The sequence below is a fragment of the Lupinus angustifolius genome, unplaced genomic scaffold (genome assembly GCF_001865875.1).
Source record: "Lupinus angustifolius cultivar Tanjil unplaced genomic scaffold, LupAngTanjil_v1.0 Scaffold_457, whole genome shotgun sequence".
In the NCBI taxonomy this organism is placed as follows: Eukaryota; Viridiplantae; Streptophyta; class Magnoliopsida; order Fabales; family Fabaceae; genus Lupinus; species Lupinus angustifolius.
In genome coordinates, this window is record NW_017727847.1 from 72,216 (window position 1) to 125,572 (window position 53,357).

Consider the following 53,357-nt stretch of genomic DNA (forward strand, 5'->3'; position numbering starts at 1 on the left):
CTGAATCGCATATTGAAAACCTAATTTAAGGATGAAATGCTTTATGGAATGAGAAACGAGAAAGAGAACGAAATAGAAGATGGAGAAGGAAGAAGGAGAAGGAGGAAGTAGAAAGAGGAAGGAGAAAGCAGCGAGTGAGAGAATGTAAACATGATAAAATGAAAGCTGGAATGCCAAACTTGTCTAAAATTGCTTATTTTTAATATTTTAACCACATCTTCTAAAATCGTGGCTACTGAAACATGGCTAAGCTGCATTTTTTTGGTAGTTACAAAGAAAGGGGTAAGTGACTTTTGCTGATGTTCGTTTCTCACTCTTGCATTGTGAGTTGACATATCTTATTATCTTTTTTGAAGTTTTACCTTTCTTGTAAAAGACTACATAGCTTTCTAGCTTTGTGTTTTCCAATACAATGTTAAAAATAGCATGTCAACTCACCTGCATATATAAAAGTAGAAAAAAGTAATCAGAAACCACCTACTATGTTATTATGTTATATAAAATTAAATATTGCATAGGAAAATCAAAACTGAATAGCCAAAAAATATAGTTGGGGACATAGTTTGTTATTCAGAGAATGGTCATTGATCTGCAAGAAAACAACTTCAATAATTAGAGATTTATAATGTTAAAGCTCAAATATTTGTTTAATATTTATAAAATTGTCTTATATAAAATAAAACCATTAAACCTATAGATTATAGCCTAAAATGAAGTGATGTATGTTTCTACACGTTAATAATATTTGAAATAAATGATCATCATCTAAAATTGTAAATGATTATGTTTAATTAATATTTGAATTAAATGATATAAACTGGACATGAAAATAAATGAATAAATAGACAAAAGTATTTTTATGTCTTCATGACTCTCTTTTAATTTTAATGTCATAGTATCATCAATATTAAACAATTGTGGCTGCTGTATTTTGCCACGGTTTTGTGGTACAATAGTGACGGTTTTAACCGTGGCTAATCAGATAATTTTTTGTATATAACGTACCACACGAAAAGATAAAGTATTAGCTGCTTAAAATTTTCTATCTACCGATTAAATAATTAATGTATAAAACTGAATATATAAATATATAACATAATGTGTAAGAAATAATAAAATATCATTGTATTATATCTTATGGTTAATTTATTTGTTGAAATTAATAAACTGGGCATGGAAATAAATGAATAAATAGACAAATTTATTTTTATGTCTTCATGACTCTCTTTTCATTTTAAGGTCATAGTATCATCATATTAAACAATGAGCATTGGCATTCATCATGATTAATTTTAATACATAGATACATCACATACTGTATGTTATACAATGCACCACTCGAAAATAATGATATAAAGTTGACATGGAAATAAATCAACAAATAGACAAAGAAGTAATTTCAATGTCATCTTGATTATCTTATCATTTTAATGTCATGGTATCATCAATATTAAACAATGACAATTACAATGAATAAACGCACATTCAAAAAAATTATATTATATATTCCAGTTTGATAATTTACCACACAAAAACCAAAATTATTAGCTATGAAATAATTAATGTATATAACTGAATATATAAATATGTAACATAATGTGTAAAAAATAATAACATATCATTGTATCATATGTTATGGTTAATTTATTTGTTGAAATTAATAAAACGACAGAAACAATTACCTTAACTTAACATGATGAGCAAATTATTTTAGTTTTATAAGTACTAAACATGAGGAAGTCAAATGTATATGGGAGAGTAGTAGTGTTGGAAACTTAATTATGTACTTATGACAGAGTAGTTTTTCAAACTTAAAATTATTTTATATAGGGGAGAGTCGTGTTACAAAATTAATTATGTTGGTTTTAAGATTACTTAGATGTGGTGAAAAGGTAAATTTTCTCCTTTACTAAACATGTGGGCAGTCAGATGTATAACTTGTGTTATGTACTTATGAGTTACTAATAGCAAGCTGTATTGACAATTTTATATATGGGGACAATAGTGTTTCAAACTTAGCAAGTCCTAGTCTGTAGGTAGTAAAGGATGAGGTCAAAAAATATACATCAAACTATGATGTATCAAAATATTGTTCTCAAAAGGTTATACATAATTCATCATGCTTCTATTAGTCACTCAGTCTTGATATGTTTTGTCACCTTCAAAGATGACAACTGAGTATATTTAAAGATGGGGCTTTGTGGCAGGTCCAAATCTAAGTCATCCAACATTCTCTTGGTTGGATTTAGTAATTGAAGGTTGTTTGGATCATGATCAGCAGTGACAGATACAGACTAACCATGCAAGTTAAGAAACATATCAATAAATCTCATTTATAACAGGAATTACCTTTGCATCTTAAACATTATATTCAATTACGGATGCCACTCACAGATTCGTATTGAGACATGTCATTGAGATGAGACTTTCCATGAAGTTCTTCAGTCGAACCCTTGTTAAAAGCAGGTAAAAATTAACTTTGATTGTATTAGAAATAAAAAAAATTGAAAACTGCATAAAACATAAATATCATTAACTAACATTATGTATCTCCACTGTTCCAAACTGATCAGCAATGGACTTGATCAACACCGGAATCTCAGATAGCCTTATCACAGAAGATTGGTGGTAAGATGGTTGGACTATAACTCTAAATGCCATTGTCCTTGCAAGTAACATGTCAAGTATTAGAGTGAATGCCTTTGGATCATCCTCACCTTCCTACAGTTAAGGTAAAAAATTATAAAGTGTTTTGATACAAAAATTAAGTACTCATGTGATATCAATCTATATAATGTATAACTGGAAAAATACATACTGCAATCATCTAATTTCTAAGTTCGAAAGCAGATATTCCAATGACACAACACATTGACGATCCCAAAAGACAAACCTTCCACTTCCATTCTCGTGAATGACTTTAATATCCAGTTTGTACCTTAACCAAAATGCCATATTAAAAAATAAGCAAGGAAATTAAAGACTGTAAATATTTAAAATTAAAATATATAACTTGTTGAAATTGCATTACCTCGGGGTACAACTCAAGTTATATGTTCCACACTTGCACGTGAACGGAGCGTCCTTAACATCAGCCTTCTTAATGCACTTTGAACAGCCATCATAATACCATCCTTGTTTCCCCATAATAAACATTGCAGTTGTTCCAATAGTAACACAAGTTATTTCCTAGAAATTAAAAAATTTGAGTAAGGACATAACTAATACGAAAAATGTAAATACAACATAAATATACCTCAGTTGATGTCAAGGCAGCAATTTCAGAAAGAGTCTTCACATCAGCCTTGTACATGAATCGGCCATCATCAGATAAATTAGAATATTGAGACAGCTGGCTGTTAACTTGGCTCAATGAGTCACATGACAGAATTAAAGTTGCAAAACTACAAAAAAGTTACAAATAACGGTATATGAATGTGATTCATCGAAAAATTGTAATAACCTTACAGAAAAGAATGTACGTATCCTTCTATTTATGATAATCAGGAATTTCATCATCAATCAATATTTTCGATCCACACCATGAATTGTTCACGGACGGTGGATACTTACCTGCAAAACAATCAACTTGAATCTGAAAAGCATAATTCTATAATGAGGATAGTTGTAAGGCTATTTGTGATAAAAAATACCTTGTCCTTCCTTGACTCTTGCATGTGTCAGCAAAACAATCAGGGGCTCACGAATTGTGAAGTTGTTGTAACAGTTAAAAAACTTCATGGCATGAGATTCCCAAAGAGTACATGTGATAACATCACCAGTGATTACAACAAATACTCAAAAACTTATGAAACGCAGAATACAAAAGAAGAAGAATACAAATGGAGAGAGAAAAGATGAAGTACAATTTAATAAAATAATGATGGCTTGTTGGAATGGTACAATTTTCCTTAATGATGAGAGTTGGGAAGTGAAAAGGCAGAATCATTTTATCAACAACGCCGATAATGTCTACAAATTAAAAACATTAAGTATTAATATAATATAAATAAACTAAAATTCTGAACAATTTCAAAATATATATACTATCAAAAAATTACCTACTAACAAATCAACATTAAAGTCTCCAGCAAGTATTTCAGAAAACTTTTTAAAATCATATTGAAATTGAGGAATATCAGCAAACTCTTTCTCTCTTAGAGTTGTACCAACAGTAAATTGCAATCTGTAAGCATGATTGCATGCCTTAAATTGAAGATCATTATGAAACACATTGAATTTATGCATGACATAGGTTTTGTTTTCAATCAAATTATCTTTCCATTGATTGAATTCATCATTTTTAACTGAAACCTGGATCATGTCCCCCTACAAACAGAGATGGTTAGTAACTGAAATTGAAATTGTAATAAACATGTATTTTTTATGTAATATTACCTTGCAGTCCATTAATATCATCTCTAGATGTCCGGGTTTAGGTGGAAGTTGGACATACCAAATTTCTGTAATTCTAACAACTATCTTCCATAGGTGTTTTGAGTCATTCAAATCCCTTACCAACTCGAACGGACGTGATATTGACATTAATACAACAAATACTAACTTATGGAAACATTAAGCAACCACAAATAAAAGTATTAAGCCATATCAAAATTAACAACAACATTTAAGTATAACATATTAAAAACATGATTGTGAATTAAAGAATGATAATGTAGTAAGATAAAAAATGTTAAGGTCATTTTTTTACAGAGGTTAGCTAATAAGTAAGCTACCACATAATATGCAGACCTTATTTGTTATCGAAGATATTACTTTCTGCATAAGACTCAACCATTTACAATCTGGAAATTAAGTAAGCGATAATTGAAGACAATAATAAATTATGATATGGACTAAATTCAATTATTACAAAGTCGATGAAATATAGACTTCAGACAATCAAGTAATACTTTAGACAATATACTTGTTAAAATAGTGATGGCAGTAATAAATTGTTATTAAGGGTCTTGAAATAAAAAAACACAATTAAAATTTACTATAAAAATCATAATGTTAATCTTCAAATAATTATAACCAACTAACAATGGATATGCAAAGAGTCAACTTCGTACTTGAATGAAACAACTTAGAAAGTACATCACTTATGTATAATGAAATTGTGAAACGTGTTGAAGTTTCAAAAATAATATGAAATTGGGATTTAAATATGTGTTACAGAATATTCATTATCTAACAAATATATATTCAAGATCAAAAAATAATAAAGTTCAAACTTTTAAGGCAAAAAAATTGGAATAGGAGAAGTATGACTTATGTATAACCAAAATGGCAGCTTTGTTCAAACTTGATGTTAGAATAAGTCTGCACAAATAAATATATTTGGCAAAGAGGATAAATTTGCAAAATTTGTATGAACAATTTTGCTCCAGGGACATTTCTTAGTCCATAACATTTGGAAAAAAAATACTCAAATTCAATAAAATATTATATTTCATGTACATGATTCTCATGGATAAATTTTACCTTGACAAAATTCTTTGAATCTTATGGAGTAACTAATGTTATTCAATTTATATTATATATTACTAATATTCAGTAATAACATATTATAGTATAAACATTAATATTAGTATAAAAAGAGGAAACAACTTCAAGAATATCAAATTGGAATATCAAGAATATCACTGATAAGTATGTAAGTAGTTATAGTATAAAGAACTTCAAGAATATAGTATGTAATTAGTTATAGTATGCATCAAGAACTTCAAAACACAAATGCATGTAAAAGTAACAACCGGATCTGAAAAATTAGACCGTGCAAGTAGATTAGATATGGAAAAATCATAAAGATGAAATTTTTAATACTCAAATTCAATAAAATATTATATTTCATGTACATGATTCTCATCGATAAACATTAAACAAATAATTCAGAATATCACTAATGTATAAATATTATATTATATATTACTAATATTTTGTAACAACATATTATAGTATAAACATGAATAATAGTATAAACAACGTCAAGAATATGCATCAAGAATATCAAACTGGAATATCAAGAATATCACTAATAAGTATGTAAGTAGTTATAGTATAAAGAACTTCAAGAATATAGTATGTAATTAGTTATAGTATGTATCAAGAACTTCAAAATACAAATGCATGTAAAAGTAACAACCGGATCTGAAAAAGTAGACCGTGACAAAGAAGATTGGATCTGGAAAAATTATAAAGATGAAATTTTTAAAACAAAAAATATGAAAGAGACATAAAAAAGACAAAAATGATAAATGCATGTAACAAACATATACTCAAATTCACATTCAAAATACAAATGCATGTAAAAGTAACAAACAGATCTGAAAAAGTAGACCGTGTCAAAGTTAGTCAGATCTAGAAAAATAATAAAGATGAAATTTTTAACACAGAAAATAATAAAGATGAAATTTTTAACACAAAAAGTAATAAAGATGAAATTTTTAACACAAAATATGAAAGAGACATCCACAAAAGCCAAAGAGGATAAATGTGAAAGTAAACTGGATCTAAAAAAGTAAACTGTGTCATAGTATTTCGGATCTGGAAAATATGTTTCTAACAGAAGAAGAGAGTAACAAATATGAAACGAAGAATACAAAAGAAGAAGAATACAAAAAAAGTTCGGACCTGACATTTACCTTAGCTACAGGGTTTGAGATATATGATGTCTAAGGAAGAAGAAGAAACATGTTTGTAATAGAAGATGAGAGAAACAAACAAATATGAAACGCATAAGGACATTTAAAAAAAATACAAATGGAGAGAGAAAAGATAAAGTACATTTAATAAAATAATGATGGCTTATTGAAATGGTACAATTTTTCTTAATGATGATAGTTGGGAAGTGAAAAGGCAGAAGGACTTTTAGAAAGAACAACAAATAGTAGATTCAAAGTGCGTTTATTTCTTCATTATAATAACATTGAATAATAATGTGTCGCAGGCAAAAAAAGATGGAATGACTTCTGGTTTTTGAATTTTTTTGAAATGAAAAAATTTTGTTTGACAATTTTGTCCTCTAAAAATCCAAGTGGCAAAGAAGTCTGGAAAAATCATAAATATGAAATTTTTAATACAAAAAATATGAAAGAGACATAAAAAAGCCAAAAATGATAATTGCATGTAACAAACATGTACTCAAAATCACATTCAAAACAAAATGCATGTAAAAGTAACAACCGGATCTGAAAAAGTAGACCGTGTCAAAGTTAGTCGGATCTAGAAAAATAATAAAGATGAAATTTTTAACACAAAATATGAAAGAGACATCCACAAAAGCCAAAGAGGATAAATGTGAAAGTAAACCGGATCTAAAAAAGTAAAGTGTGTCATAGTAGTTCGGATCTGGAAAATATGTTTCTAACAGAAGAAGAGAGAAACAAATATGAAATGAAGAATACAAAAGAAGAACAATACAAAAAAAGTTCGGACCTGACATTTACCTTAGCTACAGGTTTTGAGATATATGATGTCTAAGGAAGAAGAAGAAACATGTTTGTAATAGAAGATGAGAGAAACAAACAAATATGAAACGCATAAGGACATTTAAAAAAAATACAAATGGAGAGAGAAAAGATAAAGTACATTTAATAAAATAATGATGACTTATTGGAATGATACAATTTTTCTTAATGATGATAGTTGGGAAGTGAAAAGGCAGAAGGACTTTTAAAAAGAACAATAAATATTAGATTCAAAGTGCGTTTATTTAATTATTATAATAACATTGAATAATAATATGTGGTAGGCAAAAAAAGATGGAATGATTTCTGGTTTTTGAATTTTTTGAAGTGAAAAAATTTTGTTTGACAATTTTGTCCGCTAAAAATCCAAGTGGCTAAGAAGCAAGATGTCTAATATTGTAATAATGCTAGCCCAATGCATTCTTATATAGATAGTAGATGTTTGGCCTTCCACGCGAGAACCACTTTGTGGATGTATATGTACTACACTAAATAAAGTTGTATATACTCTTATAATTAGTATTATGTACCATCAATTATAAAAGTGAATTATTATATGTAATATTTATGCATTGATGATATAATGATTTATACATATCAGTGTATCATCTACTGTTCATTTGTCTTACTTTTATTTAAGAGTTAATGACGATTGAAAATGAATGATGCATTAACATTATAAAAAAGTATTATACTATCAGTATATGCACCTTTTTTATTCATATTACTTCATTTATGATTTTAGACCATTTAATATCTATACTAATATATAAAATAACTACCCACAAAGTAATTTATGTTTGCCTAATTTACCCTTTCATATTTCTAATTTCATATCTATACTATTAATAAAGCCAAAATATTTATTATTAATTTATTACCATGACATATTTTTTATATTTTGAACTTATCTTTATATAACATTTCTCATTAATAACTACTATAAACTTTCATATATTCCTTTCATTGCTTTCATTTTTTATATTAATATATTATTAATCTTCTACATATTCTTTTTTTTCTATCTTCTCTATTTCTCAACTCAAGAAGAATACACAATAACACAAAAAAACATTCAAAACGTTCTAATTAGAGGCTCAAATTGAGAATTTGCATAAATTTTATGTATATCATATCAATTACCACAAGTTATATTCTTAAGTCTTTACTCTCTATTGAGTTTATATATTACTAGGGTGTCGACCGGCAGCCCACATTTTTATTTTTTGTGATATAGAATGCAATATATAAATTCAATAGATAGTGAATTTAGAAGATAACATGTGGTAATTGATATGATATACATAAAACTTATGTGAATTTCTCATTTTGTATCTATAATAATCATTATAGATGTTTTTTATGTTATTGTTTGTTTTACTTGAGTTGAGAAAGAGAGAATATAGAAATAAAAGAATGTGTGGAAGATTAATGATATATTAATATAAAAAATTAAAGCAATGAAAGTAATGTTTGGAAGTTTAAAGTAGTTAATAATAATACAAAAAGATATGTTTGAAATACAAAAAATATGTCATGGTGATAGTTATTTATTCTTTTACCTTTATTATTACTAGTGTGTTGACAGACACTATAGTAATAATAAAGTGTAATATGCATGCTATAAATATCAAATATAATATTTTGTGTTAAATATTGTAATTTGCAGTTGAGTTTATTCGAGTGAGGTAATTGTTCAATCTTTTTTTTTTGTAAATTGTATATTCAAATAATTGAATCATTTACAATTATTTCGTATGTAAAGTGTATAATTAGGTGTAATCGATGAAATAAACTTGTAAAGTTTAGAACATAATATGTAGGATACATCATTTTTTTTGTCAACTACATGTCTTTTTTTGTAATAATGATTGTACAAATTAATAGATATGATACTCGACTTTTCTTTCATAGTAATCATTGGACATGTTGATGATAAAGATATATTCGGTGTCTGTCAAACCGCATTTCTATTATTTAGTTTGAAATGTACAATTTACATGTTATAAATGTTTGACATGATATTTGAGATAATTATATCGATCCACATTCCTAAATTTAGTTTTATTTAAAATTGATAATTGATCCATAAGACATACGTGTCCATAATTACAATCACAATGATAACATATATTGATGGAAAATAAGTGGGAATCACTCTTATTTTAGACCCTTTGTCGACCAATTAGGAAAGCATTATTTTAAATGGCCTAATAGTGCACGAAGTGATTCCCTAATTTTAGAGGAATATATTATTAGATAACAGATCTTAACACTCATTTCATTTGAGAAATTTATATTGATTCATGTTTCAAATTTTAGTGGGATTTTATTGATAAATAAAAATTGAATTAAAAGATTTTAAATTCATTATTGCCAATCTCGTTGGTGTTTGTTTCAAATTTTAGTGGGATTTTATTGATAAATAAAAATTGAATTATAAGATTTTAAATTCATTATTGCCAATCTCCTTTGGTGTCTGATGGTGTTGGAAACACTCCTATTTTTGGTTTCATGTATACTTGTTATTATATTATAATGTCAAACATAATATTTCATTTTTAGAATTAAATTGATTGACATTTGTAAGTTTAGTGGGTTTTTTTTCAATATTGATAATATATTCATAAGCATACACATTGTAACATTATGTCAATAGCAATGAATGGTGTGATGCTAAAGGGGTGATATGTTTGTGATTGGTTGTAAAAAATGCATTTAAGTTAAAAAAAAGTAATGATTAGTATTTTTTCTGACCAAACATAAATAATGATACATGGAGTGGTACACTTTTATAGGACAACAGATGTTCACCCGTAATAAGCATCTTCTCTACTCCACCATCATGTCTATGTTGTCTTGTCATTTTTGGGAAATGTGATTGTGAAAATTGGAAGATGGAATACATTTTTGTTATTACTACTAACAGTGAAGTAGTACATGTTTTTTCCTTCTATATTAACCTTTATCAAATGATGATTTATATTTTAATAATATTTTGTGTTAAGCAATATTATTAAATTTCTTTTCAAACTAACCTTAAACATAAGTGTAGTTTACAATTTGTGCTACACATCAAAGTACTGAAATTAAATAAGATAATAATAACACTGAAAATCATGATAAAATTGCATTTTGACATGTAGCATCTCCAATTATACTTATGAACTATCTGTTCAAAAATATCAATATGTGATTTGCTAATTTAAATATTAGTACACAAATAGTATTTGATAATAAATTTAAGTATTTTAAAATGCAACATGCCTAGTGATATTTTTGTGACCATATCACTTCATATATGAATGCTTTTATAGGCACTATAGAAATAGAAAGTACACCATTTGAGAAATATTTTGCATGAATTTTCTACCATTACTCTTCAATGAGATAAAGACTTAGTTGTTTTTGTTGAATTTCCAAAATGACCTTGGAGGTAATCCATAACCAAAAGTCCTTCCAAATGTTACTAAATTACAGCCTTTCGTCATGGAGTTTGTTTGAAACCTGCATATTACAAAAAAAATAAGGAGGATAAAAGAAATGACTAATAATACATAACAAAAGAGTCTATTTTACTTATGCAGAAAAATTTAGTATCCTTCTCATGAATCTCAATAAAATCTTAATGAAACACCAAATCAGTACTCAACACACTATTTAAAAGACAACAAAAAATAATTATCATTCTAGAAAATATGTTGATGCCATATTTACTTCGGATATGTTATTTTCTTTTAGACTATGATCATGTTCTTTACTCTTACCTAAAACTTTGAAACTTTGATTGTCTATCTCGGTTCAAAATACAAAGCAATTACAAATCTACAAAAAATAATAACATCATTATCAACTATTTATTTATTCAAATGAATAAGTAAATTTTGTTAACAAAATTTAAATTGTTAATAATACGGCGGAGTAAATTTTGTTAAGAGATAGAAATGGAATATAATATTCCATATACTTGGGCTTCAACTTCTTGTCAATGTCTACCAGAATATTGAGAAACATGTCATGCATTCTACAATGGAGCTCTCGTCATCATTTATCTCAATGATCATACAATCTATGACTAACAAACATTTCAAAGTCACTCAAAATATGCAATATTTCATATCGACAACCACAAAGAAGTTTGAAAATGAATTATACTAACTATTAAACTACTTATAAAATTCCACCAAGAAGGAATGACTTTGGAATTGGTTGAGATAAATATTATTGATTCCTAGACAAACTATCATGCCATACACATCCTCCATGCTAAAAAATTAAATCATTGAAATAAATTATTCAATCAACATATTATAAGCAAGAGAAACATGAGGAAGTTAAATACAGAGTCTTACAGAAATCTAAGAAGAGATACATAAAGGAATGCAATATTTGAATTAACTCTAATACCATTTATCTTTTTCCCTTGGATGAAGAGCCTCTTCATAGATTGATCTATTCCCTTTAGGCACACTACAATTACAATGATGTTACTTGCAAAATCAAATAAAGTTAACAATAAATGTCCAAATAGAAACCAATGGTGGCAGTATGAGAATGTCGTTTGGTTTCATTTTTTAGGTGGGCAATCTTTAGAATTACAGAAAAATAACTATTTTACCCCTTAACATCATATTTTACATAATTGTATTAACATGAAAGTTATGTCAAAAAAGAAATTAAAATTTACGATATCTGATAAAACCACCAGCCTTTTATTTTATTTTATATAACAACAACAAAAATATCATCACGAAAGTATAATGTTTGACATTATACAGTTGGAACATTAATTAAAGATGTTCTTAAGCCTACAATTGTAGCACATCCAATATCACATGGAAGATTATGTAAGAAAAAGTATCAATACTTGCAATGCAATGATGCATATTGGTTACATAATTTTATGTTAGAAAGGTATAAGATAACATAAGAAAATACCAATAATTGCAATGGTGCATCTTGGAAGAATAATCGAATCTATTACACCTATAATCAGAGATTAAGAAACATAAAAAACTCAAGAAAATGAAGAAATTGTTAGTATTAAATTGTTAAAGTGTCATGTTTAATGGACATACACGGTCACCAGTTAATCATGACAAATTCACATCCACATTGGTTATTCTAAAACAATTGCTTCTTGAAGCTAATCCACTAAAATAATTATTCATGAATTTAATTTTCAAAATTCTTTCTTCCAAAATATTGCTTCTTTTATTCAAATCAGACTTAACCAATTATTATTACCAAATACCAATGTTGCACTACATTTCATGTTGAATTGACTTACCAAGATTTCTTATGTTAGTACCAGTGTTGATTTTCCTTCCTTAATCTTTAGTTCTTAAACAATATGTGAACTTAATTAAGATCTGACTTCCTAAAAAAATCCATATTATTATTTCCCTATAAATATTGTCAATGTGTGGAAACTACTTCAGATTTGTTAATGTTCTACATATCGGTAAGCATATGCACTTATTTCACGCTGTTCCTTTTTTGTGTATGATTTTATTAAACACATTAAGTGCACTAAGTTGGAAGAAAAACAATTGTTTCGTTCACCTTGTTTCTTTTTTGTGTATGACTATTACACTTATAGTCAGAGATAACAATCGCATGATGCATAATGTTATAAGTTCAATCCTACACAAAAAGACTTTATAATCTATATCTATGGTGCGCTTACCATGCTTCACCTTAGGTTCTATGGTGCACTTACCAACATCTTTTTTCATTAGTCACACCACTAATAGCATACTTTTGTTCGCACATTATATGAAAGGGGAATACAGAAATATATCAACAAATAGAAAATAATTAATCTATACTGCAATATTCTATGTTATCACATTATATCACAACTTGACAACAAAACAGAACATGAAAAAATACTTTTAATTGATAGCCAATTTCATATCACCATTTTCACTTAGTTTGCCAAGTCTTTCAATTTATGAATAGAAGAACATTGGTAGAAGCACATTTATAAGGTGGAAACACCTCATAAATGTTAAAGTATTTGTTCTACCAACCCATATACTATGACAAACAAATGATTCATGGATGCACATAACAATGTAATTCACTTTGACATTTCACCGAACACGATATAAGCCACAATAAGTAAGGAGGAAAACAATGATAATATTATTTAGGCATGAAACTTAGGAGAAGGTAGACAGATTATAAACACATGAGGGAGAATTGAAAGAATACATAATATTTCTAAACTGCATAATCTCAAAAACCAAAAACAGGTAGGAAGAGGGAATGATGGAGAATTGAAGGAGAGGAGCAGATGTGCATACCTTACATTAGAATATCTGATAAATGCCATGGAGAGAGAGGAGGCGAACCCAGTGAGAAGAAAAAACGACTAAGAGAGGAAGTAAATCTCAGAAGAAAAATGAAATAAGAAAGGAGTGTGAAATTGGATAATAAAGAGTGAGAAGTTTAGAAGTTTAACATTTAGGTAGTTAATGAGAGATTGTGAGTTACGTGGCATTGTTGGTAAAGTAAATTTAAGTTCAGAATCAGTTACTCCGCCGTTAACCTTGCATTATATAACAACTATATTATTAGATAATTTATATGCATCAGTTTTGTTTTACAATTTAAAATTTGGGTAGAATATGAAAGTTACTTTAGTAATAGAGCAAAGGCCAAAATTGGAATATCAAAATTACTCCATCCATGACAGTTAACAATTGTTTTGCCTTTATATGTTTCTATAAATATTTCTTATATTTAAACTATTTTTTCTTAAATAATATAACATAAAGATGATACATTATATATCAGAAAAAATAAGAATGTCGGTCGGTCGACACGTAGTGCCGATCAACTCGCTAGTATTTTATATTATAAAATTGATACTGACTTAGAAATTTGCGTCTAAGTTTGAATTTTATTGATAACCCAAAATAATTTGTGACAATGAAACAAAAATGAATATTTATTATTATTAAAATAATTTGCTCTCATAATACCAGTGTTATTAAACTTGAATGACCAGTTATTGGTCCAACCACTGGTCAATGAGTCATTGGTCCAACCATTGAGTCAATGGTAGGACCAGTTAACTCGATTTACTAAAAAATTCATAATACTATATAACAATATTTAATAATTGTATACTTTAACTATATAATTGACACAAATAAGTTGAAAATATCATCAAACAATATATAAACTATGATTTAACTACAACAAAAACGTACAATAGGCTCAGCCGGTCTAATCGGTCCGACCATCTGAATCATCAGTTTTAGGATTAAGCTAATTAAGCTAACCCAATTTTGATATAAAACCGGTTAGATGAGGGGCTCAGATTGGTTAGATATCCAGTTCATGGTTGAACCGGTCGGACCGGACGGTTAGAGTCGAGTTTTATAACACTGCATAATACTTTTACAACAAATTTTGAACAAAAAAAAATGCTTATTCAAAATCAAAAGAGCATATAAATTTTATTTTCAAACTCAATTGATCTTGCTTATTGAGTTCAATATATTTTTTGTCAACTTCTTAATGAACTTTATATGGTCTCATATTTTGCTCACTCTAAGCCAAACATTTATTTTATTTATACATCTAATATAATACAATGATAACCTTAATAAATAAAGAGATAATCAAATTGATGAGTATAGTAATATTAGTCAGCATTAACAGACGCCTAATTATAAAAAGAATAAAAGCAATAACAATTTTGTTCCATGAGAGTGAATTTGTTAAGGAGTGTGGAGGAAAGATTACATGTATATGTAAAATAAATTGCAACCAATTATGAGTCATAAGTTGTACACTTGTAACTCCAATAGGAGCAGCTCTCGCTATGGTTTGGCCTTCCATGCCATGTTGAGTACCCTAGCTTCAAGAATTTTATTAAAATGGTGAGAGTTGTGAAAAATAATAATAATCTGGTGAAAGATAAATACTCATCGCATATACTTTTAGAATTTGTATTCGGAAATAGACGCGCATTAAACCTATCACAAATCATACTATTGTATTTTTTACCGAATCACATATATCTTGTATGGAAATTTTATTGGAGTGCAAAATATAACAACTTAGGATTAAATGCAATAGTGTCAAACGTGCGTTAAACATCAAGAGATCCCATAAGGTTTAATCGGTTTAAATAGTTAAAAACCGTCTGTCAAAATGGATGATTTCATATTTAATTAATAATTTTTATCAATAAATATATAATTATATATAAATCTAAAATTTTATATAATTAATAGTTAGAGGAGGGATTCACTTACTCCTCATTTTAGCCATTAATTTTAGGGAAATCCAATTGTTTGAATTAGTGGGTAGATCTAAACGATTTTTTAATAGAATTGATGACTATGATGATGAGCAAGTTTAAAAAACTTACTTTTAGAGTAAGTAGATCCACACTCTAATAATTATATTGGAATAATATTTCTCAATATTTTTTTGGACCGGAGTAAATAAAAAGATTATAGTAGTGTTTCATTCTTTTTAATTTTAAGTAAACCATTGAGTTTACTTCCCGGGTTATTCTGGTTTAACCAGGTTTAACACGGTCAGATTGAAATTTTCCCAGTTCAAAGCAATCCAATTCTCATCAATTAAGACTGCAAATCAAAGTTATTTTCAAGTCCAATCAATGCTCAGGACCACTTAGTTTTGTCTGGTTCTCACAATATTGAATAAATGTAGAATATGTGCTGTAAGTTCATTTTATTGTATATATGGAAAACTTTATTAATTGAGACAGCATTCATTATGACATATTCTACATCTTAGGAGAGATTAATAGCTAACAATCGACCGACATATATCTAAGATCTTAAAAAACTTGAATCAAGGTACTTATATTTTTAACTTTTAAGTGACTTTAGGGTGAATATTTTTCAGTATTATATATACTAGCGTGTCGATCAATACTTCGTACCTATCGACTCGCATTCTTATTTTTTCTGATATGTATCATTTTTGTGTTACATTCTTTAAGGAAAAATACTTTAATATAAGAAATGTAACATAAAACTTAATAGAGACCAAAGATACAAGAAGATTAATCAAATGTAGAATTGAAGAAGAAAAATAAAACTAAGAAAATGCGTGAAAGAATAATAATATATTGCCGAAAAAATAAATGTAATATTTGAAAGTTTATGATGGTTATTAATAGAGAAGTTACAAAAGAATAATTTTGGAATGTGAAAAATTATGTCATGGTAGTTATTTGTAGTTTTGACTTTTATATAGTATAAATATTTATATTTTTTAACTACTAAATTAAGTTATTATTTTATAAAAATATATATAATTACTATAAAAAAACAATTCTAGCATTGTTGTATTATTGTATTTGAAACAATGTTTTTATTATGAAATAATAATTATATCTTTTATTTACAGGTAAACAACACTTTTCCTCAAAAATATAATTTTCCTTCCTTAGTTGTTGGAGACGATTATGACACTATCAAATATATTTATCACCATTTGCAAAAAATTAATTTTTTTTCAGAGTATATAATCACTTACATGAATCTCATATGCTTAATTTTTGAATAGTTCTGAGTGAAGTCTTATTCTAATATCAACATGCTATTGCTATTGTATGTATTAGATATGACACTTTCTTGATATTTCAAAAATAAAAACACGTAGGACGCAGTTAATGGTTCTAAAAAACTGAAGCGTGTGTGTTTGGCTCTCTGACTGCGATTTCATTTCCGAAGCATACCACAAAACCACTCTGCCAGCCTCCCTTCTTCTTCAGCGTTGCTCTTACGACGGTAACACACTCTTCTTCATTTCTTATTACCATCCGATTTTATTTATTTGAAACTTTTATCCATCAATCTGATGATATTAACGACTGCGTTTTGTTTCTGATTTATAACCTTTGATTTGTTATCTCAATGATTTCAATTCCTAAATTATGCCAATTATTTACCTAACCTAATAGGAATTTGATTTTATTAATTTTATGATCAAAAGAGGTTCAACTTTCACTCGGATTATTTTTATGTGCGGACACTGTGAAAATGCAGTGTTTTCGATTTGATTACTGACGTACTGCAAGTATTGGATATTGATTACCATGATTGATTTTAATTGATTCAGTTATCAATGTGTTATAAGAAATTACTACTGAAACCATTGAATTTGATTGTTCATTAGTCACTGCAGTGGGAAATGGCAGAAAACATACCAGGTTCATCGTTTTTGGAAGGTTACAAACAATTTTGGTCACAGAGGTTCTCCTTTTTGAGCAACTATTCGCAGTTCGTCAAGCACGATCAACCCATTCGTTCCTGGTCTAGCTCTGATGTTGAGGAGTTCATTGCTTCTGATCCTGTTCATGGACCCGTTGTAATATTTCTCAACTTTATTATCTCTATTTATGTCCTTTGATGTGGTTTGGGTGTTTTGAACTATTAAACACTAACAAATATATGGACACACTGAATTCCAAAAACTCCGGGATACAAGCATAATTCATAATATCATAATGTTATAGGAAAGGTTCATAATATCATAATGTTGGAGGCCATAAAAATAATTTTTTAATTGGATGCTATGGGGCATGTGTTATTGTGTATTGTATAACAATTGTTGTCTGACATGTGACACAAACCAAAATGGTGTATCCATGCTTTACATGTTTTGAATAACTTTTTGTATTGGTGTTATTTGCATTTTGCCCTCATATAATGCTGCTATAGTTCATGGTTTCTTCACTTTCTTGATTTTTCCCTTCGGGAAAGTCAATCTTGTCTCTCATGATGTTGAGTGTTTGCATCATATCCCAAACTTCTACATAGCCTCCTACGCTTTCCATAAGATTTATGTTTTAGTGTGGGATGCCTGTATAGGTGTTCTTTGCTAATTTTTTATATTTTAGTATTGTTGCTACTCTGTAAAAACTCTTTCATTTTTATTATAACACAGTGTAAAATTCTATAAATCTAGTTTAACATAGCATTACAATGTGTCAATTAAGTAACGAGACTAATGAAGGCATAAAAGCATCAAGTAGTTTGAGATATATGTTTGTGCCATTAGTTTGAAATTTCAACTTCATCCTTCATTCATCAGTCCTGTGTCATTTCTAATGTTGCTGCATTTTGTGTAGCTTATTTAAACTAAGACTGCACACATCAAGACACAGAATTGTACCAGTAACTGAATTGTGCCAGTAACTGAATTGTGCAACTATATATCCGTGTATTATGCAATCTCAGATATGTTTATACGGTTGGCTGTGCTGCATGTCTCTTCAATTGGTTTTGCATCACTCATTTCATAATTCTTTAATATTCAGTATTATTTGCACAACTTATTTAGCAGTTAAAGTCACTGACTAGACAGATAGTCTTTGATGACTTATTATGTTGAATCACTCTCAATTAATGACAAAGGCACTTTAGTTGCATCAGGCATAGATGGATTTAATACTTAACTCCGCTTGCAGTATTGTTAATGAATTCTGAAACTTCCTTTGAAGTTATTAGGATGCTCCATTTATAATCAACTCAACCTTGAGTTGGGATTTAACTTTGTATGTTGAAAGGTTTTGTCCTTTTATAGCTTCTTCCATCAATTGAACATACTTTGGACATCATTATGGTGATCGTTTCTTTCCATCCTCACCAGTTTGTTAGGGACAGAATCATTTCCATGGTTTCTCTTTGGTGTTCAGCACATGGTCTATTAAGGATGTCTATGTTTTGTAGATGCAAAGAGACTGGACAGCTCTGCTATGCTGACTAGTCTTTAGATCTTTCCTTCCTTTGTTTTTATTCTCCGCTTTGTATTGTCTTTGTTGATGATTTCTTATCCCCCGACATTTTGTACTTCTGTCCCTTTCTTTCTCTGATAAATTTTCCTCCTTTATTTAAAGAAAATAATATTTTCACCAGTTATCAGTTTCTCTAATACACATCAGTATAATTCTCACGAGACATGATAGCATATGTGATATCTATCCATGGGATGTGTTGTGATTCTTGTAATCCAAACTTACGAAAGAACTGAACATGTTTTCAACACCAATGATGATCGGCGATCCTCTTGAAATATCTGGTCTCTCTTCTCAAAAGATAAAAATGTATATTGTATAAAATAGAAATCATTAAGGGCTAACCTGACTTTTAGCAAATGACAACAGCTCCAAGTTTCTAATTCCCTGTCTTATCTTTCTGTTTCATATGCATTTTTTTTTTGTGATTTTTAATATAAATAGTTGTTTTCACTTCAAATTAAATGTGACTATCCTTTTCTCCTTTCAGCTGAGAACTGCTAGGGAAGCAGTGCAGTTTGGCCTCACAGGAAGTGCTTTGGGAGCAGTATATACTGCAGGTTTCGCCTGGAAATATTCAAAGAGTTTACATGGTAATCTACTGCCTTTTCATATTGAAACCATTTTCTAAGACACTATGCTTTTGTATAGATCTTAACTTCACTACCTTATTGTATGATATTTTCTATTTTGATGTGATTATTTAAGTTTTCGTCACGCAAGTAGTATGAAAGTATTTAATCTACAATGCTAATCTTTCACGTTTTGTCCTACTATATTGAACAGGTGCTGCACTATCTTTTGTTGCTGGAGGTGTATTTGGGTGGACATTTGGACATGAAGTAGCAAATCATGCATTTCAACTTTACCGGGTAGACACTTTGGCTGCTGAGGCTAAGTTTCTGGAGTGGTGGAAAACTAAGACCCAAGGATATTAAAGCTGTTGGCTTCTGAGTCAAATGCTACTCTTATCATTTCTGGAAAAAATTAAGACAAATTTTCAGCATTGCCAGTGATTGATTTGTGTTCATTGAATAAGTACTTTGTTATGACAGGTTAAGATTTCGAACTAGCATTGATACATCGCCGAAAAACAAATTGCGAGTTTGTGCCATTCCCCCCTCCTACATTGTGTTGTTATTCATTAGTCTGAATTTTGAATGGCTGGGATAGTTCAATAAGCATGTCTAAATAAGAACAATGATAAGAAGTAATATTTTTATCTTTTTCTGGGAAGGATAATTAAGATGAGCACTTCAATACCATAATGAGTTCTTAGGAAGCATAGGATAGTACCGTTTTTATTTTTCTTTCCATGCTTGGGAGCAATGTCAACTAAACAGAGGGAGTTACAGTGAAGATATTGAAAACAAGTTTGCATTTTAAGATAAGAAAAAACAAAATAGAAAATACTTTGCCGCATGGTAGTAATGGTTTATTATATGGTTAGTTTATCATCTACTATTCACATATTAATATGGTAGTAATGGTTTATTATAAGTTTAGTTTATCATCTACTATTCACATATTAATACTAATTTATTTTCTTAGAAAATGTAAAATACATAAATTGTATATAATGTTTTACGGTAGAAAAATTACATCCATTAAACTCAACTAGTAATTCAGTGCTATTGAATCAAGTTGAAAGGTACAAGCTTGGAAATGATCATGCCAATTTTTTCACCGTTGCCCCTTAGAAATTCAGCAAGTCCATGCTGAAGTTCTTGCAGGGTGGTAGATTTTCACCGAATTCTAGGACTACCAGTTCAAGAGGGACTACACAAATAGTAGCGAACACATTATTAGACGAGTGTTGTAATATTAGTGTAGAGATTTTTAGAAGTAATTAACATACAACAGGAAATGCTATATTATTAGTGTAAAAATTTCTTATACTTTAATTATTAAACTAAATTCTTATTACATATAGAATACACAAAATCACCTACGATGACACGATAATAGAGCTACGAAAAGATAGGTTAGCAACTTAGTCTATGAAATGAAAAGGTCCACGCAATAGCATAATGGAATACAACTATCTCATCATAAAGTTCATATAACAGATAATGTTAAAATTGTAGCTCATGAAACTTTTCTTGATTAAAATGGTGAAATGCCAAAATGCTGCCACATCATTTTGTCTGAAGGTTCAGCTCCACAAGAAGATGATGACACAAGTCCTTGGTGGGATTCATTTACAAATTGACCTTCTATTTTATTACCCCAAAAGAAAAAATATATATTATTTTTAATAGGGGTGGTCCAGCTTAAGACTTTCAGGGTTCATGTGGATCACCACGTTCACTAATATCAAAAAGCTAAGCCAATGCCCAATCCCCCTAAGGTCTTATAAGTTTAAGATTTGGTGTCCCCAATCACAGAATTTAAGGCATAAACTTAGAATGGGCAGCATATAATAAAAATTAAAATAATAAATATTAATATTAAAATAATCATAAAATTTAAATATATTTAATTAAATAAGTTATATATTTTATTATTGATGTTTATGCGACTTTATGTTTTGATATTGTGCAATTATAAATTTATTGTCAAGGTTATTGAACACTTCTCACTCAATAAAGTGATTCCACAATCTTTCATCCATGTATCTTCATTCTATCACTCAACCTATTTTCCACATTTTTCATAGTTGAAAAGACTCTATTATTGTGGCAACATGCTAAACGATTGTAACTTTAAAAGAAGATAAGCTAATGAGTAAATAATTTTTCTTTTACTTTCAAACAAATCATATAAATAATTAGTGATTCATTTTAAAGGAAACAAATTCAATATTATTACACATTTTAATGATATAAGTCTCAAGTTTATTATTAAACATCATCAAATTAATTGAACAAAAATCATGTGGATAAAACTTTACAAATTCAATCAATTTTGTCCTAAAGAAAAAATATGTTAGACTCAAAGAAGACAACAAAAAAGCAACAATATATTTATTTCGGATAAACGGTCATGAAATTTTTCAAGTTACATATCATAATAATAAAAATTATCCATGAGAATAACTATTTTTCCATGAAACATGTCATATGTTGTTTGCAAAAAAAAAAACTTTAAACTTATAAAGTTGTTGGTAATATATTACTCATTTGTTTTAAAAAATTCAGGGTGCACAGCTAGAAGAGCATGTAGCATCGTAAGATATGGTTGTCCCTTTAAAACATATGAAAAAAATACAAGTAAAAAGAGAAGGATTTTTTATTAGAAAAGGCCCTTTGGAAAAAAGGGTTGTTGATAACCCTATGATGTCGGTTATTTGGCCAGATAATAAAGCAAGACCGTCCTAGTGTCAGCTTAAGGATAATAAAAGAAACAAACAAAGCCTTAACTTTCTAACACTTTATTAAACTTAGTTATATATAATGAACTTTATACTATACAAAATATAGAGAGAGAAAAATGTAAGAATATTTTATATGTCGTAATTCTATTATTTGCTATTTATGTTTAATGATTATTAACTTTCATAATATCTATAATAGTGTATAAAATTATATATGTACCATATATAGTTCATATAATCTAAAATATAAGATGTGAAAATGAGCAAAAGTGAAAGAATAGCAACCTCATAAATACTTTTATTATATATACAAATAACAAGAGTTATGGATTCCACGTCCTATAATATAAGGTTTTCCCAAGTATCCAATAAGATGAGGCATAAGGCAGACAAGGTTAACCTCAATACTTTTTCCACAAGCACCACCTTCTGTTCTTCTTCTTCTCCTTCTTTATTTGACCAATGAAGCTAATGTTATATAACATCATCAATATACAAATTAGATCTCCTATGACAACTATTTAAAATGAAACTAGCTCTAGAATATATTCTTCTGTAACAATATCTTGCTATAAAAGAATGAGGTGGTGGCTTTTGACCCCTTATCTAACTAAAATAAGCTTTATCTCATGTCATTGCCACATGGTTGTTGCTGGAATGTGACTAATGGTGGGGCTAAGTGGAATGTGACTAATGGTGGGGCTAAGTGGAATGTGCCTTGTCACTTTGCCCTACCCAGATTTTGTTGCTCCATTGTTTATGAAAGTGTGTGGTCTTGATAAATAGGGTACCTTAACTTGAGATTCTTTAAGGGGTCTTTGTTTTGCATCTTGAACAAATGAAAGTCCAAGTTGTTGTTTTTAATATATACACATGAATAATACTCCATAGGATTATAATATCCTTCTCAGAATGAGCCACAAAGTGTTGAAGACAGCAAAAATACAAAAAACCAGTAGAACAAGATTTTGTATTGCTTTGGTGCTGCCTGCATCAAAGTAAACTTTGATTTAGAAAAATAATAATGCAAAAGGATTAGAGAATATAATTTTGTTAGTTATATAGGCACACACATACCTACATAGTACACAACCAATATGGATAAGAGAATATAATTTTGTTATGTTTTTAAATTATCATTTTAATTACTAATCAAATCCTAATTGGTTATGCTTACATAGGTATCTGCCTATACAAATTTTACTATTAAAATATGCTAAATACCTATGCAAACATAGCAAGATATACCTGAAAATATGTTACGTTGATATATACTATACATTTTTGTCTTTCTGTTGTACAAGTTATATGCTAGGTGGAAAAATAAATCACTATGGTTTTACCTTTGTGTTAGTGGCTGAGGAGGTAAGAAAAATTGAAGTGGTTGAAGCTGATTTGGTTGCAAAAGCAGATAACCCTACATTGTAGGTCATACTTTCATCAGGTTCAAAGAGACCATAGTTTCTTTCTGAGGTTGGTCCAGTCTTCATATCTTCATTGAACAATGCAAATAGATAAGCTTCTAACCTCATTCTAGGCCTAAGAGGTGTCCCTTCATTTGCCATTTGTCTTCTCAACAAATTCTTATTATAAGTGGCAGCATTTTGCACTGTTGCACCAGCCTCATTAGGGTCCCCTTTGGAGGGCCAACCAGTCTCAGAAACCCTAACCTCTATCCCATTAAAACCCATTTTAGCAATGGCAAATATAACTGCATCTACCTGAGCATAAAGCATGTTATCATAGTGTAGCTTGGTGTTAGGGTCAACCATTCCTTCGCTAGGATTAAATAATACATAGTTTAAAGAAATTTCACTAGGGGCATCCTTGTAAGCAAAATAAGGATACGCATTGATCCAAAATGGTGCTTTAGTTCTTGACAAGAAGTCCAAAAACTGGTGCATGATCTCAGTGATCTCACTTTTGAAGCTACCAGCTGAAGGAGGGTAAGATTGTTGAAGCACTGATAAGGAACAAGGTGTTGAGACATGGATATTTGAGCCTATTCCTAAATGAGCTAGAGTATTGTGAATGTTCACCAATGCCGGCACAAGAGAATGAATGAGAGAGATATCACCATCACTGAAAATCTCATTCCCTACTTGAATCCCAGTGATTTTTGTGTCTGGTAGGTATGGTTTGATATGATCACTTACCCATTGAAGTGCTTGTTGTGGATCATTTAACTGGCTTAATATTCCATTTTCAATTGTTACAATGACCTCAATATTTGAATTAGCAAAAGCATTCAAAATCTGTGGGCTAGTGTCATAGATTCTTGTTTTTGTAATCTTAAAGTAGCTGAAGAGTTCAAGAACTTTTTCTGGTGGTGGCAAATTGTTTGCTATTTGTCCATAATTGATTCCAAAAGATGCTACATGTCCAAAAAATCCAATACCTGAAATTACAGAATAAGTGAAATATGTTAGTCCTACTCAAAATGATTCAATTGTATAAGTTAGTGGAGCTAAAAGTTACACACCTACGCTAATAAAGTGTAACAACAAAAACATGCATATATGACAAAGAAAAAACAAAACAAACATGGTACCTGAAGAGAGAAAAATTGTCAGAAAAAAATAGCTGAGTCCCATTCTTCTGATAAATGTTACCATTGTGATCACACTAAGATTTGAAGAGTTCCGAAATGGCAAGTTATAGGAAAGATATAGAACTATCTTGTGAAGGGGAATTCCTTTCTTTTCTTGTTTGAAAATTTTGAAGGCAATGAAATGAGAGAAGATTTATATTTGGTTCATTAGATTTGTTGCTTTGGCTTGTCTTAGAAGTAAGGGCTTTTTATAAATGGCTTGGCCTATCCTTATATTTATATTCTTTTGACAAAGTTGTCTCTTTCCAACCAAGACCAACTTCCATTTTCCTTTTGACATAAATAATCTTTAAAAAAATCACTTTCTTCTAACACAAGCAACAAGAAATCCCCACTTGTTGGTTAAATATTAGAGCCGCTTAAGGCATTGCAGTATCCCAAAATTTAAGGTAAGGTGAAATTAGTCGGATAGTGATCACCTATCATATATGATGTCTCATTTCATGTCATAAGCCAATTAGAATGTTTTATTTTATTATTTTAAAATATTAAAATTTTTATTTTATCACATGTTAATATATTATTGGCTAGAGACAGAGAATGAGACATTGTTGAGGACATATGATCTCATCCAACATTAGTTGACCCTTATGATGAGAGATTCCACAACACTAATTTTATACGTATATTAGTGGTAAATAAATTAGTTTACCATTTGTTTTGGTTGAAACTTGTACACCTTAGCTTTTTTGTATATTTAACTAATATTTAGATATATAATGCATGGTTTAAATCGGCAATCTCTAAATATATTAATCATTATCACAATTAATATAAATAATTGATTGATATATAGTATTGTTAATTATTTATGTATTATTGACTTATATAAAAGTATGATCATTTGTATAAAGTGATTTGTAAATTTTGGTTGGCGAATTGAAAAAAATCGTTGGCCCTGAGGAACCGCGTGGCTTGTGCTTTTTTATGGTTAGACTGGTGGTGCTGGAATTGACCCTTTTTGACTTGGCAATGTCTTCCATTATCCATTATGAAAATTTTGAGTCACTTAATTCAATAGTGTAAAACTCTTTGGATATTAAAAAATCATATTATGTTTCAGGTTAAATAATTTCTTTAGTAAGGAAAGAGATTAATCTCTTTCAAATTTCGTAGTCCAGGAATTAAATCATTGACATTTTAATCATATTAGGATCTAACGATCCTTTATATCGCTAGACCAACACCTTCACCATATACTTATTACACATTTTGGTTCGAATGAGCTTATCTCCCGGACAATTATTAAAATTCCTTACTTTTTTTACTTATAAATTAGCAATATCTTCATCAAACTTATTCGTAGGAATATAAAGGAACTACTACACAAATCTTTTGTTGAATAGTCAAATGCTGTCTCTTCTCTATTTTATACATGAATACATCCAATAGAATATAAATATTGATTCTGCGCCAGAGCGAAATTTCATAAAAGATGATTTAGTTTTGTAAAAAAAAATAGCTTTTATTAAAGGAAGCATCGTGGAGAGTGCGACAGGTGTGTACACTGTGCATGCCCTGCATTAAAAGGAAGTTCAAAACAGCACATGTTTATGTTTGCTCAAACACATGCTTCTTTTCAAGGATCTTAAACATCATGATCAGTGGTTTAGGAAATTTTTGCAACCTTTAAAACCAAATGTATGGGCCAAGTCACATGTTAACAACTTCAAGAACTTCACATTGGTCGAACACATCAAAGGGGTTTTGGCATTAGAAGCATGTCAAACACTCTATCTAACCATATATGACATTGATGAAAATATGTTATATCAATTAAAAATTAAATATTTTATTTTTATTTTTACTTCAATATTATTGAGTCATCCTCTATATATATATATATATATCAAACTCGTTTATGTGTGATTGTGTGTTATAAATTTTCAACATTTGTTATTAATACACGTAAAACTTCCTCCGTAGAAGCACGTCAAGCATATGTTATTATGTTTGTTACAAAAGAAAGATGTACCCATGTATGTAGTGTATAAAAATAAATAAATTAAAGGATTTTCCTTCTAAGGTGCTTCTAAAGCAAGAGCACAATATAAACGTGCCAAAAATGAAGTTCTCGAATCCTCATTAAAAAAACTTTACGTGTTTTTCTTGTGTTTTTGTCTTGCTTTGGTTAGTTGGGAATATAATATCTACACTGTACTTGAGTTAAGGTTTCTTGTGATGATTTCCAACCTATTAAAAAAAGGAATGCAACATCTATGTATGGATAGTGTAAAAATTTGTATACAATTAGTAGATTATCCATAATTTATTTTTATTATTTTTATTTAAGAATCAATAGTATTAACTAGGAGGGAGTCATTTACTCTAAGAGAAAAACTTACTCTTCATCATAGTTATTAATTCTATGGACATCTAATGGTTTAGATCTACTCACTAATTAAAATTATTATATTTCTAATATTGATGGCTAGAATGAGAAGTTTGAAAAACTTACTCTTAGAGTAAGTAAATCTAAGTAAATCTCTCTCCTTAATTGATAATGGATGATGTAATAATAGTATAAAAATTCTTACATTAATAGTGTATACATCATTTTCATTTTTAAAAACACAAATTTCATTTAGAGAAAATAAGTATGTATCAATTAAACTTATCACATACAATAAAATATCAATCACACCACATATCCCTTTACAACTTACCCTTGAATATTAGATATGGTAACGGTGTTATAGACATTGATTACTGTGAAGAAGATCTTTGCTCCTGACCTCGACACAACTTTGATGAATACACCAACATCACTAAAAGGAAGAAAAAGAAGAATACTTACGAAGACACTGAAGAATCAAGCTTCAAGATATTCAAGACTTTTAGTCTAAGTCTAAAATAGGTACTTATATCCTATACTCTTGATTATACAATAGTAGTAATGTTCAAACTATTTTTAAAAGAAAATTGAAACACTTTAAAATACTTAAAACAATTTTCAAAAAATAATGTGTAACAGGTTACTTAATCTAAGTAATATGTTACGAGTGTGAGAAAAGAGTTATCCAACTTAAAATTAATCAGAGTAATCCATTACTATCTCTGAGTAACATATTACCAGTGTTATTAAAGTTGAGTAGATTTGAGTAACCGATTACTCAATGCTGTAATCGGTTACTGAGAGCTGTTGCATCAGATTTTCAAATTTAAAGTGAATGAGTTTCAACCCAAAAGACATGGTTTCATTCCAATCAATTCTTATCCTTTCAAATAGACATTTTGACTGATTGGAAAGTCTATATAAAGGCATTAAAACTCACAATCACTACACACAACATATACACAACTCTTATACAAATTTCAAAAACTCTTACACATATTCTGAAATTATTTTCTGCACTTTTGGCAACAAGTTCTTGAACTTTCAAAGTTGATTTTTCTGAAGTTGCTTAAAACGAAAGTGTTTCAAGTTTACAAACTTATAAAGAGCATTATTACTAACTATACAAAAGAGTTGATTGGATTGTAAGTTACATCACTTTCATACTTGTAAAGCAATTTCGCCATTGTTGAACATTCTTCATTATTGTTGCAGAATACTTTCTTTCATGGGGTGTGATAATAAATGAGATTAGAATCACTTGGAAATGTGTTTTCCAAAGGTGAATAAGGATTAAGGAGTGTGTAAGGTACATAGAGCTTTCGGGGTGAGATATTATAATTGTAACTCATAATCTTTAGTGGAAAAATCTCTTGTGCTGCAAGAGTAAGAGTACTGGACATAGCTTTTGGTGGACAAGAAGGTGAACCAGTATAAAAATCCTTGTGTATTCTATTCTCCTTTATCTCTTTTATTTTACTTGTTAATTTTATGCATATATTTTCCACTGCACTTTAACTCTTGATTTTGCATAAAAAGTGACTATTATTTTAAGTCAACTAATTCACTTTCTCTCTTAGTTGCAATCTCAGTCTTACATAGAGCAACCACAATAACGAACAACATTTTTATTCTTATTTGGATCTCACACATTATTTTATAATTTTATGGAATAAGAACAATATCTACTTTTTTCTCACAATCTTAAACAACATTCTTATTCTTATTTGAGTCCCACAACAATTACATTTTTCCCATGATATCTAGCTCTCTCCTCATTTTCTCCTGGGTAAGAACAATAAAGAATCGTTCTTATTTATAAAGACAAAATTTAGAAAATGAGAATGAGTAAGAATATTTTTATTTCATTAAGAACAACATGATTGCTTTTAACTAACCTTCTCATTATTCATAAAAGGCCTTGTCTTATATCACGGGCCAACCCACCTTGTAATTTATCCATGTATATCTATAACAAGTGGAGCCCAAGTCCATGAAGATATCACTATTGATAATCATCTTGGATGTAAACTTCATTTCCACCTAAGGGAAATAGTATTACAAATATATAAACTTTGGCAAAGCATTATATTTTAATTCTATTTTTTTTAATCATTCACAAACAATGTGTAAACTTTTGTACCAAAAAAACATGAAATACTTGATGTAAGAAGCTGAAGAGGCCAACTAATTAAGCAAAAAATGTATCTTGATTTCCTTCATTTCTCTACTCCTCAAAATATGAATAATTGATTAGGCGAAGCATAATTTTCTGGATATTTGCGATCCTGCAATCTTGTAGGGGTAGCAGATACGGAGAGAAAAACGGTAATTGAGGGTCACAAATTCTAGTAGCTGCGAAAATTGAGATGGGCCCATAAAGAATTTTGTGGTTTTTAGACCCTGTAAAATTGAATATGGATCCTATGTTTCAAAAAACACGTGTCCCCAGTCTCTCCAATAGGAAGCACGTCTACCCCACAAAATGTTTCACTTAATATATTATTGTTTATAATTAGTTGAAAAAATATATTAAATTAAAAATTATATATTATATATTTTTATGATAAGTACAAATAGTGATATATGTAATAGTATAGTTTTTAGGATAAAAAATATTCATCTGTCTAGCCAATATTATTAATCAATTAATATAAAATATTAGTTTTTATTTTAGGAATTTTATTTTTATTTAAGTAATATTTTTTTAATTGATTGGGTAAATGAAATGGAGGCATGTTTGGGTACAGCTCATCTATGTACTTAAAATTGATATCGACGTAGTGTCTTTTATTTAGTTTTGTGGGTTTTTAATCACTAAGCTTGAATTAGTTATTATTTTACCAATTGATCAACTGAGTTATCAAATGGTATATGTTTATGTCCACTTACTTTTTCTTTGGTTTGAAGTCTTCTTTGTATTAAATAAACCATAGTTGAAACTTGAAAGAGCTAAAATTCCTACTAAAATATGATTGTCGTTGGTAAATAATAGACAAAAAAAAAATACAAAATAATTAATTCAATTAAAATGACCTTTTCTGGGTTTTTAAGAGTCTATACATATCATTTGTGGAAAAAAACATATTCTCATGTTAACCTATCCCAAAAAATTCACTATCCACGTCCCAAAAGGCATAAAAACTAGAGCGACTTAGTTGAACTTGTTTTTCAGGACAAACACAACACATGAAACTGCGTGCATTATAAGGTGGGTTTCAATGGAAGGTGTTCTAGGTCTTCTCAAACTTCGTATCAAAAGAGGCATTAATCTCGTAGCTAGAGATACTCGTAGCAGTGACCCTTATGTCATTGTTACCATGGCTGAACAGGTTTCAAACTTCATCTTTATTTCCTCTCAATCTTATTTTTATTCAATGAAATTAGTTTGTCTTCAAATCACTCACAATGTATATCAGTTACTTGTATAATCAAACGCCGTAGATAATGAAAATAAAATGGAAAGTGAGGCAATAAAATATAATGAATAAAAAGTTTACTAATTTGAGGCTATTTGAATGAAAATTACACAATAACTTATTGTTATCATCATTGCTATCTTAAATGTTTTTGATCTATTTTAAGGTGTGGGATGGATATGAATCTTTTGTGATCTAATTTGTTATATCTTATTCTTTTAAATTATATCATTATTTCATCTTCAAGTTTTAGGAGTGAATGAAATAGCTAGCCATTATTTATGTTAACAACTTAACATAACCACATCAGGTTGAATCTAAAGTCTTGCTTTTTATTTGTAATAAATGATTATCTCTATGATTAACTTATCATTTCTGTTATGATAAAGATCAATATTTTGTCAATAAATTTAGATAAATGAATATAAAAGAGTTCGAGATCGATGATTTGTCATCCTATCTAGTGAGACTAATAATTGGTTGTTGTTGTATTTAATATGATAATGATGCAGAAACTGAAAACGGATGTTGTGAAAGATAACTGTAATCCTGAGTGGAATGAAGAATTGACTCTATGCATTAGAGATGTTAACATCCCTATACAATTGGTAAGTACTCTAACTACCATGCCTTTAGTAAGTAATGCACCAGAATAGTGTAATGTTAAATTGTTTATAGCTTTGAATTCTGTTTTGTTCTTCAGAAAGTTTGTGACAAAGACACTTTCACTGTGGATGACGAAATGGGCAATGCAGATATAGACATAAAACCATATCTTCATTGTGTGAAGATGGGCTTGACTGATCTCCCAGATGGGCACATTGTCAAGAAGATTCAACCGAACAGGACTAACTGCCTTGCGGAAGAGAGCAGCTGCATATGGAAAAATGGAAAATTGATCCAAGAGATGAGTTTAAGATTGAGAAATGTTAAGTCTGGTGAAGTAATTGTGGAAACTGAGTGGGTTAATCTTCCAGATTCCAAAGGCTTATCAGAGGTTGAGTTTTAGGTGTGCTTGCCTACTTTACATTATGTAGTAGTACTTGTACTGTGACGTTTTCTTTTATTATCATAAGTTGAGATTTCTATGTCACTGGCCTTATCTAGTGGAACATAGAAGCTAGGGAGTTGTGGAGTTATCTAATCTAATCATTAGTATCTGTAATGATGACATGATTTATGAAAGTAATCAAGTATTTTTCTCATTCTGTCTCAATTTTTTTGCCGGAGGAATCTTAAAGATGTAGACGTTTTGTTATAGGCATAAGCTCAAATTATGTAGCAGGGCTTTCATAAATTGATGGCAAGGATTTAACAGTGAGGATTGTTAAAGGCTGGGAGTTTATTCAGTACACCACCAAGGCAAACCAGTATATTTTTAGAGTAATGTTTGAAAATGAAATGCATAAATGAAACTTCTACTATCAGATTAAATGTAAAATTTCTATCATTGAGTGTACTAAATCTGGAACATGCAAGAATAACCCCTTAATTTTTCCTTATCTTCTTCAGAATAAGGCGAATGCACATTAATAAAAATTGTAAAACATTTTTTGTGTGCGTTTATAACATTATGTCTCCATTGTCTAAATTTTCTAGATTCATTACCAAGTAGATATTATATGTTTCTGCAGAAACAGCCAAACAGATAAGACTCCTAACTTGTGTGGTTTTGTGCACTATAACTTAACAGGATATAGCTACTTATAAATTTTACTGAGAGTTTAATATGTGTATCTTGAGGCTTAGAGAACCAATGTTTTCTCTCTATAGAGCAATTTTGATTATGCCTATAAATAAATTATTCTCCTGGTCTTTGCTACAAAACCCAGCACAGAGAAGACTTCAGGTGCTGCTAGCTCCACTTACCATGACTAGTTGTAAAATATGGTCAAATGGTGCTTCAATTGAACTAGCCACAAACATGGTCAATTTTGTTTGATCAATCTAAATGAGTAATGACAAATAACCATAAATTCTGAGCACGTTTTATATGCACAAGTAATATTCAAGGATATGCTAGGAACTCATTTACTTAAAATATCACTTGGGAGTTGGAACTACAGACAAAATAATTGGCATATGGACAAAATAAGAACAAAAATCTTGGGCGTTTTGTAAAGCTTACTTGGAGATTTTTTTTGTTCCTAAGCTATTGGAATTGTAAGGTTATGGTTTAATGCTACTGTGTTTGCCTTATCTATTCAAACAAAGCAAGAGCGCCAAACAAAATACACAATGGCTACTTCTACATCTCCAAACTTCTCAACAAATTTGCAAAACAGTACTTGGAAAACAAACTTCCCTTCTTTTCCAGGAAAGAAATCTTTGCACACCAAACTTGGCTTCTCATTTTCTGTGTCGTTCAATAAATCGATTAATGCGAAATCCTATGGTACTGAAAAGTATGGTGAAGTTGTGGTTGATGAAGAAATGGACAAGATTAGGAGGCTTCAGAATGGTTCAGATGTTAGAGGAGTGGCATTGGAAGGTGAGAAAGGCAGAGCAGTGGACCTTACTCCCCCTGCGGTCGAGGCAATAGCCGAGAGCTTTGGAGAGTGGGTTATCAATGGTTTAGAGAAGCAACAAGGGTACCCTGTAGAGAATGTAAGAGTGTCTCTTGGCCGAGACCCTCGAATTTCAGGAGCGAAGTTGAGTGTCGCAGTCTTTGCAGGTCTTGCGCGAGCTGGTTGCATGGTGTTTAATATGGGACTAGCTACCACACCAGCTTGTTTCATGAGCACATTGTTGCCTCCATTTATCTATGATGCTTCAATAATGGTAGGATGCAGCAAATTTTACATTTTCTATAGTTCTATGACACTTTTAATTGTTATTGTACTTGTTAAGGTAACTCTAATAATACCATTAGAAACAAAATTTAGGATACCAAAATTGATAACATGAAAAATTGCTACTTTCAAAGCATGCTATACTTTGTAACTCATACACTTACAAGTTACAACAAAGAACTAAACTCTGAAACTACAAATTGTTTATCATTATTAATCATGAAAATTCTAGGGTAGGAACTTCATATCATACTCAATATAATCAGCATTGTGCCAAATGCTGTTTTAAGTTGTAGGAAGTTCCTAGCCAAGAACACTCTGATAATCAGAGTGAAAAGGCATAAAGACTATTACATTTAAATTCTTAAAAACAGATGTGATGGTAGTTTTACAATTAAGCCTGATACAAAAACTTCAAATGCATTTTGCGGTGCAGATGACAGCGTCTCATTTACCATACACTCGCAATGGTCTGAAATTTTTTACGAAAAGAGGGGGACTGACTTCAGCAGAGGTAGAGGAAATATGTGAGAAAGCTGCGCGTAAATATGCAAATAGGCTAGCCAAAGTGTCTACCTTGCTTAATGTGCTTCCAACAAAAGTTGATTTCATGAGCACTTATGCAAAGCATCTACGAGAAATCATCAAGGAGAAGGTTAATCATCCTTTGAATTATGACACTCCACTCCAGGGATTTCAGGTTTGTTACATACATTTGTTGTTTGTTAAAAACATAGTTACCAGGTTCACTTGTTAATCTTATGTATTACAGTGTATCAACTTCATCTTAAAGAAAGTCTTGTAATAACAACATAAAAGAAGTAATGAACTGTATGCAAGCTTTCTTCACTGCATTCCTTGAAACTAGGCTTAGTACATTAATCTTTATTGTATTGTAATTGGACCCTTCATCTTCTGTTCTCATTGATAAAGATGACTAAAAAAGTTACACTTCTATTGCAATAAAACGAAAACTACAGATAATACTAAATGCTGGAAACGGCTCAGGAGGATTCTTCACATGGGATGTGTTAGACAAGCTTGGTGCAGACACCTTTGGCTCTCTTCATCTTAAGCCGGATGGAATGTTTCCGAATCACATTCCCAACCCAGAGGACAAAGTTGCGATGGCAGTGACCAGAGCAGCAGTGTTAGAAAACTCTGCTGATCTTGGAATAGTTTTGGATACCGATGTGGACAGGAGTGGCGTGGTTGATAATAAAGGGAACCCGATAAATGGTGATAAGCTTATTGCTCTCATGTCTGCCATTGTACTGAGGGAAAATCCAGGATCAACTATAGTGACTGATGCTCGGACTAGTATGGCACTCACTAGATTCATAACTGATAGAGGAGGCCAGCATTGCTTATATCGCGTTGGATACCGAAATGTCATTGATAAAGGAGTTCAGCTTAACAAGGATGGAATTGAAACACATCTTATGATGGAAACATCTGGTCATGGTGCTCTCAGAGAAAATCACTTCCTTGATGATGGTTAGTTAAAATTTATGCACATTTATTTCAGGAATGGATCGACAAATTAGTCCATGAAATTATTCTTCATTTGCAGTTTAGTTTCTGAATTTAATTATTTTACGAGTTAGTTCTTAAATTTACAAAAGACCATAGCAAGTTAGTCCTTTTTTGTACACAATTGAAAAATTGAAAGCACTAAGTTGATATTTGTTCAATAAATTGAGAGACTAACTATGCACTAATTAAATTCAGGACTAAACTACTAAGTGAATAATAACTTCAATGACTAAGATGCTATTGTACTCATTTTTTTTTTATTTTCTACGTAGAATCTCAGACATGGTATTTGTATATTTTATACACCATGTCACTGATGTAATGGCTTTATGATGAAGGGGCCTACATGGTGCTGAAAGTTATAATCGAAATGGTACGAATGAAGCTTGAGGGATCGGATGAAGGAATTGGTAGTCTCATACAAGATCTTGACGAACCATATGAATCAACAGAACTAAGGATGAATATCATCTCTGAACCAAGATATGCTAAAGCAAAAGGATCCGAGGCCATCGAAACATTTCGAAACTACATTGAGGTATATAGCTACATATCTAAAAGCTAGTAAAATTTCATAATTTGAATACATTGTGTGTATTAAGATGTTTGGTGTTTCTTGTTTTTATATAGGAGGGAAGGCTTAAAGGGTGGGAATTAGACTCATGTGGTGATTGCTGGGTGAGTGAAGGGTGCCTTGTAGATACAAATGACACTCCAGCTGCCATTGATGCTCACATGTACAGGTGCAAATAAGCTAAACCAAATTCTACTAGTTTAACTAGTCTGATTTCATTTGCAATTTAAGTGATCTCTTTATATTTATGAACACATTCTTTAGAGACATGTGATTTTTTACATAATTCACAATGTCTTACAAGTGTCAAAATGTTGATTTGAGTGCTTATACTAGGAAGTTCGTAGCCAAGTACCACTCTGAAAGTCATGGTGAAAAGTACATTTGTTGATGGTTGTATCACAAGTAAATAGATCATGCATTTTGTGGAGCAAATGAAATACTTACTTTCTTAATTTTTACCTTAGACAAACTCACTTTAGAGGAGCTTTTTGATTTTATTTGTTAATGTCTTGCATGTTAACGGAAGCATATTTTTTGTCCCAAAAAGTATATCACTCCATGTGTTACTTCCTGGATTGGTAAAACGTTTAATTGTTACACTTTTAGCTTAAATATATATATTTTTCAACCAATCTCAAGAAGTAACACATGAAATGTCACACTTTTTGGGATAGCAAATATGCTCCCCTTGTTAACTTGTTTATCAAAACTGACTTATTATGGAAAATTCAGGGTGAAAGTATTTGATGATGAACATGGAGAGCATGGTTGGTTTCACATAAGGCAGAGTCTTCACAACCCAAACATTGCATTGAACCTGCAATCATCTATTCAAGGAGGCTGCTGGTCTATGGCAAGAGCTTTTAGAGATGAGTAAGTAATATTGGAGTTCAGATCCTTTCCGGTACTGGAGAGTCCTAGAAAAGAAGATTTTGATAATTTCAAAATTATTTTATTGAAAAATAACTTTAAATCATTACCGTAAAATATTTTTATGTGACATGTATCACAATCTTCATCTATTACTAGACTCTCAAATACGTGAGATGATCTCGATTAGTAATATTGAGACTGTTGTCTTTAAAAGCCATTTATGGAAGCTATACTTTAATTAGCTGATTTAATTTATTTAATCATTGCAGGTTTCTCAAAGCAAGTGGAGTTGATGCATTCCTTGACATTAATCAAGTTGAAAAGTTTGCTGAAAATGGCCCCATAGCCTAATTTGTTTTTTATATTGTTAATGTAGGGAATTTAGGAGTGATCTTACTCCTAATCAGAGATTAAATATTTGTAGCATTTCAATGTGATATTAGTTCACAGTGAATTATGGTATCATAACCTTAAGAAAAAGAAAAGAAAGTATACAACTGCAATTAAGTAGATAATGCAGATAGTATGTTCTTTTGAATAAATGTAACAAAGTTTGTGCATGAGCAAGTATAATTGGTGAAGTGTAATCTCGGCACAGAACTAAGCACACCAATTTTAGGGGCCAACTACTTGCCACCAACGTCTTTTAGTAGCTAATGGCATCTCAAGTTTTATATTTCATTTTTTGTATTAGACACCAATTTTCTATATGATAAGCAGATTGCAAGTTGAGATTTAGCAAAAAAAAAAAATGAAATTTATAAATTATACTTGTGATATATGTTCCTCTTCCATCCCCTCCCTTTCCAATTGCTTCTTTTTCGTTAGTAATATAGTGATATAGTGGTTCAACCGATAATTTACTAATTAAGCCTCATATCAATTAATTATCATTATGCTATGATATAATTTTACTTTGAGTTTAAAATCTCTGCACTAACATTGTAAAGTTTTTTTTACACTGTCATCCACCATTAATTTGTTACTTTTGTTTGAGAGTCAATAGTGGTTAAGAAATCAATAATAAATGATTCAGTGACAGTGTAAAAGATATTTATTAAACTCTTTCACTTTCTTATGTTGTCCTTGACAATTTTTAATTTATACAAAAAATCATATAATCATATGTAACCACCGCCACCATATTAATCATCTCTCTAACTTTAAATTGAACACAATGAAACAAAAAATGATAATATAGAGTATCTCAATAAAAATACAATATAAAGTACATTCAATAAAAAAAAGACATTTTAATTCTCCAAAATAAAATAAATAAAACTTGAATATTTGACATCATAAAAGTAAGAATATGGACAGACAGACACGAAATGCCTGCAACCACACAATATATTATAGTAGATATAATACATTTATAAATATAAATATTATTAATTGTAATATATAACTCCATTATTAAAATGATTCAAATAAGTAACTATGTTACAAACAATTCAAAATTAATGTTCCAATCTTTCTTGTATAACTTTTAAAAAATATTAAAAAAATCATATACAAAAAGATTATGACTAGTACTATAATTTGGCCGATTTTAACCTATATTTTGCAATTACAATCAACTTAATTGCATGACCGATATGGGGAACGTTTTTCGGTTGGACTAGCCAACACTTCCTATTTTTTATAAATATGCTATCAACCATGTATACTTTCAATTTTTAAAATTCTTAAATTATCAATTGACATTTCTATAATAATAATGATGTAAAATTGGGTGCTCAACAATTAAAATCAATAAATAAATGATAGATGTTTTTAATCTTATGAAGCATCTTCCAACGATGGTGAAAGTATGTTTAACCACTTTCAACAAATTTCTTGTATACACATGATGATACAAATCGAACTCATTAATTTAGAAAATAAGTATTTGTTGTATTGGACCTTATTGATAAATAACAAATATATTCTATCTTTGATAGAATACCTATATATATTTATAAGACTAACTACCTAATCGGATAAAAAGTTTAGATAAAGTTCTCAAATAAATAATACCAAACTTCAAAAATTGAGTTGCACCAAATAATAGACGAGACTCGTGTTTTAAGTTTTAGGAACATTTAAATATGATTTCCATCTTTGTATTTAGGGGTCATTTTGATTTTACTCCATATTTTTCTTAATTATTCATTCCCTTCATTTTAAGTCGATGTTAATTTTAGTCATCATTATTAACTTAGAGAAAAGTGCTATAATGTGCTGAGACTAATTACTTAAAAAAATAAAGCATATGGTCTAAAATCAGTGTGACCCATAAATGTTAGGACCAAAAGCACACTACTTTAAGTTTCCATGTTTTTATTTTAAATGTATGTAGTCACTTCACATTAACATTCTCCATCTGGGTTGGTATCTCTAGTGCTCTGTTATTAGATTTTTCTCTTATAAAAAACACTAATTTTAAATAGATGGACCAATACTAAAAAAGTACAATATTAAAATTAAAATGACACATAAAAATAATATTTAAAACGTGTTGAAAAAATAGGGCGTGGCGTCTAGGTTATCCCACCCCTACGAAGTGATGCTTATCTTAGGGCCATATTTTTCCATGCATGTTGCTAACTGTACCTTTGTGATGTGCAATTAATTCATTTTTTGCATTCTTTTCAATCATAATTAAGGACTTTTCACCATTTGGGCTGCCTATGAATTATTTAACATCAAACATCAGCTTCAGTAGGTAGAGTAGCCAATTTATGCAGTTGAACACAGTGAAACTTACTGCATAATAAACGAGTTAAATGCAAATGACCATATTAACTTTTATTTGGCTGAAGTGATATAACAAAAGTAAATTACATTCACACCCGTGAGTTTTAGTGAAATTACATAAATTACTTATCACTTTTCTACGTCTACACAAACTTTTCCTAGTTTTTATACTAAATGTAATATTTTAAACAAAAAAATGTGATAAATGCAATTAAGTTAAACAAAACATGATATATTGTGTAGGCAAGTCCAAATAATATACAAATTAATGTATCTTTATTATTTTTTGTTACATAATGCATCAACATTTCTAAAAAAGTATTGTTTAAATAGCTCTTATAATATAGTGTTATGAACATGGGAGGATCTTCTCAAGGACAGGTGGGGGCAGTTGCCCCCCCCTCAAATATTTCAAAAAAATATTTTAGAGATATTGTTTTTGGTATATTTTAAAATTTAAAAACAAAACTTAAGGATAAGAGTGTAATATTTATGTATTATTAATGTAAAAATTTGTACACATTCACTACATCCTCCATCATTCATTTAGATTAATTTTTTAAAGAGTTAATAAAGATTGAATATGAATGGTAGGTGATGAAGTGATGAAGTGAAAAAGTATAAAATTCATACATTGTTAGTGCATATATTCTTCTCTCAAAGAATAATACTTCTGCATGACTCATTGAACAATAAAAAATTCAATATTCTCTTCAAAACTCTCACCCTTCTTGAAGTTGCACTCTCTTTAGTATCATATGACATATTCCCCCCTAATATTGCTTTAGATAACTTTCCAACCCAAACTCATTTATTTTTTTACCTTAAAAATGTCATATTTGCTCTTTATAGATCAGTTTTCTTCAATTGCTTTTTTCATGGCATATTATCATATGCCTGTGAAGTCATGACATGATTACTTATGATTTATTTGTTTCTTGCATCAAATTTTATTCATGGAGGTTGTTATTCTTTGTTAGTGAACTATTTTTTATTTATTAATTTTAGTTGGGTTATTCCATTGTTATGTATGATATTCTTAATTTCGTTATTTCTATCTTTATATATTTTTCTCTTAAAAAAATATTTATATTAATCTCAAGCATATATTATTTTGATTCTCTATTTGAAAGGATTGAAAAATATTTGAAATGATTGAAAAACTAACTTTATGCTCGATTCTTCTGAATTTAAAACACATATAATGTTTATAAGAGATAATGAACTTATGTGTGCTTAGGAATATTTGGAATTTCTTTATAGATTTGTTATGTTATATTTTTATCATGCTTCTTGGGAATTTAAATATGAAAGAATAACTCATTTTTACATTAAAAATTTATATATATTCAAATGATTTCATATGTTATTTATGTATAAATCATAATGCTGCCCCCTCTAAAATTATGGTCAAGATCCGTCACTGGTTATGAACCAAAAATAATAAAGAAATATTGACTCATATATTATTTGGATTTGTCTCCACAATATATCATGTTTTGTTTAACTGAATTTTATTTATCACATTTTTTGTTTAAAAGATTACGCTTATTTCTTATGCAGAGGTGGTTAGTGTAATGAAAGTATAAAAATTAAGAGAAGTTCGTGTGAGTATAAAAAAAGTGAGAGATAGTTTATGTAATTTCACTAAAATTCAAGGGTGTCAGTATAATTTACTCTTTTTTATTAAGTAAGATGTAAGTTTAAGTTTTTCTATAAATGTTTTTTTACTGTATCGATCATGGATACTGCTTACATGAACAAATTGTGTTACGTCAAAAATATGAGTTTAATACTTACGATTTCATAATGCAATCAATACATTATGCATTAGTTATTATTAACTTATAAATGACAGATAAGACATATAAAAAACTTTATATGGGTATAAAACTCAAAAAAGAGATATACCAAAGAAAAATTCCAAAACGTTATGGTCAAACATTAGATCATTTCCCTTTGACTTTTAAAAACTAACTTTCACGAGATTTACGCTTCACAAAATTACAGTATCCATCATGATCTTTAATTTAATTTAATTGTTGCATGCATGGTTTTCCAATATTTCCTGAATATAGATGCAAAGATAATGAGATGTAGCATTTAAATTTTTTAATAATTTAGATTTTAAATTATTTTTAATTAGTTTTTTTAAATCATCAAATCATTTTAGACCTACTTGTCTCAACTTATATTTCTTAGTCATGCTGCTTGATTTTACTTCTCTCTCCTCATATTTACCAGTTATATTTTTTAAATTGTATTCATTTTATAATTTTTAAATAAAATTGAATACATTATGTCAATTATACTCCTCCATAATTATATATTTATTATTCTCGTCATAGTCCACTAAACCTTTCATTTCCCATGATAATGAAGGGAAGAATAGTTGTAAAATGTTATTGTAATTGTCGATTAATTTTAAGAGTTACAACTAATTTTTTTAATACGTGTATATTATTATAACTGTCCTGTAAATATGGACAAATGAGTGTTTAATTTGTACTATAAATCAGAACTTGATTATATTTTAAGGTTAGAATGCATAAATATAAAAATGTAATTAATATGTCTATTTGTATTAAATTATGTATTGTTTTACTACTTCGTAGTTTATCTATGTAATAATAATATATATATATTTTCACTAATTATATTTATTATGGTGATATTCCATTTATGTAATCAACTTTATATGATGTGATTAAGAGTTGATTATTATTATTTATCTCTCTTATTAATTTGGTAAATGTAGAATAAATGTTGTTTCGATATTTTTAAAACATATAATAAAAAAATTATTTTACTAAATATTATTATATTCTTCCCTATTTAACCATCTTTTAAAATTGTAACGTACAAATTAAGAAATGTAATTAGTATGTTTATTTACATCAAATTTGTTAATTCATTTTCACATATTATCTATTTTATTAATTATATAAATAGAATGGAATAATAAAAATAGTTAAGAGAATTGATTGGGTAACATTACTTTATATTGGTAGGTATTATTTATAATTCATATGATAATTATCAATAACTCTATATAAAAGTAAAAAAGAAGTATGAATGGTGAATAATTATTTAATAATGTAAATACCATTCCATTAACGGTACATATGTATTAAATTCAAAGTTATCATTGCAAAGTTGTATGAATGTGACCCTTATTATTGATTAACATTAATAGAGCCTTTATTCAATATATACCACAAATTAATCAATCATCAAGGAAAGCTATCGGTGGAAAGTTGTATGTATGTGACCCTCATTGATTAACATTAATAGAGCCTTTATTTTGGAGAGGTGATATTATTTATAGAATTTTACTTTCCAACCTACTTTATATCTTGTTGGGCCTTTAATTTTGATATAGGTTCCATATTAAGGACAAAATGTTCCCTAACAAAATTATTATAGGAGTTGAAGAAGGCCTCCATCCCAATGAGAAGAAAAGAATAGGTGGTGGTAGCTTTAAACTAGTTTTTTTTTTTCATGTAAGTTGGACAAATTAAAGAGGGGGAGAGAAAGGCGAGGTAGTTGTACATGTACGGGAAAGTTACTTGCATGGTGCATCTTGACTAAAAAATTATGGTATTGGTAGACCTTTTAGAAATATTACGGGAATAGTGTAAAATTTATATAATCGGCAACCCAGTTGTCAATTCTTTGATATTTTTTTGTTCTGCTCCCCCCAAAATTGTTAACAAGGGGGAGTTTTTTTAACTTATATTTTTCTTTTCCTCTCCCCCGTAAATTAGCAATTGGGGAAGGGGAAGTTTTGTATTTTTTTTCATTCCTCCCCCTAAATTGGCAATGGGGGTATACATTTTTTTTTTCATTTTTCCTACCCTAAACCGGCAATGGGGGGAGTTTTGTATATATATATATATGTATGTGTGTGTATTTTATTTGTCCCCCCATAAATTAACAATGAGGGGAGAGTTTTATGTTATTTTTATATTTTTGATTTCGTGAGCCGTAATCCTATATATATCCCCAAGTACATTATCTTCCCACAAAAGTTTCTCTCTATTTTGTAGCAGAGTAAACTTTGTTTGAACTTTCTTTGAGTAAACTTTCTTTGTAGAGGTTAGTATATCATATATTTACTACATTTTATTTCATTCTTATAAGTTTATATGTTTTAATCTTATTAATTGTTAAATGTAGATGGTCATTGTGAAAGATATTGTTAGCGTTTTAGCGATGAAGAGGAGATTGAAATGTGTAGTGATGAGGAAGAGGTTCAGATTGATAATGATTCATCTCGTAGTATGACATATACTACTCCCTCATCATTTTTCTTGAACACAAATTCTGAAGTTGGTCGTGATTTTGGACATAGAACCGGTTTAACGGATATTATTGATAATCATTTGTTTATTGATATACAATTTAAATATAAAGAAGCCACAATAAATGCAATTAGAGAATTTCATATCAAAAATTCGTTCGACTATGTTGTTGCAGCGTCTAGACCGGACAAATACGTTGCCAAATGTAAATATTTTGGTGCAGGATGTGAGTGGCGAATTCGCGCTTCTTATAACGTTAAGCGCGATTATTGGGAGATTAGGAAAATTAGTGGAACGCACAGTTGCGTATCTATGTCAGTTTCCCAAGATCATAGTAAATTAAATTCGTGATTCATTTTTTACCTTATTGTTAATTTGGTATCTGCAGATCCGAGTATACCAGTTAAGGCATTGGTGAAGGAGGTTGTTAGTCGCTTTCGTTATACAGTCACGTATAGAAAGGCATGGACTGCAAAACAAATGATAATGGCAAAAATTCATGGTGGTTGGGAAAGGTCGTATAATGAGTTACCACGTTGGATGAATGCTCTACAATATTTTTCTCCTAGCACAATTATAAAATATGAAGCATGTCACCAAGTTGTAGATGGCATGGAAGATCCAAGTCGAATCATTCTGGATAGAATATTTTGGGCTTTCAAACTATGTATTGAAGGGTTTTCATATTGTAAACCCATCCTACAAGTGGATGAGACATTTTTGACTGGGAAATATACTGGAACATTGCTAATAGCAAGTTCACAAGATGGAAATAGACGCGTATTTCCAGTTGCATTTGCCATTGTTGAAGGGGAGATGAAAGAAGTTTGTGAGTGGTTTTTTTACAATCTTAAGACATATGTTACCCCTCAACAAAACCTGTGTTTCATATCAGATAGGGGACATGTTTATTAGCTACACTCCGAAGTGAGTTGGCAGGATGGTCTAGTGTAGAATCAGTTTATTGTATTCGTCATCTAGCTAGTAATTTCAATAAGGAATTCCGAGATTCTGATCTAAAAGATAAAGTTGTAGAAATGGGTATGTTCTATTTATATTTTTCAATTTTAGAAATATTGTTATATTATGAATATTAACATGTTTGTATTTATTTTCTAGGTTATGAGTTGATGCGACCACGGTTCGAGCGAATGTTGAATTTGTTGCGTCAAAAAAATCCAAGGGCTGGAGCATGGTTGGACCAGATTCCAAAAGAGAAATGGAGTCAGTCATATGATGAATTGGAGACACATGACTACTAATCTTGCAGAATGAATTAATGATGTTCTGAAAGGATCTAGAGCTCTCCCTATCACTGTCCTTATTAGAGCAACATACTACATGCTAAATGAATGGTTCAATGAACATCGAAATGAAGCCTCTAACATGGTTATGGAAGGATATGTATATTGTGAAGAATTGACAAGGGTGATTAAAGAAAATCAACATAAATCTACATGTCAACTGGTTCGTAATTTTTCACGAGAGACTGGAGTCTCTGAAGTTGAAGTTGTACCTAGATCTGGTGGTTGGCAAGTGAGGTTGTGTGCAGTGAAACTTGCTGACAATTGGTGTGACTGTGGAGAATTTCAATCATTAAGATTGTCATGCTCTCATGCTATCGCAACATGCGCTTCTTTGAATTTAGACTACAACCAATTTATCTCAACAAATTACCGCCTAGATAATCTTCAGAAGGTTTATGGATATGAGTGTCAACCAATTGGTAATGAAGAATACTGACCTCTTTATTCAAGTCCAACATTCATTCCCAATCCTGTTATACGTAGCAAAATAAGTGGAAGACCAAAGACTTCACGCATTCACAATAAGATGGATGAAGTTGAAGGCGAACAACTTAAAAAATATGGATGATGTAGAACCGAATGACATAACAGGAAGACATGTCCATTGCGATCTAGAGAATTGGGGGAGAGTTCTAGGCAACATTTCTAAGAGTAGTTTATATTTTAATCCTTACTTTTATAATGCATTTCTATTGATCTATAACTTCTTCTCTCAATTATGTGTAGTGAATATACTATAACTATATACTATAAATAATTAAATATAACTAAATATATTATATGCATTAACTATATACAATATATTAATATGCATTAAGTATATACAATATATTATTATGCATTAACTATATACAATATATTACTATGTATTAACTTGAATGCATTATAACTATGCATTATTTGTGGTCAAAGAGTTCAATGGTCAAAGAGTTCAATGGTCAAAGAGTTTAATGCAAACAAAGAATTGAATGCATATACGTGTGGTCAAAGAATTCAAGTGTGCAGAGATTCTTCATTGATTGAAGAATTGAATGCAAAGAAAGTGAAAATATTGAATGATCATACATAGTATGGTGCACAGATTCTTCATTGATTGAAGAATTGAATACAAATAAAATGAAAATATTCAATGAACATACATGCATAGTGTGGTGCAAAGATTCTTCATTAATTGAAGAAGTGAATACAAACAAAGTGAAAATATTGAATGAACATACATGCATAGTATGATGCAGAGATTCTTAATTGATTGAAGAAGTGAATTGAAACAAATGGAAGGTATTGAATGACCATACATGCATAGTGTGGTACATAGATTCTCTTATTGAATGACCATACATTTGTGATTGTTTCAATGCAATTTTTATTTGAAAACATTAAAACTCATTAAAACTTAATCAAACTAGGCTATACCATTCAAAGTTATTCAAACTTATCATTATTTTGAATGAAACTCGTCAAAACTTGGTTTGGTGCATTTTTTTCTATGTTCAATAAAACTCGGCAAAGAGATTGTCGAGTTTAGCATATATTTAGGGCATTTATTTTTTCAAAAAAACTCGGCCATATTGTTGTCGAGTTTGGTCCATTTATTTAGGGAAATAAATTTTCAACAAAACCCAGACATAATGGTGCCGAGTTTGGTCCATTGATTTATTTCCATTTGAACATAACTCGACTAAGTGGTTACTGAGTTTGGGGCATATGTTTCATAACAAAACTCGGCCATGTTGTAGCCGAGTTTTGTGCTCTTTTTTTTTATTCGAGGTTGGTGTGTATTACTCAACAAAAACTCAGCTAAAAAAACTTACACATCAATATACATTTCGCTCATTCACCATCCATACAAAAATTGCCATGTAAACCTTCTCATTCACATCCACTCTTCATACTTTTTTCAAACTTTGTTCACACTTTCTTCAAACTTTCTTCACATCTTCACACTTTCTAATGGAGTACCTTAATCCAGAGCCAATTGACACTTTACTACTTACAATGCAAAATGATCATATATCAAATAATGTATGGAATGACATTGAATGTACTTTTCGGTCCAGATCTTGTTTCTGGCCATCGATACCTTCTGAGCCAATGTTGCAAGTTATCTACAATGCTGCTTTTGGTAACTTGTTGACACTTGGAGCAGTAGAAATCAACAACCATATACTATTAGCATTGATCGAGAGATGGAGGCCGGAAACACATACTTTCCACTTTCCATGTGGAGAGGCCACCGTCACTTTTCAGGTGGCTTACCAACTTGGCATTCCGATAGAAGGAGAAGTTGTTACCGGAGTGACAAGTACGGATTTGGAAGCACTTTGCATCCAGTTGTTGGATGTTGTTCCAGTTGGTAACGAATTAATGGAGCAGATAGTGAAACTCACTTGACTTGAGAGGACATTTTGTGGTCTCCTTAAGAATGCTAATGAAGTTATTATTGAACAACACACAATAGTATTTATTCTGAGAATGATCGGGAGATTTCTTATGCCAGATACATCAGATAATCGAGTCCACCTTATGTATATGCCCTTGCTTGAGGACTTAACGGAGACATTCCAATACAGTTGGGGCTCAACTGTATTGGCTTGTCTTTATCGAGGACTATATCGTGCAGTAATAATTAGTGATAAAAAAGAGATTGGAGGATGTCTACTACTCCTTCAATCATGGGCATATGATCATATTGAAGATCTTTGAATATTTATTATATTAACTTTTTAAGTAACATTTTTACTAGTTTCGGTGGATGTCATATTCCCAACTGCCTTTCCTACCAAACATCTCGGAGAGAAGCTGATCACGTCTACCACTAATCTGTTTCAAAATTATGGAATGACACCCTACTGATCGGGTTATGAGGCAATTTGGTTTTGGTCAACCAATTCCACAAGATCCAGTGAATTGTGAATAACTTCATAAAGTTGCCTTACGTGGCAAAACTGATTGTAACTGGCCACATAAGCATCATCGCTGGATTCAAATATGAAATAATTGGTATAACTATGTCGTCGACGATTTACCAGCATATACACTGCATTTGAACCACTACTCTGAGTATATGAAGTGTTATTTAAAAATGACTAGAAGATACATATCTAGAGATGAAGCACACTCTGATGGAATGGTAAATTTTTTTATAAATTAAAATTTGTCTTTAATTATATTATTTACTTCTAATTTTCTCTAAATTTTTCAGTACACATTTGCAAAAAGAATTTGTGATCAGAGTCATCCTCCAGCTTCACTTATAAATCCCACACAATATTTATGTGACGTCTTCTCATCTGAGCGTGAAATGATGGGAGCATTGGCTGAACTACACCCCAATGCATACTCTACCCACATTGATGAAGCTCCTCCTACTCATCATTATGATATACCGGAAACTAACTCTCCACAACGAACTCTAGTGGATAGTCATTCTCAAGGACATACTTCATCAGTTACTCCTCAACAGCAACAATAACAATCGTATGAGTTTGCAAATTATAATTATTCATACAATTATTTGTCATCAGGTTCTCAAATCCCACTACCAAGAATGTTTGCCGATTATATAAATTTTACACCATTCCCGTAATATTTCTAAAAGGTGCACCAAGACTGTAATTTTTCGGTCAAGGTGCACCATGCAAGTAACTTTTCCATACTTGTACTATCACTACCTCATTAACTCACTTGGATATACTTACTCCTTTCACTCGCAAATATAGAGACTTGATGCTGGCTACGAGGTCCAAGCAAACATTCATTCATTTCATGGGGGACTTCATTTTCTCTTGTAGGGATGAGAAGTGAGAAGGGGAAAAAGTATTGCTAGAAATGGGTAGGTTCTAATAAAATTTAAGTTATGCTCAATTTGACTCAATAAAAATTGATTCGACTCAAAACTCAACTCAACTTTAATATAAATTATTTTTTTAGCTTAAATTTGACTCAATTTTTGTTTGTGAATTGTTCAATTCGGCCATATGTTCAAATTGGTTTAATTCATTATGAGATCACAAATAGTTTAGATCAAATCATTAAGTTGATTGGTTAAGTTCATGAGCAAGAATAGTAATAACTTATTTTATTGTATAAAATTAAAACATTTGTGTATACATGTCAAAGTATATTATAGTTACATATAATTGTGTCAGGACATGAATATAATGAATCAAATTTCACTTGATTTAATTTTAACTTGTTTATTTAACTCCCTCTTTTTTACTAACATTTAAATCGTTTAGTTCATGAATAAAGTTTAAAAAACTAAATAATAGGTCAAGTTTCAAAAGAATATCGAGTTAGTTCGTTTGATTAGGAGCAAAAAAAAATCATTTTATTCTATTGAAAAAATATTTTCAAAAGTGGTTAGAAACTTATATTAATTATTTTATCATAATAAAATATCTCCACAAAACATGAGATAAGTTATCTTATTCAGCAACTAAATTCACAAATTTTATTTTTTGCTTTTCAATTTCATTTATTATCTTAACTCTCAATTTCTTGTAGTGCTTCTTACTGTCACTTTAATTTTTTATTAAATTGAGAACAATTATAGGACATACAGATGTAACTAATATTTAAAATTTGTTCTTAAATACTACATATCATATATAAATATCAATTAAAAACTTTACATGAAGAACCTTAAACCTTTCATGTTTGCAGAATATTGCAAAAAGATTAATTGTTTTAAAACTTCAAAAAATATTTGTAAAAGATGTTTTTTTAATAAACATTTGGTTTAAAAAAATGCTTTATTGAAAATAAAAGTTATTAAAACATTGATTTTCTTCAAAAATATTTTTAGTTCCAATTAAAAAATGTATTTGATATTCAGTCATCAATCCGTTAAATGGATTCATGGATGAATTGGAATGATCCGAGTTTTTTTAGTTTTCCACTGGTATCCTCGCACTGGAGGCAACCCTGTCCGAACCGGGAACATCCACAGGTACATGAGACTAACTCTCCTAACATACATTTTTTCATCCATAAGACTCGAACTCGAGACCTTACTTAAGGGAAATCAGATATGTACACTTGAACCAACGCCTATTGGTGGAAATGATCCGAGTTGATCATTAAGTTTGAATATAGATGAATCAGATAATTTAAAATATGATTTATATGGATTGATGGATGGCTTTCTACCAATCCATTAGAAAAAAGTGTAGTTAAAAAATAAAATATAAATGTATATTGAGTTTCTAAAATCTCAAAATATTTAGAATAATATCGAAAATTTAAAAATAAAAAAATATAGAACCAGTAAAGTATCTAATTCTTATCAAATTTAGTATCAGTAATTATATTAATCAATTTTTTAATTAACTTAAAACTACTGAAAATGTTTTATTAATGTTGGCATAAAAGAATTTATATGTTAAAAATATGCGTTTGAGATACATTAGAAATATCACTAGTAATTTAGGTAATGTGCATGATGCCATTTCAGTTTTTGAGTGGCTAGGGTATGGAGAACTCGTCCATTAGTCCAAAATATTTGCTTCAACAACTGGTTTTTATAATGGGCATAGCGAGCTCCCTATAAGTATTATGACTTTAATTATTAAGTGTTATGTTTAATTTTTTATTGGATATAAATATATGTACTATTAAATTGTTTGAACTAATATATTATTATATATATTTCAAAAAAGTGTGATAGGGACACAAAATTGTTTTTTAGTTTTGTTTACTTTCATTTATTTTTTTTATTTTTTTTTATTTTAATTGTGTAACGCAACTCTCCATATTTAGAGCATATATATCATAATATTTCCAACCTTTTTTTTATAAATGAGTATGTCTATTTTCACCCTAATTTATATAAGTATTACACAAATATGAACAATGCGGACAAGGCAACTCAAATTCAAATTGCAATGCTAATTAGAGAATATGATATTTTACAACTTAAAAAACTCCACTACTAAAACAACAATTTTGAATTTCTAGAAGGAAAAAGTGACTTTGTTATTATAAGAAATGTATAACTATCGGTATAAGTTTTATATATTATTTTCCATATTATTATTATTAACTCTTTAAAGTAATACAAATAAATTATTAATAATATATTAATTGTATATAAAATTCTAGTCTGATAATATATATATTTCTCATTGGTCAAACTAACGAGGCTCAGAAATGTCTTTTCCTTAGCACAAATGTATTAATATTTATGAAAGAGTTGTTAACTATTGGCCCGGGGCATATATTATATAAAATTATAAAATCAATCTTGAAAAGTGATTGTCTGTTATTCATTCCTTTTTCATAAGTATATATTTTTCAGGAATTTTTGCTATTATTTAATTGTCATTTTCATTGTTGTATATTTATTCTTGTTATTATGGAGAGAAGAAATAATCGAGGTTTGAGGAGAGAATAATGAGAAATGTATAATGGGAAAATCTATCAATTTTGTTAAAAAGAGGAAGAAAAAATCAATAATATGTGTAAAATATCATAGAATAATATTCTGTTTATTACATATTTTTTAGTGTTTTTAATTTTCAAAATTTATATTAAACTTTTTGATGCTTTTAAAACTCAATACATATTTATATTTTACTCATAATACATCTACTATTACTTCCCTTCTTCATCACAATTTTTTCATTTTTTAATTCAGTTTCTACTATAAATTAAAGGTTGTTATTTTAGTCAAAAAAATATTAATCGTTTTACTCATTTATTAATTATGTGCATAATTTTAAATATCAAAAGTATAAGAACAAAATATTTATATAATTATAAAGACTAGTGTATTTCTTGTGTTTATTTTTTAGTTGTGAGTTTTCTTCTTTCAACAAATCGTTCTGACAACAGTGTCAATTTGTTGAAAGATTAATACTCTCATTTTCGTTATGTTCCTTTTGTATGTAAGAGAACTCGGTTTTATTTTTTGTTCGCCATCTCGGCTTTGTTGAAATAAATTCCAACGCCGGTATAATGGTTTCAAGAATATTCCAGTGACAACTTACTTTCTTAATAATCATGTGAGTAAGTCATTCCTTCTTTACCCCATCTTGGCTTTGTTAGAATAAATTCTAACGCCGATATAATGATATCGAAGCAATTACCTATTACATAATTAAATTATGATGTACATTTGAATACCATCTCGGTTTTGTGGAATAAATTCCAACATCGGTTTAATGGTATTCTAATATATAAAAGTGATGAATAGTTAGTTGTTAGATACAAATAAATAAATAAAAAACAAAAAAATAATAAATTTAGTGACCTTTATTTATTTACTCCCTTTCGGGTTCATTTTATTAACAAACCAAACTTCTTCCTTAAGGAAGGTTGGTATTAAAGAATAAATAAAATGCGGAAAGTAAATAACAATAAATAAAAGTTAGTAAGTTAGTTTCATCACTTTTGTATATTAAAAGGTGTTTTCAACAAATAAATTTATTGATAACACTTTACTATTTTACAATTTACACCTCTTTCAAGATTCAATTCTAGTATAGTATAGGGTTATGTCAAACCACAAAGAATTGCCTAATAGAATGAATCATATGAACATGTTTTTTTTTGAAATGAGTTATATAAAATTGCCTCATTTTCAAATCTTTCTCTTCCGGGACATCACTTTAAGTAACTCAAATGCGGAAAATCAACTTATTGTTATCGAATGATAACTTAACCTGATTCATAATTTCCTGAATAACACAATGCATATAATCGGTTAAGTCATAATTAGTTCATACAAACTAGGTCAACAAAGGCGGAAACTACATCGCCACTAACATATACAAAATCAAGATAAACTTAGCCCCCATCAAAACAAAAAGGGGACATCGACTGACCCACAAGTTGACTCAAAAGATTCCAGGAATGCTGGACCCCTCACTCGGGTCTTCCTCATCTTCCGAGTCCGACACGAGGTCGATCACCTCCACCGAGCTCTTTACATTTACGAGCTCGACGACCTCGTCCTCGTCATCCTCCTCTTCCTCCACTTCATTATGCCATAACCCAACGACATAATTCGGAGGGGATGACATTCTCAAAACCGGAGTCTTCTTCCAGGGACCTCCTCCAAGAACCCGACTCCTCTGGGCTCTACTGGATGATGGAGCATCCAAACAATCTGACCACGTCCGATGACTGTGGGAGGGAGCATCACCATCACTCTTGACTGGCGGGCATCGAAGTCCATCCTCTAGAGACCTCAGCCTCCTTGGCGGCAAGGTGAAGGAAGCATCAATGTAGGTGTCAGGTTGAGGGATCATCATCGATGACCCGTTGCACATCATGTG

General features: G+C 29.8%; 5 protein-coding genes across 6 annotated transcripts; 4 read left to right on the plus strand and 1 right to left on the minus strand.

The window, feature by feature from the left end:
• The first annotated feature begins 17,127 nt into the window (after positions 1-17,127).
• Positions 17,128-20,489, plus strand: LOC109341406 (succinate dehydrogenase subunit 6, mitochondrial-like). Of its 2 annotated transcripts, none has more exons than XM_019579303.1 (4): positions 17,128-17,260; positions 17,649-17,840; positions 19,760-19,862; positions 20,056-20,489. In XM_019579303.1, the coding sequence occupies exons 2-4, from the start codon at positions 17,664-17,666 to the stop codon at positions 20,205-20,207; spliced, it is 432 nt and encodes a 143-aa protein (XP_019434848.1). In that variant the 5' UTR covers positions 17,128-17,260; positions 17,649-17,663; the 3' UTR covers positions 20,208-20,489. The 2 variants fall into 2 exon arrangements, with proteins under 2 accessions (XP_019434848.1, XP_019434849.1); XM_019579304.1 differs by having other exon boundaries at positions 17,151-17,260; positions 17,658-17,840.
• A 2,356-nt stretch (positions 20,490-22,845) lies between these two features.
• LOC109341404 (glucan endo-1,3-beta-glucosidase 14-like) lies at positions 22,846-25,362 on the minus strand. The gene is made up of 3 exons (XM_019579301.1): positions 25,137-25,362; positions 23,929-24,983; positions 22,846-23,573 (listed from the first exon to the last, which is right to left on the minus strand). The coding sequence occupies exons 1-3, from the start codon at positions 25,198-25,200 to the stop codon at positions 23,493-23,495; spliced, it is 1,200 nt and encodes a 399-aa protein (XP_019434846.1). The 5' UTR covers positions 25,201-25,362; the 3' UTR covers positions 22,846-23,492.
• A 5,327-nt stretch (positions 25,363-30,689) lies between these two features.
• Positions 30,690-32,166, plus strand: LOC109341405 (protein C2-DOMAIN ABA-RELATED 7-like). The gene is made up of 3 exons (XM_019579302.1): positions 30,690-30,863; positions 31,463-31,558; positions 31,654-32,166. The coding sequence occupies exons 1-3, from the start codon at positions 30,753-30,755 to the stop codon at positions 31,957-31,959; spliced, it is 513 nt and encodes a 170-aa protein (XP_019434847.1). The 5' UTR covers positions 30,690-30,752; the 3' UTR covers positions 31,960-32,166.
• Positions 32,167-33,126: 960 nt separating this feature from the next.
• LOC109341403 (phosphomannomutase/phosphoglucomutase) lies at positions 33,127-37,295 on the plus strand. Its single transcript, XM_019579300.1, has 7 exons — positions 33,127-33,731; positions 34,179-34,442; positions 34,723-35,239; positions 35,617-35,816; positions 35,909-36,021; positions 36,588-36,728; positions 36,998-37,295. The coding sequence occupies exons 1-7, from the start codon at positions 33,189-33,191 to the stop codon at positions 37,077-37,079; spliced, it is 1,860 nt and encodes a 619-aa protein (XP_019434845.1). The 5' UTR covers positions 33,127-33,188; the 3' UTR covers positions 37,080-37,295.
• Positions 37,296-47,028: 9,733 nt separating this feature from the next.
• On the plus strand, positions 47,029-47,469 carry LOC109341401 (serine/threonine-protein phosphatase 7 long form homolog). The gene has a single exon (XM_019579296.1). It carries the CDS (start codon positions 47,029-47,031, stop codon positions 47,467-47,469), a length of 441 nt encoding a protein of 146 aa, XP_019434841.1.
• The last annotated feature ends 5,888 nt before the right edge of the window (positions 47,470-53,357 follow it).

What these genes read in the sequence shown, in the direction of transcription:
- LOC109341405 (XM_019579302.1), top strand. Translation starts at nt 30,753, where the DNA reads ATGGAAGGTGTTCTAGGTCTTCTCAAACTTCGTATCAAAAGAGGCATT. An exon ending in TTGTTACCATGGCTGAACAG is followed by an intron (nt 30,864 to 31,462) that starts GTTTCAAACTTC and finishes ATAATGATGCAG; the next exon opens with AAACTGAAAACGGATGTTGT. An exon ending in TTAACATCCCTATACAATTG is followed by an intron (nt 31,559 to 31,653) that starts GTAAGTACTCTA and finishes TTTGTTCTTCAG; the next exon opens with AAAGTTTGTGACAAAGACAC.
- LOC109341404 (XM_019579301.1), bottom strand. Translation starts at nt 25,200, where the DNA reads ATGGTAACATTTATCAGAAGAATGGGACTCAGCTATTTTTTTCTGACA. An exon ending in GACAATTTTTCTCTCTTCAG is followed by an intron (nt 24,984 to 25,136) that starts GTACCATGTTTG and finishes CTGTAATTTCAG; the next exon opens with GTATTGGATTTTTTGGACAT. An exon ending in CCTCAGCCACTAACACAAAG is followed by an intron (nt 23,574 to 23,928) that starts GTAAAACCATAG and finishes ACTTTGATGCAG; the next exon opens with GCAGCACCAAAGCAATACAA.
- LOC109341406 (XM_019579303.1), top strand. Translation starts at nt 17,664, where the DNA reads ATGGCAGAAAACATACCAGGTTCATCGTTTTTGGAAGGTTACAAACAA. An exon ending in ATCCTGTTCATGGACCCGTT is followed by an intron (nt 17,841 to 19,759) that starts GTAATATTTCTC and finishes TTCTCCTTTCAG; the next exon opens with CTGAGAACTGCTAGGGAAGC. An exon ending in ATATTCAAAGAGTTTACATG is followed by an intron (nt 19,863 to 20,055) that starts GTAATCTACTGC and finishes TATATTGAACAG; the next exon opens with GTGCTGCACTATCTTTTGTT.
- LOC109341401 (XM_019579296.1), top strand. Translation starts at nt 47,029, where the DNA reads ATGGAGTACCTTAATCCAGAGCCAATTGACACTTTACTACTTACAATG.
- LOC109341403 (XM_019579300.1), top strand. Translation starts at nt 33,189, where the DNA reads ATGGCTACTTCTACATCTCCAAACTTCTCAACAAATTTGCAAAACAGT. An exon ending in TCTATGATGCTTCAATAATG is followed by an intron (nt 33,732 to 34,178) that starts GTAGGATGCAGC and finishes TTTGCGGTGCAG; the next exon opens with ATGACAGCGTCTCATTTACC. An exon ending in ATTGATGCTCACATGTACAG is followed by an intron (nt 36,022 to 36,587) that starts GTGCAAATAAGC and finishes TGGAAAATTCAG; the next exon opens with GGTGAAAGTATTTGATGATG.